This window comes from Camellia sinensis, chromosome 1 (assembly GCF_055761805.1).
Source record: "Camellia sinensis isolate YWXY chromosome 1, ASM5576180v1, whole genome shotgun sequence".
In the NCBI taxonomy this organism is placed as follows: Eukaryota; Viridiplantae; Streptophyta; class Magnoliopsida; order Ericales; family Theaceae; genus Camellia; species Camellia sinensis.
This window is the reverse complement of record NC_138961.1, coordinates 98,763,173-98,835,261: the sequence shown is the minus strand read 5'-3', so window position 1 is coordinate 98,835,261 and position 72,089 is coordinate 98,763,173. Positions and strand designations below refer to the sequence as shown.

Genomic DNA, 72,089 nt, shown 5'->3' with positions numbered 1-72,089 from the left:
TCTAAATTTGCTTTTGCCTTCATAAGTGGGAAGGGCAAATCCCCCAAAGTTCATGGTTTTGCTGTTTTTCATTATCTGCACAAAAATTAAATTGGTTATTTTCTTTTTCTAAATAAATCTTCCTACTTAGCCAATCTGTTAATTTATTATCACTCTCTTTAATATGTTCAAATTCTACTTTATCTCCTTGTCTTACTATAAAATCTAAAAATTTTGCCCATCTTCTGGTACTTAATTTTGCCCATATTATATATACACCTTAGCCGAAGATAGCAGAAATAGTGAGTTAGTCACTATACAACAGTTTCTTCAGGATCTCTCCATAGCAGGAGTACACTGCCCTGGTATAGCTTATCAATGGACTTATCTCTACGAGGATGAAGTGCAGCCCTACTTACAAGAGGAAATATGTATAGACAGGCCATAATATTTTGACAAATGTCAGTGTAATTTAGACTTCAGCATCTGCCTTTGCCAGATAAATCTATAAACGTTCGAGCCATTGGAGATAGAAATTAGGGGCAAAACGCGTTATCTAACAGCCTCACAATTGTTAGATTATGGCTTTGTCTCTAGAATAATTTTCTCAGATCCAGATTAGACAGATAGTTTCACTACTAAAAAAAATAGTTTTTGCGACTGTCACATGCCGTCGCAAATAGTAAAAATACAGCCGCAAAAGACTTTTTGTGATGGCCTATGTGACCACACATGGGGGACGCAAATGTGGGGGTGGTAAATACTTTTTGCGACGGCAAAGCAACGGTCGCAAATTATTTGTGACCACCTAAACTACTTTTGGCGACAGCTATTTTGCTGTCACAAAAAAAAATAAAAAAAAAAATAAAAATCACTTTTAGCGACCATTGTTTCACTGTCGCAAATAATTATTTATTAAAAAAAATCATATATGGGTTTGCTACAACAAAAAAAATCAATTACAAGCACCAAACAATTTTTTGTGAATGAAAAATAACAAAATTAACAAATTAATTAAATTTATAATAGACATTATCCATTAACCATCCTTAAATACACTGTACTAAAAAATTCAAGCCTTCCAAAAAAAAAAAAAGAAAAAAGAGCAACATGATCTTTGGCTCCCAACATCAACCGCTCGATCATATCAACTATTCCCTCAACAAAATCTGCAAAAACATATATCAAACTTGACTTGAAAATTTAATGCACTTCAATGTGTTAGTTTAGCTTGAAATAATCAAAATAAAACTATGTTAGTGACCTATCTATATGGCAGATCAGTGATTTGCAACAAGAGTTTCAATTACCTTAAGAGCAACTTCAAGCTTAACTATGGGATCACTTAATTATGGCGTTCGGAATTATATAACAGTATTGTGGCGAGAGATTTCCCTAAGAACTCCACCATCACAACCACCTACAACCAAAACCTGCATCAAGTAATTCAACTAAATTTAGCACAAATACCTGACAAACAGAATAATTATAGATTGCATAAACATGAAGAGCAGAAGATAGCTAGCTTTACCAACAATGTTTTCCTCAATCATTGGCAACTTAAATTACAAGTTATCTTTCTACTTGTAAATATGATGAATTGAGGCTGAGAGTACATAGAAATATTATTTGTTCACAATTTAACAATGAGACAAAAACAAGGTGAGTCTAATATTCAATTCTATAATTAAATTTGTCATACAATGCCTTCAATCTAATAGAAAGAGTAAATTTTTCACACAGAACTCAAATACTATTTTGTCTGAAATTCCCTGGGAAGAGTGTGCAAACATAGTGATAATAAAAGAATGGTGCCACACAGCCTTGTCTCTAACGAAAGTCGAACCCTTAACCTCTTATACGTGAGAAGTAGGAAGTTGATGTTGTTGAGTTAGAAGACTGTTTGGCACATATATAATAATTACTTAGAATCAAGAAATTTCGGAAAGAGGGTGATGAGTTTTTCACCCAATTTAGAGTAATGCCCTGTTTCTAGAAATTAATACAAGAAATTAGTGAGGTAGAGATGACAAGTGATGTTGATGAGAAAGTGACAAGAAAATGATGGTGAAATTGAAAAAAACATGAACGATTCAAAATGAAAGTTGTAGTAGAAGAAATTGGGGACATGGATCTGGGTTTATCAAAATTTTTTTTCCAAAAGGTCTCTAAAATCATAATTAATGCTTTAGGTTTACCTAGATCCATAGGGAATGAAAGGCTTTGGTATAACTATAGTTGGATGTCCAGCATAGGCCATCAACAGAGGAAGAGCAACAATTGATGGCAATAATAATTTCCTGTTCTTCAAAGTCAGAAAGACCTAGTTTGGCATTAACTCTGAATGTAGTAATACAAAGAGAAAACAGTGCTCTTGAAATAAATGGGCCAATAAATCCAAAAAATATGATTGGAATACTCACACTCTCTAAGGGACATCGAGGAAATCATCTACAAATCCAAGCAAAATCATGAAGCAGATGGATGCGAAAGTCGCATTGTACTCAACAAGCCGCATTGTGGGGCAGAATCGGCACCAGCTGATATGGCAAGCCTGGTTTCTTTCAGCAGTGTGTTCCAATCTCGTTGTGTCTTGGCCTCAGTACACTTACTCAGATGAACCTGAAGGTTTTTAGCTTTAGTCAAGACATCAGGGTCTGATTCAGCACCAGCTTGTTTATAGTGATACATTGCGTTTTCTGCTTCTCCTAATTTGTAATCACAAATATATATTACAACAATAATAGTAATGCCCAATTAAGCATAATGTACATCACTAAATGACAATTGAAGATCTGAAAACTAAAAGATGATAAAAAAAAAATTTATCATGTTTTAAATAGTAGGAGACGAATTAGTATTGGTTGAAATGCAATGATATAAAGAGTATTGAAAGATATGTATTGAGAATTTTGGTGGCACAATTAAAGATATGAACAATGGCCCCCAATATAGAAAATTGTAAGAGGAGCTAATTTAAGCCCACTAAATTATTTAGGCCCAATAGTCCAAGGTTGATGGGCCCGAATTTATCGCAAGTCCAAGATTGGTGGGCCCAGATTTATCGCCATCAAACGGGCCGAATCGCTTTTGTGACACCCCTGTTCTGTATTATGCTAATTGGTCTCTAATACGAATGTGATTAAATGTTTTGATATGATTGTGTGTGCCATTATGTGAATATATGTGATTTTGAAGTTCTATCTGTTCGCCGTGGGAATATCTGTTTGAATAATCTGCTTGGGAAATTAAATTGAGGGTCTTAATGGCCACAGAACCCGAAATCGATTACGCCATTGTGATTGACATAATTTTTAGAGCCTATGGTGAAATTTAATTGAAAAATTGATTCGAATCAAAATAATTCGATTCAAAACGATTAATTAGTGCCCAGTGGCTTTGTATTAAAGTATTGTGTGAGTGGGAGCTTGTAAGGGGCTTTATATACTCAAACTCCCTCTTTAATTCTCATTTTGGCTGATATACATTCTAAGGAGAGGAGAGGGCCGGCCATTAGAGAGAGAGAAGGGAGAAAAATCTGTGTTTGATCTTGAAGGCTTGGAAATTTGAAGTCCAACTCTAAATTGGACCATAGATTGAAGGAATTGGGCTTCTAGGTAAGCCATTAACTCTTGAATTCATAAATTGAACTTGTAATCTTGTAAGCTCAAAGTTTAATTGTGATCAAGAGCATGATTTAAATTGGTTTTGGTAAGATGTGGTCATGTATGCATAGAATTGCTTCTAAATTGCCATAAGTTGCATAATCTAGCATGTATCATGTCAATTAAGCAAGATTTGAAGTTTGATCATGCATGCAAGCTTGGTTATGTTGAGCTTTATGAGAATAGGCACTACTTGCATCTTTTGAAATAGGATTGGTGATAAAAGATTGCATGCATGTTTGATTAATGAACTTATATGAGGTTTGAAAGCTTGAACCATGAGTTTGCAAGAATGTTGATCTATTTTGAAGAAATGTGACCATGATTTTGAGTAATTGGCCTCCTAATACTTGTATACTCATGGTATGTAATATGTTTGCATTTTTGGGAACCAAGATTTTGAGTTTGGAACCTTTGGAGGCCGTTTGGAACTCAAGAGCACGATTCTGGGTTTTCCAGAATTTTGAGGTCCGCTCGAGCGGGATAACCTCCGCTCGAGCGTAATTTTCGTACTCCCAGCACTTTTTGCAGAGTTGGATTTCCGCTCGAGCGGGATATTTCATGCTTGAGCAGGGAGTTTTTGTAGACAGGCTTTCCGCTCGAGCTCCCTAATTCACGCTCGAGCGTAATTTTGAGGTAACCAGTACTTTTGCAGGCCTCTTGGGTCCGCTCGAGCGGAAAAGTCCACCCTCGAGCGGGGACCCTGTTTTCTGAAATTTTGTTCATGCGTTCTGTGTTTCGTTTTCGGTTCTCTTTCACTTGTAATCACTCTTCGGCATGTGTTAAGCGTTGTAAATGAGCTAATGAAATAAGAATAAAGCCTAAAGAGGAATATGTGAATTAAGGAACGAATTGAATTGTTAATGACCCTTTTGTGTTCATGGAATGTGTGGGGTCAAGCTTTGGGGCGAACCCACAAGCCGATCACTGTGAGTAATATTGACATTTGAAAGCTTAGCAATGTCTAACTGTTTATTCCCTTATAAGCTTTACGAGTTGCTAATTGGGATTGTGGACAAAAGTCTGACATGAATGAATGAATGGACCGAAGGTCGTTTTGATAGACATGAATGGACCGAAGGTCGTTTTGATAGAAATAAATGGACCTAAGGTCATTTTGACATGAATGAGTGGGCCAAAGGCCGTTTTGACACGAATGTATGGGCCGAAGGCCATTTTGGATGTAAACGAATGGACCGAAGGTCATTTTAATAGACATGAATGGACCGAAGATTGTTTTGATAGAAATGAATGGACCGAAGGTCGTTTTGACATATATGAATGGACCTAAGGTCGTTTTGACACGAATGTATGGGCCGAAGGCCATTTTGACAGAAATGAATGGGCCGAAGACCGTTTCGACATAAATGAATGGGCCAAAGGCCGTTTTGACATGAATAAAAATCTGAATGAGCCAAAGGCCAGAATGTTTGGAACTATAATCACTTGGTTTGGATTTCGTATAGTTATATATCTGTTAAATAGGAATATGAATTGGGCCCAAGGCCGTTTGGAACATGTTGTTCTACATTGTTATGTAACTTCTGTATTTGATTTGATATTATTCACTTGGCTATCGCTCACGCTCATTCATGTGTTTGTAGGTGAGCCAAGAGAAGTCCAAACCCAGCCCCAGTGAAGTCTGCCAGGAACAACATGAGTTTTGGAGAGTTAGCCTTGTGTCTCACGCACGAGACCCATCCTTACCATTTTGTTATGTATTTATATTTTGTTTTGTTGGTAAGGACTTTGTGTATATCTGTATATAGCTTTGTTATGAGTTGACTCAGTTTGGATGATCTTGTCTGTAAAGGATTTTATGATACTGTATTTTGTTGTGGGTTATTAACGTATATGCGTACGGTTTGTTTTAAAGTGCATATAAGCACGGCTCTATGGACAAAGTTTTTAATTATTGCTTCCATTTGGCCCCTTTTCTCTAATGAGTTATGTCTGTTTTGGTTTGAGGCCGTAGGTAATCTCAGGATTATTGGCCGGTTATGTCCTTAACCCATAGGGGCGGGTTCGGGTCATGACAGCTTTAAGCCTCGAAAGGGTTCGGATCCACGAACTTAGAGGCTTACTCGGGCTCGGACTCAAAAGGATATTGAGCAACCCTAGAGATTTAAGGCACTCAGACTCGAAAGGATTCAGACCCACGAATCTAGAGATCCGAAGCACTTGGCTTCGAACGGATTCAGACGCAATCTAGAAGCCGCTCCATCAATGAGTCTCAGAACACTTGCGGATTCGGAGCTTTCCGGGATCTACGTACCAGAACCATGGGCGTAATGGAGTCTGAACAAAGGACCCGATCCCGAGGACGGTGAGTAGAGATAAATTCACTCTTCGGTTAAACTAACCTATACCCGGGTCGAGGTGGCACGATCTAGGGGGTCCCTGAGACTCAGCAATATTTGCGGCAGGGCGTTCTCTTGAACTACCCCTGACCTTTATGCGGCAGGACGTCCTCTGGGACTACCCCTGACCCTTTGGGATGATTGGGGATCATTGGTTAGGTGTGGCTAAGAAGAAGGGTTCGCCGAGAGGTTGATCTCCTCTTAGGGGTTTTCCTCATCCTCGGAGAGGTCACCTCCTCGGACAAGGTGGTTAGAGAGAATATTCCCCATGTGCCTTGCACATGGGCTCCATCCTATATCATGAGGTGCCTATAAATAGCACCCACCCATAGCTTTACAACGGATAAATTTTTGGAGAGATGACTCTTGGGAAAGAACTAATTTCCCATCTCCATTATCAACCTTGAGAGTGAAAGTGAGAGATCCATGGGAGGGCCTTGCAATTATTCTCTTTCTAGCTACTTTGCTTTCTTCTTCACCCAATCCCTAATCTCCATCATCTCCTTTCTTTTGTGTTCTTAAGTTGAGACTATTGAAGAATCTAAGCCTCTCATCATCTTCTAGAGAATTCGAAATTGTTCTTCAAAGATCTTCGAAGATCTTCAAATTTTCCAACAACGTTCTTGAACCCTATCATACAAAAATCAAATGTTGTCACGAACCATTCTTGTTGCAGGTTTCCAAGTAAAACATTCATAGATGAACACAAGATGAAGCAAAATCCTTAATGCAACACCTAACTCTCACAAAAGTATTAATTTGTCATTATATCTAAAGCATTCATTTAAGTTATTGTATGCAGAAACAACGTGAAATTTTTATTTTGAAACATCTAAGAAACTTTCTTCAAGAATCACACAAAATTGAGGCACACTTATCAAATAAATTTAACTAATAATCTACCATTATAAATACATCCCCAAGATGTCAAATGAGGAAATAATTATAAGATATACTTTTACTAGCCAGATAACCACCATATCATAGTAAAAATAAAAATAAAAATAAAGTACCATGCACATAAAGAATTTAAAGGAAAAAATAAAAAAAAAAATACAAAGCAAAGGTCAAGTTTTGAATTTTTCAAGATTCAAAATGAGCAAGGATGGTCTAACAGAAACTAGGATGAGCTAGGAAGCAGAGACACTTGTTAGAAATGCCATGTGGCTATGAATCGTAGAACAAAAGCTAATCGAATTGCTTCCTTATTTACTATTTTTCTTCTTCCCTTCCATAAATGAAAATAAAGGATATATAAAGCTTTAAAAAATCATTTTTCTTCAGCACAAACATCATATTTAGGGGCCAAAAAAAAAAAAAAAAAAAAACAAAAGAAAAAAGCCATAATTTGGACATAACGGAATGCAAATGTTCAAGTTAGAACGGAAACAGTCAGCAAAATCAAGCATTTTAAACAATTACAGCATCTGGTGTGCATTAAAGTGTATTTAAATATATATATATATATATATATATAATGTGTATCTATATGGCTATAACATTGATAGAAGGATGGGAAAATTGTCAATTTTATTCAGTATTCCTGAACTAAATGGAAAAAAGAACAGAAAAGAAAAAAATAATTTCTGAATCAGGTTATAGTATTGTTTTTGGCTCTAAAAAATCAAAAAAAAAAACAAATAAAATGACATTTTTTTGCTCTCGTTTTATAACATTTTCACAATAAACAAACTGAGATTCAAGTCTCACTTGAGGAAAAACAAACGTTTATGATCAATCTAATCACATAAGGAGCTAAACAAGTTCTTAGATCAAGATAGAGATTGAAAATAAATAGAAACATTTCAGATGAGAAAAGAAAGAATTGCAAATAATTGAAAACCTAGATTTCCTAAGTCAGATAGAGAGAAGCAGAGGCGATAGAGGAGGTTGAGGATTGCAAATTTACTTCTATTCTCACAAGACATCGATGAAATCACCTAATTTGCATTGAAATCACCTAAAAATTCAACAAATTGACAACTACATTACAAGCTTGAGAACTCAAGAAAACGAGGGAGAGAGAGAGAGAGAGAGAGAGAGATAGAGACTGGGAGGGAGATTGAGAGACAGAGAAAGAGAGCGAGATTGAGAAAGCGATTCATACCGATGGAGATCTTTAGACGACAATGGCGAGCGGAAGAGTGAGGGAGCAGAGCTATGTATGTTTGTAATGAGTGAGAGAGAGAGAGAGAGAGAGAGAACAATCCGTGTTTTAATTTTTCTAAAACTAGAGCAAATATAAGGAAGGAAAACGGGTAAAAAAGGAATAAATTGGTTATTTGCGATGGCTAATCAAGTGGTCGTAAATTAAATAGTAGCAAAAGGTCCTTTTTCTAGTAGTGTTTTGGAAATAAACTTGCTCATGCAGTACTTTGTGTAATGGAAGAGCATCATCCTTATGTAGAAGCGTTAATTGATAACAAGCTACCAGAGTAGAAAGGAATAAGGTGCATCCCAGCCAAGCATAAAATGTACCTTAGAGGAACTTCAACATTTCCAGGATACCCAGGACTTCTCAATTGGAGAACCTGGCCAGGCAGAAAATTTTCACTTAGAAATCAGCTCAATAAATAGAGAAAATTTGCTAATAATCCTCTATTAGCATATAATGGAAATTATTGACATCTAGTTTGCGAAGATAGAAATCAGAAGATATACTGTAACCTAGCTATCCCAGGTTATCCCTTCAGCAAAGAAATATTCGTCGATGAAAGTCAGTGTCCCAACTATTAGCGTAACGTCTCTCATGAGTCACCACTAATGGGAGAAGATGACCAAGATAACCAATGGGGGAATGAACCAGATATGGGGGATGATTTTTACGACTAACTTTCAGCAGCAGATCTTGACGATCTCTCAGATAGAATGTATGGGTAAAAAAAAAAAAAAAAGGTGCACTTCACATAATTAGACTCATATAATATTTTGGAAGTATTACAGTTCCTTGTAGATTTTTGACTCTTTGAAATTTTGTAAATTTTCTACAAAGGATCCACCTTGAAGATTCATCATCGAAGCATCTACATCAATTATTGGCATCTCAGAAGCAAAAGACAAAATTTGTACAAGATAAAACCTTTCTTCAGCGTTCAGAGAAAAACACGCTAAGAAACGACAAATAGCTATTGTAAATATTTATGTCTATAATTATTTGTGTCTGTTAGTGATAAGGCTTCTCCTTCACTCACTACTTTAATAAAGCATATGACACCTACCCTACTTCATTAAAGAAAAGCTGTGAGAATCCTTACACGTGTCCTGTAATATATTATAATGTCAAAATTTTATTTAAAAGGAAGGATTGAATGATGTGCGATGGGGCGCAAAGCAGTACCCGGTATCATTATCCAAACCCTTTACTTGTTTTTATCTGCGTAGAAAGTTTGTCAAAAACATGCATATAATTGTATGCATAATCTTTGTCTTTATGTAGAAATTTTGGCAAAGCCTATTACTAGGTTTAACTAGGTCTTTTGAAAAGTTTGGCCGTCAATTTGAGTTAGCTATTAAGTCTAGGTTTTAGGTTTTTGTTTTTATCCTCCTTTTTGTTGTATAAATTGGCATTCATGCCAACGGAAGAAGCAATGAAAAATTTTCCTTCACCCCACATTACAAATATTTCCAACTCCTTTCAAAAATTTCTAAGCGTTCTAAGTCTTTCAGAAACTCAACGTCTATAACATAATCCTTGTAAGTATAATACATATTAATATGAAGTGTGAGTAGTCTCTCTTTTTCCTTAGATATTTCAAAAGGGTAACTCTTCTATTCTAAAAATTTATTTTCTTTTTGGATAAACTAAGTTTATGGAATGCTTGTTTGCTCATTAATATTACATGCATTGCACCATCGTAGTATCTGCTGTTTTCTATTTTATTACTGAGTGACCTTAGCTGAAGAGCCCGTGTGAGCCGTGGTTAGGTGTTTGAGGGCAAATTGTAGGCAGAAAGGGAAAGGTAAGGAATAGAAAATAAAAATATACTATATTGAACGAGGCTTAGCTTCAAGGTGGGAGTACATGTAATGAAAACAAACATTGCCTAAAAATAGGTTTGCCAAAGAAAAAGAATTTTAGAATATAAGGAGAGCAACCCGAGTAGAAATATCAAGGAAATATTGTTTATAAAAGAATTTTAATAATCAAAATTTTATGCCTTTAGAAGAAGAACTTAGGATTAAAATCAGAACCAGTACTGAGCTTATACAAGAATTAGAAGATCAAAAATTAAGATATCAATTTCTATTATCGTTAGCTTCCGGTAGATCTCTAGAAAATTATAGTTTGAAAATTACTCAAATAAATAGACAAATAACTGTAAAACAAGAAGCCTTACAACTAGCTATACAACAGGTTGAAGACTTGTTGGCATAACTATAGAATTAATTAGATAATTCTCAGCCCAATTTCAAAATAGTGGTACACAACTAACTCAACCCCCAAAAATTGGTATCAAATCAGTGTTCGGTTTTAGGACAGTTTAATGTAGTTTATGCATTTTGTTATGGAAATAGAGTAGTTTTTATTTTTGGGCAATTTAATTATAAATTTCAAATTATAGTAGTTTTTAATAATTTTAAAGTAGGATTTAATTTTGTATATGAAAAGAGTAAAATATTTAGATTTAGAACTCAGCAATCACAACCATCATCTTAATATAAACAAAAATAAATTTCGTTGTAATTTTGAAGGTACTTTTACACATCAGCTCCATAGTGAACATAATTCTCAGCTAAATAGTATTATAGATCATCAGATTAATTTTGCAGAAAACATTAAAAAGGACGTAGATAAAATTAGTAATCTCTTTATTTCATCTATAGACCATCTTCGTAATACTCGTAGTATAGTTAAAAATCAAGATAAAAAATTAGATTATATCCAAGATCAGTGTAGTTCAATCCTACAAAAACGAATAGAGTTAAATTTAGAAAAATTTCCTACAAAAATAGAAATAGAAACTCTAATTTCAACCATAAATACTGTCAGCTCAAAACAAATAGAGTCAGAATTTAAGCAACTAATTGAAAAAATTCATAGTCAAATAACTCAAATAGCTAAACAAATAAAACAAATCAACCAAATTCAAGATAATTTAAAACTGAAATTAGAAATTTTAGAACAACTAATAAGATCTTAGTTTATGAGTAGTGATAAAAAAGCTAATAGGGGCTACCAGATTATTTTAAAACAAGCAGAAGACTTTCATATCAACCCAGAGGGAATCAGTAGCTATCAGGGAATAAATCAGTCAGATAAAATATCAGTAAGACAAAATAATATAGAAATTTTATTTCTAGTCAGATTGTGTGAAAAATTTGAAGAATTAGCAGAACAATTACACAGTTTAGAAAATCGTTTAGCTTCTCTAGAAAGAATAATACTTCAAAAAGGAAAAGGAGTAGAAGGACAAGCAAACAAACTCCAATCTCAGATAAACGAAGAATATATAGCTAGATATTTCGAAAAGCATAAATCACCAAAGAAACCTGTTTGTAGAACTTACAGAAAATAAAAAATGCTCAAACAACTAGTAAAATAAAGTAGCAGTAAAAAGCGTAATGAGGATGAAGATGTTAAAATGGAAGAATTTATTGATGTAGAACAACAAATAGAAAAATTTAAGAAGGAAAAGTTAGAGTTAATTCCAGCTAAATATGTATATAAGCTAGTTAAGATTTATAAAAATTTAAACACTATGGTGAACAAATGATTAGTGTAACTGATGAAGATAAAAAAATAGAGCTAAATTTAATAGATAGAGAAAGTTATAAATATGCAGTAAATGAACACCTCAAAATGACTCACTTAGGATTAATTGTGGTAGGAGTTAAGACTTTAACTCGAGAAAATTCAGGAACTAAAGTTTTTGTATGTCTTTATGATGATAGGTTTAATGATGTAGGGCAAAGTATTTTAGGCAGTTATGAATTAGATATGAATTCAAAAGGAGGAATACCTTCAGAAAATTTAGGAACTAAAGTTTTTACACCAGATTTCCTACTGCTAACCTCGACCTTGCATAAAAAGATAAATATAGGAATAAAAAGTGGAGGATACAACATGAAAAAGGAGAAAAGAATTTATTAGTTTGCACATGATTTTTAGGCTTAGCAGTCTCAGAAAGCAATACTCATTATAGACTTACAAATAATTAGATTGTTAAGTTATTAGGCACAAAAGGAATAAAGGCACTACCAGCTAAAAAATTTAATTCTGAAGATAATGCAGCACTAGATTGGAATTTAGGAGATTTTCTAGGACAAAAAAGGTTAGCCCCTCAAGATAACTTATTATATCAAAAAGCAGATGGAAGCTATGCAGTAAGATTCACTCAATATACATATGTAACACCAGAAAAATCTGAAGATGATGAATTTAGCAGTATAGATAAGGAAGAAAATCAAGATAATCATAGTGACATAAATCAGCTTTATGTAATGACAGAGGAAAAAATAATATCACAAAATAAGATATATAATATTGATGAGATAGATTTAGAAAATTTCACCCTAAGCGATATGAATAAAATACTAGATACTAGATACTGTGAATATATAGCTAGAGGACCCATGATGAAGCAGTGTCATTTTTAGATCAAGAATTTCATACAGAATATGTAGATGATATCATAGAAGATAAAATACATCCTAACATTTAGAATACCAAAACAATCTAATTTAGAAGATACTTTTTATATGAATATAGAAAGCACAGGAACTAGTAACCTGCAACAAACGGTAGAAGATCCAGTAGAACCAATGCATTATGCCGTAGGAGGAAGAAGACCATTAGCTAATACAAGGCGCAGTAAAGCAGATTCGAATAAAAGTTATAGATTTCATGGAAAGCGTAGACAACCAGATATGAGTATACAATTACAGCCGGCTAATAACCAAGGAACCCTTTTAGATTTATCTAGATTCGACCCTTAAATATGGTAAGAAGTAATAGAAAAATGAGAAAAAGATGCGGTAAAAGCATGGATGAGTAATCCCTTTGAATCAACAGATATGTGGGAATATATGGAAACACTTTTAGGAGATTTAGCTTTTAATGTATATTTAACTTTTAAAGGAAAATATGAGGAGACAATTAGACAGCTTAAAAGACTAGGAGATAACCCATGGAATTTTACTAGCTTTATAAAGGAAATACTTACAGGATATGACCCTTCTAGAAGAAATGATTATGCTCAAAGCATAGCTTTAACTGAGTTAGATTAGATAACATTAGGAAGTTGGAAATATGTTGTACCCTTTAGTAAAGAATATTTAGCCATAGCAGCCAGAACTGGAAAAAACTTTGATGAAGAAATAGGAAATAAATATTTTAGAAAATTACCCGGAGAACTAGGAAGAGAAATAGAAAATAAATGGTCAATTTATTATGCAAACTTACCAGCAAAAATAGCCTCAGGAGAAGTAAAAATAAGAGGAACTTTAGGAAAAGGACCTAGAATAGTTTTTACATTTCATAAGCTTAGAGAAAAATGTATAGAAGTTAAGATACATAAAGATTTGAAAAAACAAAACTATGGTTTTTGTAGCAGCGTAATATATATACTCCTCAACAATATGAAGATAAATATAATAGGAAAAAATATAAAAAATATGGAAAATATAGAAAAGAAAAATATTGGAAGAAAAAATATAGAAAACCATAGAAAAAACAAAAATTCATTAGAAAGAATAGAACTCTTAATAGGATGAATTATAAGCGACTACCCAAAGAAGAGAAAGATAAAAGAAAACAAGATATGTTAGAAAACCTAATAGTAAAAAATGCAATTGTTTTATATGTGGAGAACCCAATCATTTTGCAAAAACTTGCCCAAAAAGACAAAGGCCTAATACTAATAAACAGATAGAAAGACTACATATTATAGAAGATTTAGAAGAAGATATAGTTAACATAAACAATGATGATTCAAAAGTCTACAGCATAGTCAGTGATTATGAATATCAAATAGAAGCCATAAGTTCAGATAATGATTCAAAAAGTGATACAGACATAGATAATCTTTTAGAACAACTTAACCAAGAAATCGGAATACCCCATTCTCATGACAATTTCTTTATGATGGAATGCAATTCAGATACTGAATGTCAGCATAATTTTCAAATAGGACTAGGATTTGATACCACTAGATGCAGTTATTGTAATTGGTTTCCAGCTAAAGATAAGAGAGTTCAGTGTTTATTATGCAGTATAACCTATTGTGTAATATGTCTACAAAAATTAAACATGACACACAAGATAACATTAGGAAATAACAATGAGATGCTAGAAGATCATAGTATGGAAAGCAGAGAATTACATCTAACAATTAGAGAATTAGAAATACAGGTAAGAGAACTTAAGTTACAAATATGAGAGGTAGAAACTAAAGCTAATTTTGACATAGAATGTTTAGAAGCAGAAAATAGACAGCTTAAACAGTAGTTAGAACAATTTCATATTAAGTACCTGTGGGAGCCGAATAATTTTGGATCAATAGGAGCGGACCAGTCCGGTCCATAACATAACTTCTATTCAGCATTGACCCTATCCAATTGAGGGGCCGAATAAAAGAGCCGGCATTCCTGCCAGTAAAACAAGGGCCGTGTAGAAGTACATGACAAGGACTAGGAGTGGTCCAGGCCCCAAGGCCCAAAGAGAATACTATAAATACAAGATCTTCAGTCCTAAAGAGGTAGGTGAGAATTATAGTGCTTAACTTAGAATATAATCATTCTGGAGTACGGTTACTAACTTGTCCGTCAGAGTGCTAATTCTGGCACCCCCACCGGAGTGTATATTCCTTTTTAGGTGACCAAAAGAGGATCTCGAGCATTCCCCAGGATCAGAAGAGTATTTCCAAACCACTTCTCCACAATTAGCGCCATCTGTGGGAATACTCAAGCACATCCATGGCGAGCGTGACAGAAGATCCTTCAACAGTCACCGTCGACCCTATACCCCAAGAGGAAACTACTCCAACAAACTTGCTTGGAACAGAGACTATCGCCGCAAGACGTGCCTTGAATTTCGCCTCACCCTCGAGTTCGGAGCACGAGACAATGCAGGCGTCATGGAACAAGCAAAGCAAAATGGACAGAGGTTAGAAAACATGATCGTTGAGAATGAACATCTTCGTGAAGATTTGGCCCTGGAAATGGCGAAGTCCAAGCAAGCTGCGCGCCCAAATCCAGAACAACCTCCGAAGGCAGGTGGTCGACAACCTCGAGCACGACAAGACACTGATAGCGACTCCGACTCATCATCCCCAGAGCCCAGGAAGAAGGGACGACACGAAACCACCAATTCTTCCAAAGAAAGTCCCTGTGCAATGCACAAGCGAAGAAGGAAAAGTTCGAATGAAGACCAACATGATCCCTTCGTACGATGGATTGCAAAGGCTGCGCTACCCAAGAAATTCAAAGCACCATCGTTCACCTTGTACGACGGCAAATTAGACCCCACCGACCACATCCGTCACTACACGCAGGCCATGACATTGCATGCAGACAACGAGGCCCTCATGTGCCGAATATTTCCCAACAGTTTGGGACCATTGGCGGTCAAGTGGTATTATAAACTGGAGCCGGCTTCGATCAAAACCTTTCACCAACTACAAAAATCCTTTAGGGCCAGATTCATCACCAACGAAGTCCAGCCGAAGCAAGCCGACTCTTTCTGGGCAATGCAAATCCTGCCAGGAGAAACACTAAGAGCATATTCGGCGCGATATTGGGAATGCTTTAATCTCGTTGACGATGCTTGTAACGACTCCATGGCCATCACCGCCTTCAAAATGGGATTACACCCAGACGGTGCCCTTTGTAGTTCCCTGACTAGAAGACCCCCCAAAACAGTCTGGGGGTTGATGAACAAAGTAGAGGAATACTGTAAAGTGGAAGATGATGCCTTGCGGGTTAAAGCCGGACACGTGACCAAGAAAACGGCCCCTCCCGAGATTGCTCAGCCAATAAGTTCCGCACCACCTCAGAGCCCTGAACCACGACAACGGGCTAAACGAGACAGGAGACGGGACTCCCGCCGATCTAGCGATCAATGCTCGCACCAGGCAAAGGAGCAACTGCAGGTCGATAGCAGGCGCACAAAGCGCCCCGACAAGAAATATACGAAGCTGTCAGAGCCAATCGGCTCGATTATGACCAAAATCCAACATCTTTCATTCTTCAAATGGCCGTTCAAGATGGTGGGACCTCCTGACATGAGAAGGCGGGACGGGCGTTGTGAATATCACAAAGATCATGGTCATGATACGGACAATTGCTATGCCTTGAAAGACCACCTCGAGGAATTGGTGCAAGATGGTCAGCTCTAGCAACACGTCCGGAAGAGCACAATCAAAACTGTTGCCCTTCGGCAGGAGTCACCTCCCCTCGGCGTAATACATATGATATACGGCCTTCTAATGCCATGTACCATACACTCAATTCATTCAACCCCCCAGAAGCAATGCACACAAACGAAACAGCCCCACGAAGCTCCGAGTATCATCTTTGACGATTCCGATCTTATCAACATAACGCTCCCCCATATTGATCCATTGGTCATTCAACTACACGTGAATCGATTTACCGTCGAACGAGTCCTCATAGATCAGGGAAGCACTTCGGAGGTCATGTACTACAAGACCTTCCTCAAACTCGGTTTCAATGAATCAGACCTGTCTTCGGCTCCTCATCCATTATTCGGCTTCAACGCAAATCCAGAGTACCTGTTGGGGAAAATCATGTTACCCGTTCGAGCGGGCTCCCAAACAGTGGATGTGGAATTCATGGTCGTCAAGCTACCTTCGCTGTATAACCTCATCATGGGCGAACTTGGCTGCATACTATTCGGGCCGTGCCAAGCACCTATCATTAGCTGCTACGTTTCACGACGAACACGGCGTTGAGAAAATCTGTGGTTCCCGGCAATCCGCACAAGCATGCTACCTCCTTTCTGGAAAAATGCCAATGGAGACACAGGTCAACTCCACTGAAGTGTTGAATCGAGACAGTCTCGTTGACGTTGTACGGCTCCCTGACGATAAGCCACAGAAGCTCTAGGTGATACCAGATGATAGGGGGCCGGTTGATGGAGAGTTAGGCACGCGGCCTTGCTCCTAACGCATTTGGGCAAATTCTATCATTAAACCTAACCTGTGGGGAATGATATTGGTTCTGAACGGCTCACCATGTACACTTTCCACTTTCCACTTTTGTAAGTAATGCAAAGATTCGTGTTTACTCACCGTGAAATCCAGCTCAAGAATATTCCAAATAAAGCCTCCGAATTCGGAGCGCCCTTCATGGATATCACGATTGGCCCAAAAAGTCTACGGATTCGGAGCGCCCTTCGTGGATGTCACGATTGGCCGATTAAAGCCTCCGGATTCAGAGCGCCTTTCGTGGATGTCACGATTAGCCGAAAAAGCCTCCGGATTCGGAGCGCCCTTCGTGGATATCACGATTGGCCTAAAAAGTCTCCGGATTCGGAGCGTCCTTCGTGGATGTCACGATTGGCCAAAAAAGCCTACGGATTCGGAGCACCCTTTATGGATATCACGATTGGCCCAAAAAGTCTTCAGATTCGGAGCGCCCTTCGTGGATGTCCCGGTTGGCCGATTAAAGCCTCCGGATTCGGAACGCCTTTCGTGGATATCACGTTTGGCCCAAAAAGTCTCCGGATTCGGAGCGCCCTTCGTGGATGTCACGATTGGCCGAAAAAGCCTCCGGATTCGGAGCGCCCTTCGTGGATATCATGATTGGCCCAAAAAGTTTCCGGATTCGGAGCGCCCTTCGTGGATATCACATTGGCCGAAAAAGCCTCCGGATTCAGAGTGCCCTTCGTGGATATCACATTGGCCGAAAAAGCCTCCGGATTTAGAGCGCCCTTCGTGGATATCACGATTGGCTCAAAAAGTCTCCGGATTCGGAGCGCCTTTCGTGGATGTCACGATTGGCCGAAAAAGCCTTCGGATTCGGAGCGCCCTTCGTGGATATCACGATTGGCCCAAAAAGGCTCCGGATTTGGAGTACCCTTCGTGGATATCACGATTGGCCAAATAGTCTCCGGATTCAGAGCCCCATTGGCGCATGACGTCTTTGGGCCAAAAAAGCCTCCGGATTCGGAGCGCCTTTCGTGGATATCACGATTGGCCAATTAGTCTCCGGATTCAGAGCCCCATCGGTGCATGACGTCTTTGGGCCGAAAAAGCCTCCGGATTCGGAGCCCCATCGGCGCATGACACTTTCAGGCCGAAAAGCCGCTGCAGAAAATACGTGTGTGCCTAATAAAATTTTCAACGAAGCAAAGTTAAAATAAAATGAGTACAACCTCTGTAAACGAAGGCTAAAATATGCAAGTACTCAAACAAGAATGTTCGGAATAAAATGAGTACTAATATAAATAACAAGTGCGTTACAGATTGAGAACTAAGCATTTTATTAAATTCAGCGAATAAATACATAATTTCACTTTCAATCTACGTAAGCATTACAAGGATTTCTTGGGTTCGGTGGCTTCTTCGTCATCGCTCTTCTCAATTTCGAATGCAGAGAAGGGAAAATCATTCTGTTGATACAACGGAAACGCCGAATCCAACCCTTTCGACTGGAGATTCTCAGCTTGCCGAAGTGCCTTGATCCAACCGTGCGTAAATCCACGATTTTCACGTTGGCAAACTTCTTCGGTGAGTTTCTCCTTGGTCTTCTGAATTTCGACCTTTCGGCCGTCATGGAAGCCTTTTTCATAGGTCGTACCCCTCGCAGTCTCGATCGCGAACATGCTAGCCGTATTACGATCGGCGATCGCATCACTAATCAGCCTTTGAGTAACCCTCTCTTCAACAACTGGATTGGGGTGGCTAGTTGATTGGGGTCCGACAGACTTGATTTTCCTCAGCTCGCGCTCGACCTTCTCGGCGCGAGCTTCTAACAAGGGGTTGCAGAAGCAGCGGAATGCAGGAGTCCCACTAGAAGGCGGCCAGATATCTTCGAGTATTCAGAGCATACATTCGAAGAGACAAATTCAAATCGCATTAAATGGAGGCAGCGTACGAAGGGGCGGGAAAGCACTATAATGACCAAGAAGCATGTACGCGTTCTGACACCCATCGGGAAGAGGAATAACCGCAGGATTTCTAACCTCCAGACTAGAAGCCAAACATGCCGACTAACTGGTGCTAGTGGGGTGTTTGGGGGGCAATTGTGGGAGCCGAATAATTTTGGATCAATAGGAGCGGACCAGTCCAGTCCAGAACATAACTTCTATTCGGCATTGACCCTATCCAATTGAGGGGCCGAATAAAAGAGCTGGCATCCCTGCCAGTAAAACAAGGGCCGTGTAGAAGTACATGATAAGGACTAGGAATGGGCCAGGCCCCAAGGCCCAAAGAGAATACTATAAATACAAGATCTTTAGTCCTAAAGAGGTAGGTGAGAATTATAGTGTTTAACGTAGAATATAATCATTCTGGAGTACGGTTACTAACTTGTCCGTCAGAGTGCTAATTCCGGCACCCCCACCGGAGTGTATATTCCTTTTCAGGTGATCGGAAGAGGATCTCGAGCGTTCCCCAGGATCAGAAGAGTATTTCCAAACCATTTCTCCACAGTACCCCTTAAAAGATAAACCTGTTGAAGAACATATGAATTCTTTAGAATTAGTCAACCTGGTTGATTCTCAACCCTTTAGTCAATACTCCCAAACATAGTCAGATAATGCATACTTACCATTTAATTATCTTGTCATACCCAAGTCAAATTTAGTTGAGATTTCTTGTGTAATTAAATTTGAAGAAGAAACCCTTAGTATAGATGCCATGATAGATACATGAGCCAGTAAATCATATATTGAACAACACATAGTTCCACCAGGATGCAGCACAGCTTTAACAACCCCATCTTTAGTCAGTATAGCCGATGGTACTAAACAGACATATACACATTGCATCAATGGAGCACAGATTAGTTTTCATCACATAGGTTCTTAGACTCAACATGTAGAATGGTTTCCTTTGCCTCAAGTTTGGATTGGAAATACTCGACAGAACCATCCTTTCATCTTAGGACTTAACTTTATACTTAGTCTACAAGGCGACATGTTTATCAGCCAAAACAACATCAGTTTCTTCAAACGAACGGTACATACACTCACAGCATATGCCCTTAGCACCATTGCCCATTCATCAGAGTTGCGTGCGAAGCATGGTGGTACCATAGGAGTAGATTCTATTCCAGCTAGTTTTTTATTTCCTAGTAGAAACATTTTTCCTGAACTAGCCCAAAAGTATATACTTGATGAGATAGCAAATACTTCTTTAGAAAATTTAGAAATAGAAAATTATGAATTAGAGGATTTAGAAGAGTTTGATTTTGAAGAAAAAAGAGACTATTGGAACCTAGAAGATTTTCAACAAATAGTTAACCTAGAGTTAATTTTTGCAAAAATAGAAATATTAATGAAAAAACCAGTGTACAGAAGAACAGAAAATGATTTAGATGAAATAATAAGGTTAGCTGAAACAACAAAAATTTTAGGTGAACAACCCATGAAATATTGGGAAAGAAATAAAGTTTTAGCCGGCTTAGATATAAAAAATAAAGATTATAGGATTACATTAGCACAAATAGATCATACGCCAGCAGACATAGAAGAATTTAGGACACAAATTAAGGAGTTATCAGATTTAGGATTAATTAGACCCAGTAATAGCCCACATAGGAGCGCCGCATTTATGGTTAGAAATCATGTAGAAATAAAAAGAGGAAAAGCTAGAATAGTTATAAATTATAAAAGATTAAATGACAATACAGAAGATGATAAATATAATATACCAGATAAAGATCAGCTTATAAACAAAATACAAACAACAAAAATATTTAGTAAATTTGATTGCAAGTCGGGATTTTTTTGCTGCCCACAAGGACATTATGAATGACTAGTTATGCCTTTTGGACTAAAAAATGCACCTTCCATATTTCAGCGCAAGATAGATAGTATATTTAATAAATATAGTTTTATATTGGTATATATAGATGACATATTAGTATTTAGCCTAGATAAAAATAGTCACATAGATCATTTATATATAGTATTAGAAGAATTCATAAATAATGGAATAATAATTAGTAAGAGAAAAGTGGTATTAAATAAACCTCATATAGAATTTTTAGGAATGAAGTTAGGAGATGAAAAAATTAGGCTATAACCTCACATAGTTAAGAAAATTTTAGATTACCCAGATAAATTAGAAGATACAAAACAACTTCAATCATTTATAGGAATTTTAAATTATGCACGAATGTACATTCCTAACCTTAGTAAAAAAATAGGACCCCTATACAGTAAGACCACACCTACAGGGCAAAAATATTTCAATCAACAAGATATAGCTATAGTTAGAAAAATTAAAGATATTTCTAGAAATCTACCCGACCTACAACTTCCCTTAGAATCAGAATATATAGTTGTAGAGACAGATACAAGTCAGTTAGGATGGGAAATAGTATTATTAGCTAAACCTAGCAAGTATGATAGTAAAAATAAAGAACGAATTTGTAGATATAGTTCTGGAAAATTTAAAGAAAAAGACACGACCATGACCAGCCTAGATTTTGAGATATTAGGAATAGTATATGCAATAAATAAATTTAGATTATTCTTACACAAGCCCTTTACAATTAGAACAGACTGTGAAGCTATAGTTAGATTTCATAATAAACTTAATGAGCGCAAATTAAGTAACCAGAAGATGGGCAAAATTTTTGGATTGTATAGTAGGACAAGGATATCAAGTAGAATTTGAACATATTAAAGGGAGTGATAATAAATTAACAGATTGGCTAAGTAGGAAGATTTATTTAGAAAAAGAAAATAACCAGTTTAATTTTTGTGCAAATAATGGAGAACAGCAAAACCATGAACCTTGAGGGATTTGCCCTTTCCATTTATGAAGGCAGAAACAAATTCAGACCATTAACAGGAATCGTGCTAGATCCAATTCAACAGTGTCTTCTAGATAACCTTTAGAACAACCATAACCACCTAGCTAAACGTCTGTCAGCCTTAAACTCTCTTAGTATATATTTTTCAAAAATCCAGAATAAACCTTTGTCTAAAAGCTTTTCTTTTTATATAGTAGCTAAAGGAACCAAGTCTGGTATTTACCATGATTGGGTAGAAGTTGAACCCTTAGTTAAAAATTTTCCCATACCTCAGTTTAAAGGATTTTATGATTTCGAGTCAACCAGTACATATGTCCGTAGACAAATAGGAACTAGTTACTTTATCAGCCAAATAGATAAAGATTATCTGGACACATTAGGCAAGATGCAGTCAACCATTCTTGCTACTAGTGGAGTTCCAGTTAGCCAGATAATTGGAAGTAGTAGTACTAACCCTCAGATAGATTCTCAAAATTCTCTCCAAATGTGCAGATATTGTGAAGGCTTTACCATAAATTTCAAGAAAATTATGGATAAAGGCAAAAAGGTCAATGAAGAGCTAGACCAGCTCCGAGACGAAGAAAAACAATTGAGAGCTACCATTCGAACCCTAACCAACCAGCTTAAAAAATTAACTCCAGAAAAAACACCCACTCCATTTCTTGACCCAGAAACCAAACAACTCACCAGTGAGGAATTTGAACAATTGAGTGCTAGAATATATTTCTTCAGGCATTCTATCATTCGATCTTTTTGTGAGAAAAGCCAAGAAATAGAGGAGCTTAAACCCTATATATACACCTTAGCCGAAGATAGCAAAAAATATTGAGTTAGTCACTATATAGCAGTTTCTTCAGGATCTCTTCATAGCAGGAGTTCACTGCCTTGGTATAGCTTATCAATAAACTTATCTCTACGTGGATGAAGAGCAACCCTACTTACAAGAGGAAAGATGTATAGACAGGCCAGAATATTTTGACAAATGTCAGAGTAATTTAGACTTCAGCATATGCCTTTGCCAGATAAATCTAGCAACGTTCGAGCCATTGGAGATAGAAATTAGGGGCAAAACGCGTTATCTAACAGCCTCACAATTGTTAGATTATGGCTTTGTCTCTAGAATAATTTTCTCAGATCCAGATCAGACAGATAGTTTTGGAAATAAACTTGCTCATGCAGTACTTTGTGTAATGGAAGAGCATCATCCGTATGTAGAAGCATTAATTGATAGCAAGCTACTAGAGTGGGAAGGAATAAGGTGCATCCCAGCCAAGCATAAAATGTACCTTAGAGGAACTTCAACATTTCGAGGATACCCAAGACTTCTCAATCGGAGACCTTGGCCATGCAGAAAATTTTCACTCAGAAATCAGCTCAATAAATGGAGGAAATTTGCTAATAATCCTCTATTAGCATATAATGGAAATTATGGACATCTAGTTTGCGAAGATAGAAATCAGAAGATATACTATAACCTAGCTATCCCAGGTTATCCCTTCAGCAAAGAAACATTCATCGATGAAAGTCAGTATTCCAACTATCAACATAGCATCTCTCATGAGTCACCACTAATGGGAGAAGATGACCAAGATAACCAATGGGGGAATGAACCGGATATGGGGGATGATTTTTATGACCAACTTTCAGCAGTAGATTTTGACGATCTCTCAGATAGAATATATGGGTAAAAAAAAAAAAGATTAACTAGGATTTTTATCTTTGTGAATCTCTATTCTATCATTTTTCTGACCATCATGATGATAGAGAGTTAATAATTGGTTGGGTAGTTGAAATTGGAGATTACAGTTCATGGAATTGTAGAATTAAATGAAAGATTATAGATCTTGTTTTATCTTTCTTACTCTTTCTCAACATGAAAACAGAGTAACTAGGGAGTTTCATCTATGTGAATCTCTATTCTGCCATTTTTGTAACTAGCAGGATGTTAATGAGTTAATAATCTGTCTCCAATTCAATCCCAATTTTCCCCCTTGAATTCAAATGGAAGTTGAGTTTATCGTTCTTAGTCGATCTGTAACAGCAAAATTCGATATGAAGGTATCCCCAAATTCCCCTCTTTCCCAATTCATATTAGCTGCTGAATTTGAGATCTTCAATGTTCAATTGAGAGCATTGTTGGAATTGAATGGATGCCAATACCTGTTACTGTTTTATTAGACATTTCACTGATTTAAAATCAAAGCTCTTCGTCATCATGTCTTCCTCTTTTCGCTTTATTTATTTATTATTGGGAGGTAAGGTGATCAATGATCATGTATAGAATATACGATATTAGTACATTTCACTGTCCCTTTCCCTTTCCCTTCTTATGATATAACCAAATCCAGCTCAGTTATTGATATAGAGTGATTAGATCCCATTTGGTTGATTGTATGTGTGACTTGTTTAGATCATGGATGGGCTGGGACAAAAGAAAGAAAACAAATTTTCAACTTTTATGGCTTCTTTGTCAACCAACTGCTTATTTGGCCAACTTCTAAGTAATAGCAGACACACTGTTAGGATGTCAATTGAGTAAATCATAATCCTTTTCTGATCAAAATGTGACCCAGATTAATTGCTTGTTTGACTAATTACAATTTACATCTCTCTCCTTCAGAATAGGATGCCCAAGCTTTGATATCCATTTGTGTTTATGTTAATCCAATTTTAGTTGAATTGAACTTGTTAATATAAATTGTTAATGATTAATAATTCAACATTTGTTTCTGGACTCTGGTTTTAGATTCTCTTGGATTCAAACATGGACTTGGTTACATGTACAATTTATGGAATAGATCAAATACTTATTGCAAAATAATTTTTACCAATTCATGGCTCTTTTTTGTTGGATGTTTGTTCCTTATATGGGTATGAAATCCATGTTCTAATCATCTGGTGTAACTCAATTTCCTAGAATTTGTTATTTCTTCTTCTCTTGTTTTTTCCTTTTTATGCAAAAATGTTGTTAGGGAATATCAATATGATTGTGTGTGTTCTAATTTATGTTCTCTAGGATTTTTAAGCATTGATAATGTCGGAAGTTGGAGCAAACTCTCAAGCAAACTCCCAACTACCTGTTAATGGTTTACAACCATCAATATTGGTTGAGAGTGAGACCTCTCTACCATCACAAGCTCCCCTCGCCAATCAAAATGTCCTTGATGTAGATAATTCTGAATCTAGTTTAGCTAATAGAAAAAAAACCCTAGTTTTGTGTGGCAACACTTTAAGAAAGAAGAAATTGATAGCGTATGGAAAGCCATATGCAATTATTGTAAGAAGCATCTTGGGGGTAATCCGAAGCATAGAACTTCACATTTGCGTGATCACTATAGGAGTTGTCTTAAGAAAGGGGAGGGAATGGACATGAGGCAAAGAGTTTTAACTAGCAACTTTAACAAGGAGAGTCCGAAAGTCTCTTATAGTTTTGATGAAGATATTACTAGGAGAGAGCTTTCGAATGCCATAATCTTGCGTGAATACCCTTTGTGTATTGTGGATCATATTGGGTTCAAAAGATATTTGATGGTACTTCAACCATTGTTTAAAGTACCATCTCGAAACACAATAAAAAGTGATATTTTGAATATCTATTACAATGAGAAGGAGAAGATAATGAGATTGGTACAGAGCAATCAAAGTAAAGTGGCAATCACAATTGATATGTGGACTTCTAGTAATGAAAAGAAAGGGTTCATGGCGGTCATGACATACTTTATTGATGATTCTTGGTCATTGCAAAGCCGTATTTTGAGGTATATTTTTGTATATAAATTAATTTATGCTTTATTACAAATTGTTGTTGCATCATATATTATATGCATATAAATTAATTTATGTTTTAATTTATGATTTTAGGTTCATTTATGTTCCATGTCCACACACAAAAGAAGTTCTTTGTGATACTTTGTTCAATTGTTTGATGGATTGGGATCTTGATAGAAAAGTATTTGCTATCACTGTTTGATAATTGTTCCACCAATGATGCGATAATTAACATTTTGTTGGATAAATTGGATAGTAGTTCTCTTCTTTTGGGTGGGGCTTTGTTTCATATGCGTTGTTGCGCACATATTCTCAATTTGATTGTCAAAGATGGATTGGATGTGATAAGAGTAGGTGCAGAGAAAATTCGGGATAGTGTAGCTTATTGCACAGCAACTCCTAAAAGAGTAGAAAATTTTGAATAAATAGCTCGTCAACTGAAAAATTTTAATACTAAAAAGATCAGACTTGATTGTGCTACTAGGTAGAATTCAACATATTTGATGCTTCAAACTGCCTTGTTATATGAGGATGTATTTTACCGTTTGAAATATAAAGAGACCCAATATACAACATTGCCAAGTGAGGAGTGGGAATTCTCTAGATAAATTTGTGGGAGATTTAAAATATTTTATAAAGCAACTGAATTGTTTTCTGGAACTAAATATCCCACAGCTAATGTTGCTTTTCCAAATTTATGTGAGATTAGGATAACTATCTCCCAATGGCTTTCTTGTTCAATTGAGGTTGTTAGATCAATGGCAACAAAATGTTGGGAAAGTTTGACAAACATTGGGTTATTATACATGGTCTTATAGGGGTTGTTGTTGTACTTGATCTTAGATACAAACTAGTGTGTGAGAGTTTTATTTTGACAAACTTTATGGAGATACACCTGAAGAGGAAATTGCGAAGATTCACCAACTTTGTTATGATTTGTTGAAGAGTATCAAAGAAAACTTAGTTTGGGGACTGATGCTAATGTTGAATCTTCTACAAGTTCAAATTTTGGAGATTCAGAGGTAGTTTCAGATTATGATTTATTTATTAGTAAAAAGTGAAGAAAAAAAGTCAACAATGTAACATCAAAGTTAGATCATTTTTTAGAAGAAGATGTTGTGACAAGAACTCCCAATTTTGATGTGTTGACTTGGTGGAAATTAAATGCATCGAAGTATCCAACCTTACAGGTAATAGCTAGGGATTTTTTAGCTATTCCGGTATCCACTGTTGCTTTTGAGTCTACATTTAGCACTAGTGGTAGGTTGGTGAGCCCATTTCGGAGTTGATTTTATCCAAATACTTTGGAAGCATTGATGTGTGTACATAGTTGGTTGGCTATAGAGATGCAAGGTACTTAAATAACTCAACATATATTTATTTTTAAAATAAATATATTTTCATTGAATAATCTCAATACTTATTTTTTTTCCTTATTTTTCAGGAAATTCAACAATAGAATCAGTTGGTTACGCCACTATATATGATGATATGGATGTGAATCAAAGTTGATCTTTCTTTTGCATTGGGTCTGCCTTTAGTACATTAATTTTATTCTTATTTGTGAATTAGTTTCCCTTTGGTCACTACAAGGAAAAGCACTTTCGGCAACCAAAATTAGGGACAAAACAAATTATTTGTTGCAGAAAGTAAACTTTTGCCAACCAATATGAGTTTTGTTGTGGAAGGTGAAAGTTTTAGCAACAAAATATAATAATTTGTTGGCCATATTTTGGCGCTAAGCCCTCCCCTCACTCCATATGGTGGGAAAATATTTAGCAACAAACAAGAAATGAATGGCAACAAAATATTTTGTTGCGAATGGTAATTCTACTGCGACTAAATACTTTTTTGTTGCCAATTGTAAATATTTTTTATTTTGGCGCACTATCAAATTTTTGGCACCTTTTGCTAACTGTAATGGAGGCAAAATAAATTTATTGACAAATATTATTCTTATTAAAACTACATAGTTTTATTTATAAAACCTCTCTGGCAACAAACCCTTGGTTGCCAAAGATGTGATATTTTCCCTAGTTCCACTCTACCTAACACAAGACTGATTCTCTCTTTCTCTCTCTCTCTCATATTGAGTCGCTCACTCTCTCACATTGCACACGATGCCCTCACTTCTTCACCGTTTGCCTTCATCTATTACCATTTCCATTCTTTCGCTCCGTTCCTCTGCAACCAGCAAACCCAGGTTAGTTTCTCTCTCTCTCTCTCTCTCTCTCTCTCTCTTTCCCCCCCCCCCCTCAATTGTTGAGCCCTAATTTGTTGGGGGATATTGGTGATCAAATACCCGTACAAAAATCACCCATAATAGCCACAAATAGTTTGAACACTATAATCTGAATTTCTTATGATTTTAATTTCTACCCATTAATTTGCTCATAGTTTTATAAATTGGGTTGGTCTTGCTTTTATGTATTGTTCTGTACAAGTCCCTCAATTGTTTTGCACTTGTACTGTAATCTTTGATACCCTTTGACTAGAATTTTATTTTAAGAGTTCTATTTTTTATTGCTTTATTTATTAATCTGACCCAATTGTGATTTTTCTTTTCTTTTCTTTTCTTCATTGTTATCATGATTTTTATTAGTCTGTTAAGTGGTTTTTTAATGAACTCTAGTATGCCACCAAGATGTTTGTTGAAAGACCTCAAAGGATTATGGATTTTTGGACAGATTGAATGTTTTATACCAACATTGCAAGAATACGGACTAAAAATAGTTATGGATTTTGCAATAGAGTTGACTAGTTATTGCCCTTCAATTTTGAGATATTTCCCAAGTCTTGTTGTAGACGCGCCCGCGTGGGGGGCCCTCGCTACAGTTCGGACTCGATTTGTTGTCACGGTTCTTAATCTTGAACCAAAGAGTCCAAATCCGGCAAATCGTTTTGAGAAACAGATTTTTTGAAAAGAAGTGTCAAACATGGACTGCTTTGCCAGATACAGAGTCGCTACCTAAATATTTTTTATGGGGGAATTTAGGAAACCCTGACTCGGTGCCGAAGGCCACATGTCCGTCATTACCAAAGTTGTCTTGGCTCGGGAGCTTGGGTACGATCGGGGAAGGTCAGCTATGAGCACCCCCTTTCGCCCGATCCGAAGACCGGCCTCTACTAACCATGATATCCGATTTTGAAAACGTTATGTGTTCTTAAACCAATTATTAGCCTAGCGTTACTATGTTATGCGCGCAGCAAACAAGTATAGACTAGATTGCCTAATTTGAAAATAAGTATTGCATATTCGTTTGTCTTAAAAAGTACTTTGGAATTTGCTACTCGCAGGTAGGCTAAAATACGGATTTCAACGAGTTTTTCCAACTCAAACAATCCAACCTTCACCCACAGGCATTCAAACAATTTATAACACATAAGCATCTAGCCACATGGTAAGCATACTATCATGTTAACATTCACACGCATGCGAGATGCTAAAGCATAAATACTTACATCGTACTCCGTGCCGAAACAATAAACTAGTTAGCAAACATGCGTGATCCTAGTTCATGTCAAGTTGACTAATGCAACACATACGGGATGCAATTAGATAGGCTCGGCTAACCTACGATAACATGTGAAATGCTACAACTAACACGTATTCAATTTGGAAATTGAAATACAGATGCAGTTAGAATGATGCGCCGAGCCCGGTGCATGTAAGACAAATGAATGAATGCACGCATGCATTGCATGAGGTATGCTAATTTAAACGTGCCCTAATACTAACCATCAAAGCAGGTAAATAAAAGGGAAGAAAGAAGTGGGGATTGGAAGACATACACACCACTCACACACACTTATTACAGATTTGCCCTCGCCCGGAGGGACCAAATAAATAATACAAATTAATTAACTACGCAAGCTAATTAAATATTACAAATTTCCTAATCAGCTAACAAACTAATTAAGCTAGGAAAAGCAATAAACCGCCTCGGGAGGAGAGCCAGATGCAGCGCACGCTCGGGTCCCACTCGGAAGTGTACGGCCATGCATAGTCTGCCTCTGTTTTCCCTGCTCTGCCTCTCTGAAAACTGCCAAAGTCTCAAGGCTGCTTCTCTGGATACTGGGAATCGCCACCGGTTGAGTAGAATTACCACCGGCAGTGAATTGTGGTCACCAGCACAAAATGAATCCATCGGCTGGTGATTTACTGCCGGTCGGCAATATATACTGCCGGTCGGCAAAGAATGCCTGCAGAACCTGCAACTCACAGCAGCAGAGGACAGAACTTGCATGGCAATACAATTCAAACAATGTATGCACCAATCATGTCCCTTATCATGTTTGTGACTCAAAAGGGCATGTGTCTCGATTCTCGGACCACCAATCACGCATTTCCATGCATGATGGCCCAAGTGATCGAGTGTGCAATTTTCATGTCAAATGAAATGCATACCAAACAAATGAACCAAGGCCCAATTCCTATCACCAAGTCAAGGAATAAGGCATGCATGCAACATGCAATGCAACCTAGGCATGCAAGCTAAGGATGCGACATGGCATGGCAAGGCACTTATGCAAGCATACAAGCAAACATGAGGCAATGCAAACGGGTGGAAAGATGGACTCATACATGATCTAGGCAGCTCTAAATAGGCCCAAAACAGTGGCCAAAAGTCAAGGAATTGGAATCAAACATACATACACACATGCAAGTAGGTTGGACCAACACTTAGGCATTAAATGTGGCAACTCTCAAGCACATTTGAATGAGGCAATCATGGACATATAGCATGCAACATAAGCTCTGAAAATCATGTTAAAACATGGTGCCAAACCAAGTAACAAGTCAAGCTAAACATGCAACAAATAGCCCAAGTGCTTGAAGCAAGTCAAAGAGGCTTGAACCATGACCAAGCCAACCAAGCCTCACAAGGCTAAGGGAACTTAAAATAGATTTAAGGCAGACCTAGACCGTGCAAAGGGGACCTCCTAGATGGCATCTAAGTGGCTCAAAAATCGAAGCATACACAAAGGCTAAAACATGGGGCATGCAAGTCAAGCTTCCAAAGCTTCAAAGAGGTGTCCAAAGCAAACATACAAGCATGCTCTAAGGTCTGAAATTATGCTAAAAATGATGCCAAATCATTAGAATAAAGCAAATAGTGCATGCTACAAACTCACACACTTGAGGCCAACAAGCCAAAATGCAAAGGGGGCATATAATGCATGCCATGGCCGACCCAAACAACTACGGACAGACCTCTAGCATGGCAAAATAAGCACACAAGCTTCACAAAACGAGACCTAAAACATGCTCGAGCAAAGGCTAACAACCTAAGGCATATTAAGGCAATAACAAGGCATTACATGGTAGGTATGCTAAGCATGCATGGTGTACCAAAACCAACACACAACAAGGTTATATCATGGCATAATAGGCATGGAAAACAACCAAGACATGATCAAAACACACTCTAACATGATGCTCCCTCAAGAGGCCAAAAAGGGTCCCTTTCAAGGACAACAAGGAGAGGGGGTGGCCCTCCCTTTTTGGAGACTTCAAGGCACCATCTTCACCACTGAAATCCCTCAAGATTTCAGTGGTGAAGAGGCCCAAACACCAAAGTCTCGAAACTTGCACAAAATAGCACAAAAAGGAGTCTTACAAGGCTTAGGAGGGGTCAAACAAACCCAAACCACAAAACACTCTTAATAAACAATCAAGAGGGCTAAAAAACAGAACCTTTTTGTATTATACACCAAGCTCAAAAACGATTTTAAGACAGGTAGAAAAGCAATGCAAAAATGGGGAATAAAAGGACTAGTTTCTTACCCTTGAAGACCCCTTCAACAATGGTGCTCCAACAGCTCTCCTTGGCTTGAATCTAGCTCTAGAACACCAAAACCAACCTCTTAGAACCTCAGTAGCTAAGAGAAGGTGAAATGGTGGGTGCTTGTGGGCAAAAGTGAGACAAAATACACACACTAAGGCTAAAATGAGAGAGAGGTATAGAGATAGAATATGTATCAAACCCTAACCCTAAAAACCAGAGCTCTCCTCTGTGTTTTCTATCTCTAAAAAGTCTAACCCTAAGCAAGGGAGAGAAGGGCTTTCTTTATAGAGCTTATTGTCTTGTAAAGCTTACAAGACAAGCTTCTAAAGAGAGTGATCCCTCCATACACGTGTATGGAGGGGAGCCAACAGTAAGACAGCTGTCTTAAAATATCTGCAAAAGCAGATGCACAGTAGTCGGCCGGCCAAAGGTGCCATTTTGGCAAAAGTGAGTGCCGACCGGCAACAAATAGTGCGGACCGGTAACAAAAAGTGCCGATGGCAGCAAAAACCAGCCGGTGACCTGTAGCCACTGCCGGTGGTGTGTGGGGATGCCTCACAAGGCATTCCCTGCCTTTCCAAGGCAAAACACAAGTGTTTGGTGTGAAACCAGACACTGAACAGTCGAGTTCGGAGATCCTGAGGCAAGGCGCGTAGCCGAGACCTCCAGAAACTCCAAACGAACACCAACAAGGGTAATCACCAAGTGTTCCAATGGTGACGTCCAAGTCTTGAGGACAGTCAAAAATGAAGTGTCTACAGTTGCCCCTCTTTGACAGAACTCGAAAGTCATAACAATGACGGGAGTGAATGTCAAAGCCCAGAGACGACCCATTTTTGACAAGGCCGAAGACTCAGACAAACATGCAAGACAAACAAGATATGTGCCCGAAGGCAGGGGCAAAAATGCAAGACAATGCACAGAGCTGGACATAACTTATGATCATGCAAAGAAAGCTGTAATAAAGCATACATGCGACAACTTTAAGCTATCGTACACCAAACTACACTACAATGCAGAAAGGATGTAAGAGAATTATGCAATTCTCGATACGTCTCACTCGGAGGATACAATACCTGTGCGGCTCATCTGGTTGCACCAGCCTCAAATGAACCGTACATACAATATCGTGCCTGAAAAGAAAAAACAAACTTAACAGGTACGATGTTATTAGCAACATGCATGACAATACAAAAATGGATGCAAAATGATATGCAATATATACAAAACAATGTATAAATAATGCAAATGAAAATGCAATGTAATTGAAGCAATGCAAACTAAATGCAAAGCAATTGAATTACGATCCAATCACGAGTGGTTCGAAACCACACCTATGTCAAATAGATTGATGGAGGTAACAAGTCTGTCTACCATAGAACGGTCTACTGAACTATGAGCATCGTAGACAGACACGAGAACGAGTATTGGGGGGGATTGACACAAGTGGGGAAACGACCCGCTGGAGAAAGGACAATGATCCTAATGCCGGATGCAAAAATTACACTACAATGCAATATATAATGAAAATGCTGGGGAAATGGCAAAGGATATGGCACGCGGGCCAAACCAAATCTTGCCTAGGCAAGGCATGTACGCATACAAGCCATGTTTAACATAGAACGGTCTACTGAACTATGTTTCGACACGAGAAGTATGGGCACATACCAGACCAAGCTCAACATGGAAAGGCGCAAGCCATAAATGGAAGGTGATGCAATGAATGCATGCGATCTACAATGCAGTGGATATGGCTCGCGGGCCAAACCAAATCTTGCCTAGGAAAGACATGTACGCATACGAGCCATGTCTAACACAGAAAAGGTGCCGCAACCCTCAAACCAACATACCAGCGTGGAATAGGCGCGTACACATGTTGAACTGTGCTTTAACGTGAAAAGTAAGGGCACATACCAGACCAAACTCAACTTGGAAAGGCGCAGGCCAATAGATGGAAGGTGATGCAATGAATGCATGCAATCTACAATGCAGTGGATATGGCACACGGGCCAAACCAAATTTTGCCTAGGAAAGGCATGTACGCGTACAAGCCATGTCTAACATAGAACGGTCCACTGAACTATGTTTCGACGCGAGGAGTATAGGCACATACCAGACCAAGCTCAACATGGAAAGGCGCGAGCCGTGGACGGGGGGACGATGCAATGAATGCATGCAAGCTACAATGCAATGGAAATGGATATTTACAATGGGTATGGCCTGCGGGCCAAACCAAATCTTGCCTAGGAAAGGCATGTACGCGTACAAGCCATGTCTAACATAGAACGGTCCACTGAACTATGTTTCGACACGAGGAGTATGGGCACATACCAGACCAAGCTCAACATGGAAAGGCGCAAGCCATAAAGCTACAATGCAATAGATACTAAATTCTAATGATGCATGTTTTGTTTTTTTTTTTTTTTGAAATGCAAATGATGCACGTGCGACACGCATGCCACACGGAATGTAAAGTGATACAAATGAGACACGCATGCCTCATAAGATGCAAAATGATATGGAAGAAGACTTTGACAATTGGACTTATACGCTACGCGAAGCCGGTTCGTATTCAAAACAATGCAATGTACTAACAAGTACAAGTGAGGTGCCCAAGATAGCGCGATAGGATGCATGCAAAATGCAAGTAAGGTGCACAAAACAGTGCGATGCGCAAGAAAGCGCGAGTGATTTGAAATGCACAAGACAGTGCGATACGCTAAACAGCGCGATTGAAATGCAATGCACAAAACAGTGCGATGCGCTAAACAGCGTGAGTGATTTGAAATGCACAAGACAGTGCGATGCGCTAAACGGCGTGATTGAAATGCAATGCACAAAACAGTGCGATGCGCTAAACAGCGCGATTGAAATGCAATGCACAAAATAGTGCGATGGTTTTTGAAGTGCACAAAACAGTGCGATGCGCTAAACAGCGCGAGTGATTTTGAAATGCACAAGACAGTGCGATACGCTAAACAGCGTGATTGAAATGCAATGCACAAAACAGTACGATGCGCTAAACAGCGCGATTGAAATGCAATGCACAAAACAGTGCGATGCGATAAACAGCGCGAGTGATTTGAATTGCATAAGACAGTGCGATACGCTAAACAGCGTGATTGAAATGCAATGCACAAAACAGTGCGATGCGCTAAACAGCGCGATTGAAATGCAATGCACAAAACAGTGCGATGGTTTTTGAAGTGCACAAAACAGTGCGATGCTCTAAACAGCGCGATTGAAATGCAATGCACAAAACAGTACGATCGTTTTTGAAGTGCACAAAACAGTGCGATGCGCTAAACGGTGCGATTGAAATGCAATGCACAAAACAGTGTGATGCGCTAAACAGCGCGAGTGATTTGAAATACACAAGACAGTGCGATACGCTAAACAGTGCGATTGAAATGCAATGCACAAAACAGTGCGATGCGCTAAACAACGCGAGTGATTTTGAAATGCACAAGACAGTGCGATATGCTAAACAGCGCGATTGAAATGCAATGCACAAAACAGTGCGATGCGCTAAACAGCGCGATTGAAATGCAATGCACAAAACAGTGCGATGCGCTAAACAGAGCGATTGAAATGCAATGCACAAAACAGTGCGATGGTATGTGATGCACGTGGGGCAACTTTTGAACTTCGTAAAAGCCAAAAGGATACGAAAAGGATACACCTTGCACGAATTGGAGTGCTACGCACAGAAGACGTGATCCGAGGTCAAAACGGAGGCCGGTTGAGCGTCGGAGATACACTTTCTTACACTTTCTTGAGCTATGAAGACCAAAAACTACTCATATGGCCTAAACAAGGTTGTGGGAACACCACCGGCCGAGAGGGGAAGCCACCGGCTGTCCATCGGCTGCAAAATAATCCCATCGGCACAATATTCTGCCGGCCGGCACAAAATGTTGCCGACCGGCAAAAAGTTCCTGAGTCGGGGCAGATTCGACATTTTACCACGGGTGTTTTAAAATAGGGTTTCTAAACCCTATTTTTCACTTCCTTCTCTGCCGAAAATCCACACTTTCTCTCTCTAGAGTGTTTTCCTCTCCTCTTTCCTCCGTTTCTTCGCGTTCTACGCCCGTTTCGTCGTCGGATTCGCGATTTTCTTCGTGTTTCGGACATTTTCAACCGAACAAATCTTTGTTTCGGTGCCTCTTTTGCCGTTCCCACCTTTTTGGGGTTTGCTCCCCTCGCTTCCCTCTTGATTTCCGTACCCTTTTCACATCCCGGCCTTTCTGGCCATTTTCGACCCTCTCGAGGTTGACTTTTCAGTTGACTTTCCGTATTCTAGCCCGGTTTTCCTTCCTCCGGCTATTTCCTTATCATTCTTGACATGGCGGACGATATTCCACAGGGCAGGACTCCCCCGGATCACGAGATGGATCCCGGGGTCGAGCTCCTACCTTTGAGCGAGCGCCCGTTCGACCTGGCGACCTACCGGTCGGCGATTCATGTTCTGCCCCCTGACGGACTTCGCCAGTTTCGGAGCTTCGAGAGGCACGTGCCACCCGAGCTATTACTGCGTGAGCCTACCTCCCACTTGTCCTTCGGTGCTTCCGAGGTAACTCTCTTTTCTCTGTTTTACTTTCTGCAATGTAGGACACAAAACTGCCGTAGCTAGTTATGCTCTTTAACTGCTGAAATCTGATATGCTGTATACCGTAGTTGATCGTAGACATACGTACAACTGATATCTGCTTGAAACTGACACATGCACGTACACTGCACTAGCCCTGAATCACTCGAACACACCGCGCTCACTGTATTTCACTGCAAACACACCGATACCCGATATTTTACTTGAGTCTGAAAATATGCACACATGCTATACTGTACTGAACCACCCGAACACGCTGACGCATCACACGTTGTAGTTCACTGTAAGCACACCGGAACCCGGTATTTGTTTAGATCTGTCAAACTTGCACACATGCTACATCTGCTCTGAACCACCCAAACATGCTGATGCATCACACGCTGTGGTTCACTGTAAGCACACTGGCACCCGGTATTTGTCTAAATCTGTCAAACTTGCACGCATGCTATATTGTACTGAACCACCCAAACACGCTGACGCATCACGCGTTGTAGTTCATTGTAAGCACACCGGCACCCGGTATTTGTTTAAATCTGTCAAACTTGCACGCATGCTATACTGTACTGAACCACCCAAACACGCTGACGCATCACGCGCTGTAGTTCACTGTAAGCACACCGGCACCCGGTATTTGTCTAAATCTGAAGATATGCACACATGCTACATCTGCTCTGAACCATCCAAACACGCTGACGCATCACACGCTGTAGTTCATTGTAAGCACACCGGCACCTGGTATTTGTTTAAGTCTGAAGATATGCACACATGCTACATACCTATATGCTTCTTAGAACTGCATTTTGAATGTTGCCTTGCAATTGTTGTTTTTGATTGCAGGGGGATTCCCATACCATCCGCGGGTATGGGAATACCGGCGCTCGGGACTGGTACGCCGAGCTTCCCGATGCGGTTTGCCACATCGTGGACCAGGCGGGCTTCGGCGCATTCTGCAGAGGACTCTCCAGGCTCACTACGTGCAGACCTCTTCTTGCCGCTCTGGCGGAGAGGTGGTGGGACACCACTGATTCATTCCATTTCTCCGCGGCAGGGGACATGACGATGACCCCTTACGATTTCTCGATGCTCACAGGCATCGGGGTAGGGGGTGATCTGATCCCTTTCGATATTGATATAGATGAGTGGACTGCCGCTCAGATCCATTTACTGGGTGAGGTGCCACCTCTCGCTCGTCCAGGCTTTGTCCGATATTCTTGGTTCGAGGTACAGTTCAGGGTCCAGCCCACCCTTGTTGATGCAGCCCCGATGACTCCGGAGGCCGTGGAGAGATACGCGCGCGGCTTCCTCATGTTCTTGTTTGAGACGACCATCTTCGCCGACCGGGCGAACACAGTGCCTCTCTGCCTGCTCAGCGCACTGGTGGACGTCAGGCGGATCTTACATTACGACTGGGGTGGCACCGCTCTGGCCACTCTCTACGGATATATGAGCTCAGCTTCCCGCGGCAGCGGACAGTTGCTCGGAGGCTACTGGCGTGCTTGGGAGGTACGTTTCTTTCCCGCTTTTCATTTCTGCTTTATATCTTCTATACTCTGTACACTGCACACACTGTAGTCTGCTTTATATTTGCTGTATACTGTACACACGGCACACACATACATTCTGCTTTACACTGACTGTACACTGCTCACACTGTACAATGTATACAATATACTGCACAACACACGGCTCTGCCATTTCTACTTTTACTCTATATTCTGCTTTATCTGATAAATGTACTGGTATTTACCTTGCAGTTGTGGGTTTACGCCTACTTTCCCAGGCTTGCACCCGTGCCAGTCATGGAGACTCCTTTGGTCGTCCCTTTTTCGCGTCGCTTTGACGGGAGATGCACCCGGAGGCCGCGAGAGACTTTCAGCTTCTTCCGCCGCTTCTTCGACACCATCACCCCCGCAGAGGTATTTTTTTACTTGCAGTTCATTTAAGCTTCGCCTTTCCACTGCATATTTCAAAAACAGTAGATAATAGACTGTATGGCACTTTCAGATCACCTGGCAGCCTTGGGCTCCTTTGCCAGCCATGATGCGGGATCGGTTTGCCGGTGCCGACGAGACCTCGCGTTTCCGGATCTTATTGGAGGGCCCGGTCTGTCGGGCTTGGTACCTGGGTGAGCGTTTCCTACGCCAGACCCTAGGGTTATCGAAGCAGACAGTCCCGGTTCATCCCCCTGAGGATATGAGGGAGACCGAGAGGCTCACCACCGAGCAGATGGCCGATTATACTATCGGCTGGGAGGCGACCGGCTTTAGAGGCATCGGCGACTACCGAGAGTACGTGCAGACGTACATTATGCGGTCTCTTAGCGGTGGTCATCGAGCTGAGGGAGCTAGGCCGGTGGCGCCAGCGGCTGGGACAGGAGCAGGAGCTTCGAGAAGGGCCCGAGTTCGTGGCAGGGGCGTAGTTCAGGGAGGACGGGGGACTGGCTGGCCCGCCCTGCCCACTTTATTAACATACAGAGGGCAGGATGGGGCGTCATACCAGATCCCCTTCGCTCCTTCCCCAGCTGGTCATGAGCTAGCCGGCATCCCCGACTTGCCTCCGGTATGTATTACTGCATTTTGCATCTTGCATCTGTATTTCATTTCAGTTTGTTTGATATTCCACGGAATACTGATATATCTTGTACTTTTGTAGGCGTCCTCTGAGTACACCCGGCAGTCCGTGGAGCTGAATGCCTCCATGATGGGGATGTTACAGCGGACCTTTGACCTCCTGGCCCTCTACAGCATTCCGGTATGTTCTTCTGATCACGGCCTCAAATCACTCACAAGCTGATTCACGTAATCTGATGCACGGCACAACACCTGATACACTGCATACACTGCATTCTGCACTGTACTCTGCACTGATAAACTGCTCATGGCATTCATACATTGTACTCATACACCGCATTCTGCACTGAAAACTGTCCACAGTATTCGCACACTGTACTCATACACTGCATTCTGCACTGATACACTGCCTTCGGCATTCTCACACTGTACCCATACACTGCATTCTGCACTGATATACTGCCTTCGGCATTCTCATACTGTATACTGCATTGATACACTGCTCACATTATTCTAATGTATTTGCCCTTTGTGATTTTTCAGCCTCCCTTCCAGATTCCCGTTGCAGGAGGTACTCCAGCTGGACCTTCCGTCCCCACCCGAGGGAGAGATGAGGAGGGCAGAGTATTCCCCCCCTCTAAGGCGTGGCGCACTCATATCGGGAGTAGCTCGCGAGCTCCAGTCCCGGATGATGATGATGATGACGAAGAGTCAGAGGCGGAGGTAGAGGCGGAGTCATCGGAGGAGGAGACCGGAGGCAGCACTAGCTCGGGCTCTGATGATGATGCTAATCATGCTCCTGGACATTCGTCCAGGAAGAGGACTAGGACAGACTGATAGCCCTCAGAGTGCTTGACATGGATACAGATTTTTGCTATTTTTCTTCTTTCTTGTACTTTTCTCTTTTTGTTGGTAGTCAGGATACTTTGTACTGCCGCAGGCAGATTTTGTCTTCCTCAAAACTTGTGTATTTGAAAAAGATAGATAATGAAATGAACAAGCTTTTTACTTAAAAAGTGTTACATTTACATATCTTATGTATTGCATCGCATCACATCATGTTACACCTCAATGTAAATGGAATTGATCTGTGGTCTGAAAATTGAACACTTGCACTGTGGTAATCAGATAACTAAACAGCCAACAGCAAAATAACCCAAGCAATCCACTGCCTGATTCTGGACACACAACCCTTACTCTACCAGGGATTAATTCGCATACAGCCCATAACACCGCATTCGGTTCATTCTGCACACAGCAAATCCTGAACAAGCAGTCCAATCTGACAAGACGGACTACGGAGGTGAAACCAGCTGGAGTTTAAACACAATCGAATATAGAGAATGGCACAACATTCTGAGCACAAATGATTTTTGTAATTAAATAAGGGTTTTTCAAACCGGGGCATCGAGCCTACAACTGAACACAGTGGGGAGGATTCAACAAAGGTACACGACCTAAACACAACGAGATACGCTCAGAAGAAACCTAAAGCAAAGGTTGAGGTAAACAAAACAAAAGATACGACACACAGACGTGTTAACGAAGGCGGGGGACCTCGGATCACGAGGAGCCAATTCAATCTGGGTATTGTTTCCCACCCCCTTCTCATTTGTGATTCTCACATCGCTCTGGCACTCAAGCTCGGTTTTTCTCTCAAAACCCTTCTTCTCATTTTTCTCTCAACTCACACCTCTCTATTCTTTATTCTCTCATTTTTCGTCCCTCCCCAAGGTGATTAATGAATGAATAGGAAGTCGCGGGTTCATGCCCGACGCCATTAGCTCACAGCTATTTCTTCTGGTGGGTGGAGTGCCTTCCTGGCAAGTACGTCGATGACAGGGGAAAGACAGAACGCCTGACTCAACTATGCCCCTAGTTCATCATTTTGACCATTTTTTATTTTTGCTTTCTACTAAAAACAGTTTTGATCAAAATGAGAGTTAGATTAACATACTTGTTCGATTTTTGATTTGAAAGCCATGCAAGTCAGGCTACAAGCACCGAAAATTTTCCTTTTTGGGTCCAAGAAAATGGTCCAGTTTTGGAAAATGGAATAGTTTTCGAGAAAATAGTCAACCTCAGTAAAAATCTTCAAAAACTATTTTTGCAAACGGCTGATGCTCAAGGAACATGGAACTTACTCTTTGAGATGCGCGACCTCGGATCGGAGGCAATGGAAAATTGCCCCTGGCTTAAAGGAGGTGGATGGTAACGAAAAGTTGCCCCTGGTTTGAATGGCGGCTCACGACGACTCGTGGCAACGGAAAGTTGCCCCTTGTTTGGGTGATGCCGCGGCAGTCCGCAAACAGTCTTCCTTGGTGGTGGTCGAACTCTTGGACACAGAGATGACGAAGACGGTTACAACAAATATATGGACACAGTCACCTTGGAAGGCGTTGGCGACTGGACTTTGGGATGAAATCGAAACCATTGCATGGACTGAGACGCTATGAAAGCGTTGGGGGCTGGACTTCATGATGAAGTTGCCTACGTATCCCAAACATGGGAATCAAGCCTTACGTAGTTCCGGCTAAGGTACACTCGGGTATTTTAACCTTCACTTTTCAGGCTCTAATTTTTGCCAAGGCGCCCAATGCGGGTTTTCGACCTTGCGAGCTTCTTTTCATTTTCTTTTTTTGTTCATTTATTTTTCTTTTCTTCTCCGCATGTTTTCTTTTCTTTTCTTTTCTTTTCTTTTTTGCTTCTTTTTTTTTTGTATTTTTCTCTTGCTCTAACTTTTGCCTAGGTCGCCCTTCCGGGTTTTCAGCCTAGCGAGCCTCTCAGAGGGTAAAAGTGTAACAAGTCCATGCCAAATGGTTTTTTGAAGTTGAAGCCCCTCCATATCTAGGAGAATGGTTGTTGCAATGATTTGCAGAAGAATCCATCATGGTTGCACCACGAGCTTCTTCTGGTGAGATATGATCTTTCTGATTCGGCTTTGGTGCCTCTTGTTCGAGGGCTGCTTCTAATCTGGCCTCACGGGCCTTCTTCGACAGTTGACCGTTTGAATGTTCCAGATGAGTTCGTGGTTCAAAACAAACAGGTCGAATCTCGAGGTTGAGAGCGATCCTAGGATGCACAATCTCAAGAGCGGTTCCACACAGGTCTTCACAGGGCCGTGTAAAAAAAATTGTTTTTGAAAGTTTTTAAGAAAGCGACGAATCGCTCGCGCCGAAGATAGTGTGGAACCAATCTGGATCAAGCCAGGGTCCTTCCCAGTACTCACGCTGACAAGCATGATTTTATTCATTAAAAGGCTTAGCGTGCTTCTCTTTCTCTCAAAATGATCAAAATTTTGCAAAACCAGAGGAATTCCTTCCTCTTCGTTTTTATCACCGCAATGTTCAAAAGGGGTTTTTGGAAAACTTAGGTTAATGCAATGAGTTTGGCGCGTAGGAGAGCAGGCGAGATATACTGTCAACCCATTCAAGTCCTCTGGCACAACTAAATCATACTGAAAGCAAGCATGAAAATGAGATAGTCACAGCTGTTTCATTCAGATTTGTTGGCATAACTGGCTCCTTGACAGAAACAGACTCAAAAACAAAAACGGGTAATTACAAGACAAAACGGTGTTCGAGGCGACAACCCCGGAATCACCTGGTATTCTATACAAAGGGGACTGACTCGATACAACAAGACAGACCCTTAAGCAAAAAGACTGACTTAAGACAAAAGAGACAGACTCAAAACAAGAGACTGACCCGATACCCAAGCCAGGATTTACAAAACTCGGTTTCACCGATGCTCAAAAATACGTGCCAGACGCTACATCCAAAATATACCGAATGCCGCCCGCAGGTGGTTCACTTTACATACTTGCAGTATCTGTGTCCTCAAAATCCAGTAACTGGGTGGTAACGGACTTGGCTGAGGTGGGCGGGAGGATAACCTCGTTATCAATCAAATCTTGCACCTCATGACGGAGGCGGGAACAATTGTCGGTTGGATGGCTTGTCTGCTGGTGGTACGCGCAGTACTGAGCAGCATCATGCGTAGCAGGGAGATTCTTTGGGAGAGGCCGAGGCTCCAAGGGTTTAAGGTGTCCCCTCTCGGCAAGGATCTGAAGTGCCTTGGACAGAGGCATGTAGAGAGCATGAAAGGTCCTGCGCCTCCGGGGCAGGTATTTTGGAGTCTGAGCGCTCTTACTAGCCGCACAAGCGAAAGGGTCGGCAGCGCCACCTTAGCTTTCTGATCTTTCCCGGGTGCAGGGCTGGGAATAGGAGGAACTGTTCTGGCTTGACGGGGCCTGTCCCGGTTTTCTGACCGACTTGAACTCCCCTCAGGTGGAGTGGGGAAAGCATCCTCCACAGTTTTTGCCACAACTGCAGATATCTGTTGCTTGTTCATCCCCCCGACTTTCAAAGCCTCGACTGCCCACAGCAGTTGTTCAATGGGATCGACATCTGCCTTCATTTTGTCTTTTCCTCTGGCCTCAGCCTGATCGAGGGTTTGGGTTGATGTTGATATGTCATTGCCGTAGCTGGAGGCCATCTCCGGTTGGCTAAGTTCGATCACAATTCGCCCCAACAGCGGGGGCTCCTGGGGTACAAAACTCCCGGCATATGGTGCGGCTGACGGTGAAGCTGACATTCCGTAGACGAGATCTGCCACAGACCTCTGGAGATCACCTATCATCCCCATCAGTTCAAATGTAGTAGGCTCGCGAGCCTGGTATAGCTGGGGGGCCCAGACCGGATGCGCAATAGGCGACCTGGTTGGATGTGGCATATCAACATGGGTTTCACTTTGCAGAGTGATTCCTTGCTCTAATGCAGCTGTTATAACCACGATCTCTTCTGAATTCTGAGTCATCATAAGTTCTGCCTCAGCAAGGGGGAGCACTAGCTATTCTGTACCAGATGTCCGAACTGAAAGAGACAACAAACAGAATTTCAGCCCAAACAGATCAAACACGGGCGTAGCTGAACAACTGCACTCTACTACTGATCACTGTTCCCCAGAAATCACTGTCCCCAAAAACTGAACCCCGATACCCGCAGATAACTGATTCTCATAACCGACACTGATACTGGTGCCCTCAGGTCCGATATTCAAACTTGCAAACTGATATGTACTTTCCTGTAGAGATACATTCTAAAAGCACATAGCAGATAAGTGAGAACCAAAACATCCCTATGTTGGGGTAGGGTTTCCCTGTCCTATTTTGTCAGGAGCTAGGGCTTCACTATGCACGCAGCAGTTTCAAACAACCTAACATCGGGTAAGCAGCCTGTCCTAGCTTGGAATGGTCACTATGGATCCGAATATGCACTAGGTCGAATGGTCGAAAAGGGTGCCCCGGTAAAACCGGGGTTTGTATTCCCATACTGTCAGAGCCCATAACTGGTCAGCCTTATGGTCATGCCTTGACAAGACAAGCCTCCGGCAAACCGTTCAGGAATGGCAGATGGCAAACACTGTGTTCTAGGCGCACCAATGCACATGCAATGCAAAGAGACACATAAATGAAATCAAAACAGGATATCAGGAGTTCGAGTCAAGCTCTCTAAATCCCCAACAGAGTCGCCAGAAACTGTAGACGCGCCCGCGTGGGGGGCCCTCGCTACAGTTCGGACTCGATTTGTTGTCACGATTCTTAATCTTGAACCAAAGAGTCCAAATCCGGCAAATCGTTTTGAGAAACAGATTTTTTGAAAAGAAGTGCCAAACATGGACTGCTTTGCCAGATACAGAGTCGCCATCTAAATATTTTTTATGGGGGAATTTAGGAAACCCTGACTCGGTGCTGAAGGCCACATGTCCGTCATCACCAAAGTTGTCTTGGCTCGGGAGCTTGGGTACGATCGGGGAAGGTCAGCTACGAGCACCCCCTTTCACCCGATCCGAAGACCGGCCTCTACTAACCATGATATCCGATTTTGAAAACGTTATGTGTTCTTAAACCAATTATTATCCTAGCGTTACTATGTTATGCGCGCAGCAAACAAGTATAGACTAGATTGCCTAATTTGGAAATAAGCATTGCATATCCGTTTGTCTTAAAAAGTACTTTGGAATTTGCTACTCGCAAGTAGGCTAAAATACGGATTTTAACGAGTTTTTCCAACTCAAACAATCCAACCTTCACCCACAGGCATTCAAACAATTTATAACACATAAGCATCTAGCCACATGGTAAGCATACTATCATGTTAACATTCACACGCATGCGAGATGCTAAAGCATAAATACTTACATCGTACTCCGTGCCGAAACAATAAACTAGTTAGCAAACATGCGTGATCCTAGTTCATGTCAAGTTGACTAATGCAACACATACGGGATGCAATTAGATAGGCTCGGCTAACCTACGATAACATGTGAAATGATACAACTAACACGTATTCAATTTGGAAATTGAAATACAGATGCAGTTAGAATGATGCGCCGAGCCCGGTGCATGTAAGACAAATGAATGAATGCACGCATGCATTGCATGAGGTATGCTAATTTAAACGTGCCCTAATACTAACCATCAAAGCAGGTAAATAAAAGGGAAGAAAGAAGTGGGGATTGGAAGACATACACACCACTCACACACACTTATTACAGATTTGCCCTCGCCCGGAGGGACCAAATAAATAATACAAATTAATTAACTACGTAAGCTAATTAAATATTACAAATTTCCTAATCAGCTAACAAACTAATTAAGCTAGGAAAAGCAATAAACTGCCTCGGGAGGAGAGCCAGATGCAGCGCACGCTCGGGTCCCACTCGGAAGTGTACGGCCATGCATAGTCTGCCTCTGTTTTCCCTGCTCTGCCTCTCTGAAAACTGCCAAAGTCTCAAGGCTGCTTCTCTGGATACTGGGAATCACCACCGGCTGAGTAGAATTACCACCGGCAGTGAATTGTGGTCACCGGCACAAAATGAATCCATCGGCTGGTGATTTACTGCCGGTCGGCAATATATACTGCCGGTCGGCAAAGAATGCCTACAGAACCTGCAACTCACAGCAGCAGAGGACAGAACTTGCATGGCAATACAATTCAAACAATGTATGCACCAATCATGTCCCTTATCATGTTTGTGACTCAAAAGGGCATGTGTCTCGATTCTCGGACCACCAATCACGCATTTCCATGCATGATGGCCCAAGTGATCGAGTGTGCAATTTTCATGTCAAATGAAATGCATACCAAACAAACGAACCAAGGCCCAATTCCTATCACCAAGTCAAGGAATAAGGCATGCATACAAGATGCAATGCAACCTAAGCATGCAAGCTAAGGATGCGACATGGCATGGCAAGGCACTTATGCAAGCATACAAGCAAACATGAGGCAATGCAAACGGGTGGAAAGATGGACTCATACATGATCTAGGCAGCTCTAAATAGGCCCAAAACAGTGGCCAAAAGTTAAGGAATTGGAATCAAACATACATACACACATGCAAGTAGGTTGGACCAACACTTAGGCATTAAATGTGGCAACTCTCAAGCACATTTGAATGAGGCAATCATGGACATATAGCATGCAACATAAGCTCTGAAAATCATGTTAAAACATGGTGCCAAACCAAGTAACAAGTCAAGCTAAACATGCAACAAATAGCCCAAGTGCTTGAAGCAAGTCAAAGAGGCTTGAACCATGACCAAGCCAACCAAGCCTCACAAGGCTAAGGGGACTTAAAATAGATTCAAGGCAGACCTAGACCGTGCAAAGGGGACCTCCTAGATGGCATCTAAGTGGCTCAAAAATCGAAGCATACACAAAGGCCAAAACATGGGGCATGCAAGTCAAGCTTCCAAAGCTTCAAAGAGGTGTCCAAAGCAAACATACAAGCATGCTATAAGGTCTGAAATTATGCTAAAAATGATGCCAAATCATTAGAATAAAGCAAATAGTGCATGCTACAAACTCACACACTTGAGGCCAACAAGCCAAAATGCAAAGGGGGCATATAATGCATGCCATGGCCGACCCAAACAACTACGGACAGACCTCTAGCATGGCAAAATAAGCACACAAGCTTCACAAAACGAGACCTAAAACATGCTCGAGCAAAGGCTAACAACCTAAGGCATATTAAGGCAATAACAAGGCATTACATGGTAGGTATGCTAAGCATGCATGGTGTACCAAAACCAACACACAACAAGGTTATATCATGGCATAATAAACATGGAAAACAACCAAGACATGATCAAAACACACTCTAACATGATGCTCCCTCAAGAGGCCAAAAAGGGTCCCTTTCAAGGACAACAAGGAGAGGGGGTGGCCCTCCCCTTTTGGAGACTTCAAGGCACCATCTTTACCACTGAAATCCCTCAAGATTTCAGTGGTGAAGAGGCCCAAACACCAAAGTCTCGAAACTTGCACAAAATAGCACAAAAAGGAGTCTTACAAGGCTTAGGAGGGGTCAAACAAACCCAAACCACAAAACACTCTTAATAAACAATCAAGAGGGCTAAAAACCAGAACTTTTTTGTATAATACACCAAGCTCAAAAACGATTTTAAGACAGGTAGAAAAGCAATGCAAAAATGGGGAATAAAATGACTAGTTTCTTACCCTTGAAGACCCCTTCAACAATGGTGCTCCAACAGCTCTCCTTGGCTTGAATCTAGCTCTAGAACACCAAAACCAACCTCTTAGAACCTCAGTAGCTAAGAGAAGGTGAAATGGTGGGTGCTTGTAGGCAAAAGTGAGACAAAATACACACACTAAGGCTAAAATGAGAGAGAGGTATAGAGATAGAGTATGTATCAAACCCTAACCCTAAAAACCAGAGCTCTCCTCTGTGTTTTCTATCTCTAAAAAGTCCAACCCTAAGCAAGGGAGAGAAGGGCTCTCTTTATAGAGCTTATTGTCTTGTAAAGCTTACAAGACAAGCTTCTAAAGAGAGTGATCCCTCCATACACGTGTATGGAGGGGAGCCAACAGTAAGACAGCTATCTTAAAATATTTGCAAAAGCATATGCACAGTAGTCGGCCGGCCAAAGGTGCCATTTTGGCAAAAGTGAGTGCCGACCGGCAACAAATAGTGTCGACCGGCAACAAAAAGTGCCGATGGCAGCAAAAACCAGCCGGTGACCTGTAGCCACTGCCGGTGGTGTGTGGGGATGCCTCACAAGGCATTCCCTGCCTTTCCAAGGCAAAACACAAGTGTTTGGTGTGAAACCAGACACTGAACAGTCGAGTTCGGAGATCCTGAGGCAAGGCGCGTAGCCGAGACCTCCGGGAACTCCAAACGAACACCAACAAGGGTAATCACCACGTGTTCCAATGGTGACGTCCAAGTCTTGAGGACGGTCAAAAATGGGGTGTCTACACTTGTTCATTGATGCTTTGAAATCACTCCAAAAATAAGTGCAATTAGCATTCATACATGCTTGATTGATCTACTACACTCCACAGTTTGCTCCCATAACTGGGATTGCCTTTTTAATTCCCTTTATTTATTTATTTATTTATTATTTTTTTGGGCGGGGAGGGGGGGAACCCCTTCAACTGGGCTTTCTTGTTAGAGAATTGTATTATGGTTAGTCTAATGTTTTGGTTTATACGAAGGAAACATACTGTTGAACTTTGTGAATTGTCTTTGACGACAATTCCCTTTGTAGTTGTATGTGAAATGTTATGAATTGATCATCCAACTTAACTCTAAACTTTCTAGTGTTGTTTTCAGAAATGGATAAGACCCAAATCATCAAGATAGATTTTATTAGTACCATGCTCTTATGATGCACTCTAAATGTAGTCTATATCAATCCTGTACTGCAATTTAGTAGTACTGGACTAGCATATGACTTTGTACACTTAATTAATAACTAAACGGAAATTTAACTCTAACCCACCTTTTGTAAATAGTTAAGTGATAAAATACAGCACAATTAATATGTTTTGCAATTCTTCATTTGTTATGAGAAACCACATAACATTATATCCAACTAGAATAATAACTTCATAATGTCTTTGTGATGAACTACAATAACAAAAGGCTTTTTCTATTTTTGTCTCTTTTTTTTTAACCCAAAACCAAACTGATATGGTCAATTCTCAGCCACTTTTTTCACCAACCAAATATTCTAGAAAAACATTTTACTTACAATTACAAAAAGTACAACAATTTAAAAAAAAAAAAGACCAAGGTTTACAATAACTAACATAAGCAATACCTAAAGACCATGTTACCATGAACCTATTTCCAAAGAGACAAATCTGATGCAGAAAATGGATTAAGTTATTAGTCATGCATGTTCCATTCTCAGCTGCCTCCATGAAACAATGATGGAACCCTATTGAAGTTGCCTTTTTGAGGCCTACATAAATGCTAAAATTTCATCTTTTTTCATATTCATGCATCACAGCTAGGCCACATCAATAGAGCTAAACTGCATAGCAAATGTTACTTCTCGTTGTGCATCTTGTAAACTGTAAATTTATTCTATCTACAATATGTCCTAGGTATATATAGATATATAAACCAAATGACTAACTACAGAATGCTAACTGCATTCAGAATAATCTAAAACAAAAACAGTCAATCATTAGCTTTTGTCCACAATGTCAATTTTATTCCCAACAACGACTATTATAACGTCACTGCCTCGCTCAGTGCAAACCTCCTCAATCCATTTTGAAGTGTTCAGGAATGATTGCCTGCCTAAACCCCACCAAAAAAGTATCTAATGAAATAACAGAAATGTATCATACAAGATTTCTACAATTAATCAGGTAGAAATTATAGTAAGATGATTAGACAGTACATTTGAAATTACAGTACTTAAAGCACCGTCGTGGTTGACCGTCTATTTGGTACGTATATATATATATCTTAGAAAATTCAGTTTATAAAAAAATATATGTGAAAAGGTACTTGACAATGAATGATTTTTTTTTTTTTTTTTTGGGGGGGGGGGGGGGGGAGGGGGCAGGAATTATAAAATAGCCACCAAATAGTTGAAGGAACGGCATGGGAGAGCTAACGGTATGTTGATAGGACATATGCTTAGAAAATTAAAGCAGAAAATGTGAAACTTAACTAAAAATGGGTTGATCGAGGAAAAAATTATGAAACAGTCACCAAATAGCCCAATGAATGGCATAAGCACCTTGCCTAAGCCTTTGTAAACTTGGGAGAGCTAACGTATGTTGATAGGATGTATGATTACAGAGTTGGCACAAAAAATGTGAAAATGTAATCGAAAACGAGCCATTTGGGAGCAAAATTATAAACCAGTCACCAAACAGCCCAAGAAACTACATCGACACCTCACTTAACTATAATCAAACTTGGGAGAGTTGACAACGTGTCTATAGGATGTACGAATAGAGAATCAGCACAGAAAATATGAAAATATAGTCGAAAATGAGCCGTTTAAGGGAAAACTTTTTAAAGCAGCCACCAAACAACACTAATTGTTAGTTTATTTCTTTTTTTTATTTATTTATACAGATGGACAGTGTAATCGCTTGCTGTTGGATTTATTAGTTGTTTTATTTGGATGTTATGAAGTTTGTGTTGACTACTTTATCTTTATTTTTTGAACATTGATGGATTTTATATTTACTTCTGTAGAATATGGATACGCTTAGATGTTTTAGGTGGATTTATGAATTGAATGAACCTATATTTTGTTTAGATGGATGAGCATTGAGTTTAATTAACTGTTACAATATAAATTTATAATTTGTTTGGATGAATGAGTATTGCAATTACAGGTCATACCTTGAGAATGGAAAAAATTTCAATTTTATTTTGTAATAGTAATTTAGAAAAATAAATGACTTTTGACAACAAAAATGGTTGGTCATGAAATCACCACACAAAATTTCACTTTTTCGTAAGAAAATAATTTTATTACAATTCATTACTTTTTCCGACGAATTTATTTGGTTACCAAAAGAAGTTATTTTTAGCAATAAAATTAATTTGTTGCAATTGATAGCTTTTGGATACGGATTTAGTTGGTTGCCAAAAGTACTTGTTTTCAACAAAAAATTTTATCGCGAAAAGGCTCTTTAGGCAGTGAATATTTTGTTGGCAATAGTTTTTTTTGGCGACAAATCAAATAAACTAATAAAATACTATCATCTTTGGCGACCAAATTATTTTGTTGGCAAAATTAATTTTCAGAGACAACAATATTTTTGTTGCAAAAAACTTTTAGCGAGGAAGGATTAGCGACAAACATGGCGACAAAATTTGTTTGTTGTCGAAAGATATTGGTGACCAATTACTAGCTTTTAGCAACCAATTTTTTTGTTGCCAAAAATGTAATTTCTTGTATGGGTAGTTTTGAGGTAATATTAATTCAATATTTATGTTATTCTCAGAAGGTTTAAGATTTAAGTTTTAAGTGCTCCCCTCCACATAAAACCTATTTTTCATCACTACCACTGTCGCCGCCACATCTTGTATTTCTTTCTTGATAACAAAGTCAAGAAGTTGCTCCTGCTCCACTCTCTCTCTCTCTTCTTCTTCTTCTTTTTTTTTTTATATTTATTTTTATTTTTTTTAAAGGTTTTGTTTCTGTCTATTTTGGCTTTCCTTAATAGTTCATGCATTGGTACCGTTGACGTTATCTCAAGTAAATTAATAATAGTTTGGCACTATTTCATCTTCTTCTTCTTCGTTGTTTTCAATAATGATATACCTATTGGTATTGGCAATATAGTCATACATTAGGCTGTATTGGATAGTATCATACTGATATATAAGTAAATAATGATATCAGAAGTATCCAATCCCTAATGTATCGACGAATATTATACGACTGATATTTAAAAGCATGCTTCCTAGGTGTTCTTCAGCCTTTAGATTTTCGAGATAACAACTGTTTTGTCTTGAAGAAATGGCCACCACCAAAAATTTAATCTTATTGTAAGGAAGGGATACCTCTTTGTGTTGGGTTGCTGATTCTTCAGGATGTTTTTCCATGTTATGCTGGTTTTTTGATATGAAAGGGGGTGAGATGGTGCTGCTGTTGGATTTGTGTTGGGCTACCTTATCATGTTAATAGTATAGATTTGTAATTTTTTTTGTAAGTAAGGTTGTCATTAGTGATGTTTTGGTGGATTAGTTTTCCCCTTGTGGTTTGGATTAAATATGTGGATTTGAATATATGGATTTACACTAATTAGAGACTTCATTTCTTCATGTACAAGAGAGTGAACATTGGAGCAGTGAAGCATTGGTGCAGACAGATCTTGACAGGGCTTATGCACAGATTAGTCTTGATGAAATGCTGTTGTTGCTGGAGTGTTGCTACTGTTGTTGGAGTGTTACTACTGCTGTTAGAGTGTTGATATTGTTGTTGGACTTCATTTTTTTTTTTTTTTTTTATTTCTTTTGCTTTTAGTTGAATTAGTGTGTTATAAATATAGATGTCAATGAAATTCAATTGAAAAATTTGTAAGAAATTTGAGTCTGATTACGTTTGAGTTATTGATTTCATTTAATATTAAATATCAATTTTACATGATTCTTGTAAGATTTTATTTTTTCTTTTATTGCCTTTAAAATGTTCTGATGTGGCGTCATCAGGTGAAAACACTCATAATTATATAATTTTTAGTTTTTTTTTTCAATTACTAAAAACTTATTTGATTGTCTTAAAATTATATATTCGATTACTTTAAAACAAACTTCTTAATTAATTAATTAATGTGTATTTGATTTTATTATTAAATCAAAAAAATTAAATTAAATATGTATTCAGCGTTGGTTGTGAACCTTAGGGGAAAAAAAAAATTTGGGTCAAGTTGGGTTGGTGAAAATCCAAACCCATTTGGGGATGGGAAGGTAGTACCCGTGGAGGATGGGGAATGGGGAATGGAAAAAAATAATTTTAGGGGAATGGGGATGAGAAATTAATAACCAATCCAATGTGAATGTTCACACTGTCAATGTGAAACATTCACATTGTAAAACATGAATGTTCACCAAATTGCTAACCGTTTAAAAAAAATTGTAAGGATAGAAATGTCCATAAAATACTTTAAATATGAGAATTGGTAGATCAAATGTTCAAATAAGAGGATTTATTGGAATACAAGAATATCTTATGGACTAATTGAAATACAAACACTTAAAAAAAGATTTTCTAATAATTTTTTCATTCACGATCTATATGAAATTAATTTATTTTAAATGTATAGTCTACAAATTTAGGCTTGTTTTGGCAATTGGCTAAAATAATAAAAATGTTAAAATCATTATAAAAAAAAATGTTAATTATTCTCTTTATTTTTTTATATATCTTCTTATAAAAATTAAAAAAAAAAACTAAAATAATAAATTTCTAAAACAACCCTTAAACCAATTAAATTCTATTTTTTTGTTCACATAAGTTTATTGTTGGAAGTGATTTTTTTTTTAAATGTATAAAAAATATAAAAATGATATGATTTAAATAAATTAATAAGTCAATAAATATATATATTAAATTGCGAAAATACCCTGGCTTCCTGTTTGAATGCAAGAAAATGAAATAAAAGTCACTCAACAGGGTAATGAGATATTATGGCTTGCTTTGGCAAGCTAAGCAAAAAGTTAGTTTTTAGTTTTTTTAGTTTTAGTTTGGTATAATATAAAAAAGTAAAAAAGTTATTATCTTATTTAAATCACATCATCTCTCTACCACATCATTTCAAATCCAATCCATATTTCACGTTTTTTTCATAAAAAATCAAAAAGTACACTTATTTAGATCATCCCAAACAATCCCTTAGTCAAAAAAAATTTATTTTTTTACCCAAGTAACTACTCAGAAAAATTAAATCTTTTTTAATTAAAAAAATCAAAAATTAATTTTTTATCAATTTTTTAAAACACTCCTATGTGGAAGTGTAATGTAATCTTTGTTCTGGTGAGGATGACATGGACACGCTAACATTCCAAATATCTTAGTTCAAATATCTTCGTGTGTAAGGAACTAAACAACAAAAGAGGACAAAAAATATCAGTGGTAGGTACCCATTTGAAAAATGTCTTGGTTCATGGATGGATAAAAAAAAGCCAACAAGGGACCCACTTGAAACATGGATGGATAAGAGAACAAAGTGGACAAAAAATCTTGGGAGGAGTAGGGACCCACTTGAAAAACGTGTTTCTTCGTGGATGAATGTAGTCCGCACGTTTCCGCAGGTAAACCACCGGCTATCACTTGTCCACTTCAACCCGTGTGTTGACAAACGTAACTGTCCAAGGAATAGGATGGAAAAAATTTCGGACCCGATTTTATTCGTTTTAAATAGATTTTAATATGAGTGGTTTTGAAAAATATTAATTGGATAAAGTAAGTGGTTATTTAGGATGTCTTAAATAAGGCCTCGTTTGTAAAAGGTTAATTTAGTAATTTTTTAGTTAATTGGCTAAAAAGATAGGTAAAAAAAACTTGTATATTTGGGATGACTTTTTAACTAATTACGAAAAGCTGTGCAAAAAGTAGAGAGAAACCGTAATTGTTGACTTTTTGGTATGACTAATTGGCTAATTGACTAATTTAGTAACTTTTTGACTATTTGACTAAAAAGGTAGCATCCCAAATGAGGCCTAAGTGTACTTTTTGTCTTTTTGAACTAAAAAATTAAAGAAGAAAATATGGATATTTGAGTTAATTTTTTGACTTTTTATGAAAAATGTGTAATAAAAAATTGTAAAAATTGATTTATAGGGAAAAATTAGGATTGAGAGTTGTGCAGTCGTAATTGTTGACTTTTGGTGAATAGTGTTAGTTTTTTAACTTTTTGAGTAACTTTTTAACTTTTTGACTTTTTTTGCAATATGTCAAACTTGGCCTAAATAATATAAGGGTGTTTGGCGAAGGCTTTTTTTGATTTTTTGGATTCAAATTTATAAAATAATAAAATAGGTTAAAATAGTTAATAAGATAAAATATCACATCAAACTCATAATTATTTTATTTTTTCTTTTGCAAACATCACATCCAATTACAAAAAAATTTAACTATCTTTCCAAAAATAAAAATAATTTATTAAAATATTCAAAAACTAAAATAGCCTATTAAAATAGTAACTTTTCAAACACTCACATAACGCTAAGTACATCGAAATTGTTAAATTTATAATAAAATATGAAATCTAACCACTAAAATAAATAAGTTTTAAAAGTAAAAATTCGCGCACAAAACACCAAAAACAAAATCCATTACTCTCTACTCAGAAACAAAACGATTATGGGGTATTTTGAAAAAATAATTAAAAAATAATTTTTAAAATTTCTTGTTACTTTTTTAACTTTTTTGTATAAAATATGCTAGAGGTGATATGACTTAAAATAAATTAAAATTTACTTTTTGACTTTTTATTTGCTTCACAAATGGCCTCTATGTGTTGGTTTTGAGACAAATTCATATCATATTTTAATTTTATATTTTCTTAAAATAATAAAATTGAATATTTTTTATTAAAATTTTGAGGAATAATTTGTCAAATAATAAATAGTATAGAATAATATTATAACACTATTAAATAATCACTAAAATAAAAAATAAAAAATGCCGTGTGTCAAAGTTCCAAAAAAAGGACTATCTTATATTTCTTGCAAGTGACTACATTTTTAGCTTTCTTTTGTCCGTCTTCGTCACAGCTTGGGATCTTTCCGAGCGCTGAATTGGTCGCCCGACTCCATCACTCGGCGATTTGTTTTGGGGGAAATTACTATAGAATAAAAATTTTTAAAAATTATTACATATTAGTAAAAAAACAATTATGATTTTAAATATTAATATTTATTATATTTTTGTAAGTATTTTTTTCTATTTCTCTCTTTTTATTGAAAGATAATTAAAAGTAGAAGCTTAATTATATTTTTTACTCTTATAGTTTAATTTAAATTTCACTTTGGCCTTTATAATTTTAATTTAAATAATTTCTCTACATTGTAAATTTATTTTCGATTCAGTTATTCTATCTAAATTAGAGGTTAAAATTAATAATTTTAAGGCAATTATCAATTTTCTAGGGTATGCACATAGACGAATTTAACAAAAATTTAAATGAAATGATCAAATTAAAACTAGACTTACAGTGTAAGGATCAAATTGATGTAATAATCTTTCATGTGTGAAAGTTTATTTTCTTCCCTTGCAAAGCCATTTTCTCCTCCTCTATGGAAGCTTAGATCCTTCCTTCCATGAAAATTTTTATCTCTTTTGGAGATCTTGTGATACCGTTGTAACAAATTGATCCGATTTGTTTTGAATTGAAATTTTTTTTTCCGATCTATATAAAAAATATATAGAGATCAAATTATTCAAATTGAAACTACATGCACTAAAAGGAAATTTGGGTCAAATTACATGGGTGAAATGTGTAACTAATCAAAAAATAAAATTTGAAATAATGTTTTTTAAAAAATAGAAAAATACTATACAAAACTTACAAATTTGATTATTATTGATGTATCATAAAATAATAAAATTTTAAAAATTAAAACGTTGCCACTTCATGATGAGACAAATGTCACATCATTAACTAAAAAAAGTCTATAATATTTGCTAATTTGTATAAAAATATTTCATTAATTTTTTTTTTTTTTTTTTTTATAGATAAGTTTATTTTGGGACACTTGCGGACCTATTCTATTAATCAAACTTATTATAAATCCGGTTCATTTTTTTCACTTATCAATACTCCTAAAATGCTCTTAATTTACTTTCTTCATCTTCATTAGCAACTCTATTACGACTTACTCCTCCTCCACTAGCGATCACCTTCTGTCGTTGTTTCCGACCGTCGCCTATGACCACCTTCAACCTCCAGCGACTACATCCAACAATCATCTCTAACTACCAGCCATTACCTTCAACCTCCGGTGACTTTTGACAATAGTTTTCATTAGAGCTGGGTATAGGGTTATCCGACCTGCACAACCCACCCTACCCGACTCTACCGGTACATGAATGGGCGGTTTCGCAAATACAATAGGGTAGGGTGCGGTTTGAAATAATTTAATTTTTCGATTTGCTGGCGGGTTGCAGGTTTGACCCGCAGCCCGCCACAACTGCCCCTACTATATATATATATATATTTGGAAAAACCTGTCCGTTCATTTACTTGGAAGAATTTACAACTTCCATTATACGTTCTGTAATTGTTTTACTTAATTGACTTCTAGTCTTACATAAGTTGTACTTTGGTTAATGATTTAAATGATTCAAAGTACTTTTTTTTAAACTTATTTATCCCCAAAAAAAAAATGTACCTTTTTTTTTGAACTAGTTTTTATGTTTGATCAACACAATGCTCTCATATTACAAAACATAAACTGTGCAAATCATGGATGTTAAACTGATGGATGACATAAGTGACAATTCCATTCAACATGTAGGTAGTCTCAGTGCCAGGTTTTAGATGTGTGGAGTTAAAATTAAACAATATCTATGTTAATTTTTAAAGAAAAAAATTCAAACCACAAACTGCCTGCAACCACCCGTACATTCGCAAATCCTATTCGCAGAAACCGCAAACTGCATTGTGGGCGGTTGTGGTTTGACTTTTTCCCAAACTGCATAGATGCAGGCGGGTCAAAAACGAATCGCAAACCACACAAATCCGATCCGCAAACACCCCTAGTTTTCATTGATATTTTTCTGATCATTTTTTACTAAAAATAACATATATCACCACGACGTTACTACTGCCACAACCCAATCACTTGTTCTCATAAACTCACTCACTCACATTTACACATACACACACTTATTCACTTACTCACTCGCTCATTTAGTCATTGTCATTTATTCACTCACAGAAATACAACCACACAGACATAGCACAGAGTAAGTAACAAAGACGCACAAGTTTAATAAGTTTATCAAAACTATATTAGTGATAAATTTATCACAGATAAATCATTAATGATTGTCATTGATAACTTATCACTGATATCAATGATTTGTAAAAAAAAAACAAAAATTACAAACGACAATTTTGATTTACTTGCTCTTACTCGTTTTCAGTCATTCACTAACTTACAAGAACCCATCTTCCCACCACACATAGAGAACAAGAGAGGTTGATAAATTTAACACTGAAAAGAATCCTAAATTTGATTCTAGTTTGTAGCAATTCTAGTTTATGAGAGAGAGGGAGATGGAAAGGTAAGCGAGACACCATTGTTTAGAGTCATTTGGGGTTAATTTCAATGCTAGAACAACTAGATCAGTATAGATATAGATGACGTCGCTAAAAAATAGTGGCTAACGAGGATAATGATCATAGATGAGGTAGCATAGTGATGTGATGGTTGTGTAGATCGGCAACGACGGAAGTGGATCAGCGACGATTAAATGTAGATCGACGATAGTGGAGTACAAATCTGTGAAGGAGGTGGTGAGTTTGTGACAGCAAATGTTGTTAATGAATAGTTATGTAGATCGGCGACAATAGAGATAACTGGTGAACAACGACGACAACTGAACAATGATGGTGGTGGTAGCAAGTGGCCGATGATGGAGACGGTGGTAGTGGATAGTGGTGATGTGAAGCTTTTGGAGAAATAGTGGAGAGAGAGAGAGAGAGAGAGAGAGAGAGAGAGAAGAATTTAATGAGAGCAACATAGGGAATGTATGATCTATTAATGTATTCAAAAAATTAACAGGACTTATAGGTATTTAAGTACACCAAATGAGACTAGCTGGTAACCCTTTATTGCTCTTATAGTTTACTCCATGTACTATTTGTCTCCCTAAAAGTTTAAAAATAAGCACATAATCTAAAGTAATTTTTGGATTAAAGTGCACTGTCAAACATTTCATCCAAACTAAAAATAAAGTGTAAAATGCATGTATGGACAAAAGAGGATAATATATCCATATCTAAAATTTTAGGGATATACTGCATGTGAATCCCAAAAAAAAATAAAAATAAAAATAAAAATAAATGATGAAAATGCATGTAATTTACATAATGAAATTACTTATATACAAGAATATTTTAATCTTTCTTCAAAACTTACTATCGGTGTAAATGGTACGCTTGAATTTACAAACCACAGGTTATGTGCTTATTTTGAAGTGTCAAAAGATAAGTTAAATAAACCACAAAGATAAAATAAAATTTGTCTCCTTTTTTTTATTTTATTAATTTTATAATTGCACTAGGGTTGAGAAGTAGAAATATATATGAGCTTGTTTGGCTAGAGCTTTTTGGTTAAAAGAGCACAAAAGACAAAATAGGTTAAATAGGCTAATAAAATAAAATGTCACATTCAAACCATACTTATTTCACTTATCTCTCACAAAAATTAAAAAAAAAAAAAGGAAAAAAGTCAAACCAAACAAAATTTTAGTCTTAAAGTAGTCAAAAAATCAAAAAACCAATTAAAAGAATCAATTGCCAAACAACAACATAGAGAGAGAGAGAGAGAGAGAGAAAAAAAAAAACTCACAATTTAGGGGTTGTTTGGGATGACCTAAATAAGTGCACTTTTTATCCTTTTACGAAAAGATGTGCAGAAAAATAGATAGATGATGTGATGAAAAAAAGATAAAAAGATAAAAAGTGTGTACTTATTTTGGGTTGCCAAACTTGACCTTAGTTATTTCCAAGCATTTCTTGTTGTATTTAAGTCACTCAAAGGTATAACAAAATAATCATTAATTTTTTGAGATAAACTTCCCTTCATATTTTATCCTTTTATATTGTGCAATCAACAATGCTTAAGAACCCGAATTTTCATAGCCCGAATAGCTTGAACGTCTCAAAATGACGTCCATGTCATTTTGAGGGTAAAACGACGTCGTTTTGATACATTTTAACTATTCAAACTAAACAAATTCGAGTTACCAAACATTTTTCTTGTGCCATACCCCTTTTTTTGGGGGGGGGGGGAAGGGGGGAGTGGGTTCTAATTCGGACACATATAGATTATCTAAATAGTTTACTTTGTAAGCTTTGCAGTAAAGACTATCAATGTAAAATTTTAATTTTGTCAACCAACAATAAATACAATATATATATATATATATATTATTTTATAAATTAAATTATTTAAGTTTATAATCATATTTGTATTTTGTTTTATAAATTTAAATTCTTTTTGTTGAATATGGCACAGTATAAAGAAATCATAATATATTTGATATTTATAATTTTTTTCAATAATATTACGGCTCCAGATATAAAAATTTAAAAATTATTTAGAATTTCACATCAATGGCTCAGACTGATTTCATATGTGAACTCCATACTACACTTAGCTTCGTTTGGGATAGTGCGTTGATTTTTTGACTTTTTTGGCTATTTTAGCCTGGGGCTAAAAAGTTTGGTTTGGGAAGAGCTTTTGACTTTTTTGATTTTTTTTTTTAAATTTTTTGTGAGAATAATGATTATCGGTTGGATGTGATATTTTGTCTTATTAGATTAAAAAACTTATTTTATTTTTTGTGACTATTTTAGTCAAAAAAGCCTGAAAAACCACTTCCCAAACATAGGCTAAAATTTAATTTTCACCATAAATCATTATATCTAAAAAAACTGAATAGATATGTCAAGGCCGTTTGGTAACACTTACGTTTTCAGTTTTCTGTTTATATTTACAAAAACTTAAAAAACTCAAATAAAAACTTGTTTGGCAAAATTTTTGATTTATAAATCAGTGGTCTCAGTTTATAAATTTGGCCAAAAAATAAAAACACAAAAAATGTGTTTCCATTTTGAGCTTTCAGTTTTTTTTTTTTTACCACCCAACACTAGCCACCACCCGCCACCATTTTCCACCACCGTCTTCCACCTCCGCCACCACCACCCACCCCCACCACCACCACTACTGCCCACCACCCACCACCCACTTGCCATCCAACCGCCACCACCCACCACTTGCCATTACTATCCACCGCTCGCCACCACCACCTACTTGCCACCACCACTCACCACCCACCTGCCACCACCACCTGTCACCACTAGCCACCCACCACCACCTGCCACTCACCTGCCACCACCACCACCCACCACCACCATCACCTATCACCCACCTGGCACCCACCTGCCACCACCACCCGCCACCCGCCACCACACCACCAACTCGTTACCACCTATCACCCGCCACCGTCACCCACCCACCCACCCACCCACCACCACCACCACCACCACCACCATCCGTCACCTACCCGCCACCACCCACCACCACCCGCCATCCACCATCCGCCACCCACCTGCCACCACCACCCACTACCCGCCGCTGCCACCACCACCACCACCCGCCACCGTCACCCACCCACCCACCATCACCACCCGCCACCACTCGCTATCCGCCACCCACCTGCCACCACCACCCGCCACCATCACCACCACCACCTACTCGTTACCACCCACCACCCGCCGCTGTCACCCACCCACCCACCTACCATCACCACTCGCCACCACCTACCACCACCCGCCATCCGCCACCCACCTGCCACCACCACCCACTTGCTACCACCCACCACCCGCCACCGTTACCCATCCACTCACCACCACCACCCGTCACCTACCCGCTACCACCACCCGCCACCACCACCACCACCACCACCCACTCGCTACCACCTGCCACTATCACCCACCCACCACCACCACCACCACTTTCCACCACCGTCTTCCGCTGCCACTTGCCACCACTCGCCATTTCTCACTCTTTTTTATATTTTAAATTTTTTTTAAACATTTTGTCAATTACCAAACGCGTTTGTAGTTTATGTTTTTCAAAAAATAAACAAAAACTAGTTTATAAAATTTTTGTAAATATAAACTGAAAACGTAAACGTTACCAAACACACCAGTCATGATCCATAATATTTTTGTAATTTTTTTTTGTTTCACGCATATATTTGGAAAAGATAGGTTGCGTTTGGTAGAATTTTAAAATTATGATTTGAGAATAGAGTTATATTTTGAGTTTATGAATTTTGAAATTATGATTTGTGCGTGAAAAATTTGTTTGGCTATAAGTTTTAAAAAAAATTTGAATTGAGTGATGTGATATATAATATTGAAAAGTGAATGTTTTGAAAAGTATTTTGAAAAGTGAGTGTGAAATTAATTTTCTAAAACTATAACCAAACAACACACTTAGACTATGAGATAAAATTAAATTTCAAAAGCTCTACCAAACAGAGTCTAGTTTTCTCAAATCAATTACTCACCTATCAATCACATACTCAAAATAAAAAAAAATAAAAAATAAATATTGAAGACTTCAAAAATTTTATTAAATTATTTATCAAATATTTCATATAAATACGAGACCGATACTATATAAATTTCATACAAATCTCATACTCATATAAAACATTTAGGAATAATTTGGGATATTCTAAATAAGTATACTTTTTGATTTTTTATAAAAAAAATGTGTAAAAAAATAGAGATGAGATATTGATTGATGTGACCCAAAAAAAATAAAAAAATAAAAAGATAGACTAAAATAAGGGCCTTGTTTGGTTTGTATTTGAGAAACATGTCTTGAGATAAAAAGTACGAAAATTTATTTGGTTTGATTTTTTTTCAAAAGATGTTTTGAAAAATTATTTTAAGAGAGAGTTTTGGAAAAAGTGATTGATTTGATGTGTATGAGAGAGAGATTTGTTTGAAAAATTTGTAAACCAAACAAGTTTTGAAAAAATTTTTTGAAAAAATTTGTTTAGTTTAATTACTTTTAAAAATTTATTTGTAGAAAATTTTTCTCAAAATTTTTTGAGAAATACAAACCAAACAAGGTATCCCAAACAAGACTTAATAAAAAATTTAAAACCATTACTCAATAAAAAAATGCCAGGCCAAAGTTGCTATGTCACCCGAAAACCACTATGGTGTCATACATATAACCTCACACGCACGCAACACATCAACTTGACCCTTGACAAAACAGCTGTTCTGTCTCCCTCTCTCTCTCTCTCTCTCTCTCTTTCTCTCTCTTCCAACTCGTTGCAACTGTGCTCCGCCCCCATCCCCACAGCCTGGCCACTCATCATTTGCCGCGTTCCCATATGTGCTTATTTGTCTATATATAGTCACTTCACTTCCCATATTAATAATCTACCCACTTGAACTTCGTTGTTATTCATATTTAAGTACCTTAAAAAAATACATATTTGATCGTCACTTTGTGGGTTTGCGCCGCAAAAGCAAACTTAGGCCTCGTTGCAACTGTGCGCCGCCCCCATCCCCACAGCCTGCTCATCACTCTCAACTCTCATCCCAAATCATACTTGTAACCACTACTATACTCTATGGATTTGGACATGGAAATCGATATGTTTTCTCACTTTTCTGACCCACTTCCTAGTTTCTGGTCCAACAACGTCCCGGAATCTCCGTCGGTGTCAGATTGTGGCAGTGGTGCTCGGCCAGCTGCTAGGTTTTCTGACGAGGAGGTTTTGTTGGCTTCAAGCTGTCCGAAGAAGAGGGGAGGGAGGAAGAAAGTCAGGGAGACTCGGCACCAGGTGTACCGAGGTGTCAGGTGGAGGAACAACAGTAAATGGGTCTGCGAAGTGCGCGAGCCAAATAAGAAGTCGAGGATATGGCTCGGGACGTTTCCGACTGCGGAAATGGCTGCGAGAGCTCACGACGTTGCTGCGATTGCTTTGAGAGGTCGGCTAGCTTGTCTCAATTTCGCCGATTCGGTTTGGAAGCTGCCTATTCCGGCTTCATTGAAGCCCACGGATATTCAAAAGGCGGCGACGGAGGCGGCAGAAGCGTTTCGGCCATCGTTGCAGTACCTAGAGGTTTCTGGTGACGTAACAAAGCCGGAGAATGTGCCGGCGACAATGCCGGAGAAAATACTTTACGTTGACGAGGAGGCGGTTTTCGGTATGCCGGGATTTCTTGCAAACATGTCAGAAGGATTGATGCTACCTCCTATACTACCTCACTGTGCAGGAGGAGAGTGGTACCAGGGTGATGACGTGGAAGCTTTTGATGACGTGGCACTCTGGAGCTTCTCAATTTAAGAACCTTAGTCGTTTGCGCTTGAAAAATGATTTACACCTCAAAAAAAAATTTTTTTTAATGGAACTTTAATTTGTCCCTTTTTTTTTTTTTAAAATTTATTGCTAAACAGTTCATTAAAACTGTACTGCAGAAGCTCTAATTACAACTCTGTAACAACTTCGTTTTGGCTTTTGTCTGGTCCGAGAAAGAAAGAGATTTTTTAAAACTAGATTACCATACTTTTAATTTTTTTTTGTTAAAGTACGGAAATTATAATTCTGTTGTTTGGAAAATTATTATTTTAATATGTTTTTTTAATTTTTTTTATTATTTTAGTAGGTTAAAATTTTTATATTTGAAAAGATGATTTGATTTTTTTGTAATTTGATGTAATATTTGTGACAGAAAAAATGAAACGAATATGAATTTAATGTGATATTTTATCTTATTAATTATTTTAATTTAATTTATTTTTATTTTTATTTATTTTTTTGTTAATTTTAGCGTAAAAGTAGTTCTAACCAAGCACTCCATTGTATGAGAAAAAAAAAAAAGGAAAAAGACAAGAGAGATATTTTTTAAAAAGTATTTTTTGGTTCAAGTACAGCAATTATAAGTATATGAAAATAATTTAAAAAATGGAAAAAGATTAAAAATAAATAATAAAAAAATATGCGTGCTCTGGTGTAAGGAACTATCCTATCATCAACCGAGGTTTATGAGTGTAGTGTGTATAGCATATAGGGTGTGTTTGTTTGCACGGACTGGATAAGGAGAGATTATAATTTATCGGATTGTTAGTCTCGGGATATATTGTTTCGGGACTATTTGGTTGGATTGGATTTGTATCCTAAGTTTGTTTAGTCATAGATGTCTGGATTAGACTATTTTTAGTAAATCTAATGTTTGGTTAGACGGATTGGATAAGGATAAATGTTCAAAAGATTATTTTACCCTTATAATCTATAATTTATAATTTAACAACACTAAAAAAATTTAATTTATAAGGCCACAATTTTTAATTTATTATTTTCAATTAAATTAATTTTATATTTTATATTTTTATTTAATATATAATTTTAAATAACGACAATAAAAAAATAATTTTATTTAATATATAAATTAAATTTTCAACAACATTAAAAAAATTTAATTTATAAGGTCATAATTTATAATTTATTATTTTTAAATAAATTTAATTTATAATTTATATTTTTTATTTAATATATAATTTTAAATTAACAATACTAAAAAAAAATTTATTCAATATGTAAATTTAATTTTTTAACAAGACTAAAAAAATTTAATTTATAAGGCCATAATTTATAATTTATTATTTTTAATTAAATTTAATTTATAATTTATAATTTATAATTTAAATTTTGTATTTAATATATAGTTTTAAGTTAACAATACTAAAAAAATAATTTATAAATATTCAAAAGACTATTTTACCTTTTTCTAATTGTTCACTAAGTAATAGCATGAAGGGTAAAATGGACATTTCACAAAATAATCTCATGGGATTGTCCCACACCCCCCATGGGATAGGATAGTCCCATATTTGTGGGACTAATAGTCCGGAGCAAAATTTTTCAAACAAACACCGGACTATTAGTCCGGTGGGACTAATAGTCTAATCCCACCATCTTATTCCTCAAAACAAACATGCTCATAAAGTTCTAGGGTTCGTTTGTTTTCAGAGGTAGAATGTAAGAGATTGATAGTGAGGGGCTTGATAGTGAGGAAATTAATAATGAGAAATTGTTAAATTATTTTCATATAAAATAATAAAATAAATAAAAAAATATAAAAAATTAAACATTAATATTTTTAAAAAAATTCCTAATATATAAAAAATAAAAAAAATAAAAAAATTTCTAATCCCCTCATTATTTTTCTAATACCATCTCTATTTCCTCACTATAAATCTTCCTTCCAAAGGTATTAGTAATACTAAGGTATTAGTAGTTCTAAGCCTATCTCTCAAAACAAATAAGATATTAATAATACCAAAATATTAATAATCTTAATCTTCTTCCTATAACTCCAAACAAACAGCGCTAGAAGTGTTTATAATGTAGTGTGTATAATGCAAAAAACTACAAAAGTAGTTATAAATAAAAGGATTATTTCTCATACAGTTATTGTTAAGCAAACTTTTCGATTTGGGTGCCAAGGTCTAATTGGTCAGGCCTCCATTTTAATAGTTCACTTGGTCAAATGAAGCTTATTATTGATAGGTCCATCTTGTTCCATTTGGAGATTAAAATTTGACACATTTAATTTAGTTTATGGGTTTATTTTTAGATTTCATTTTGATAATCTGAATCGTTTAATATTTAAACCTCATTGAGTACTATATCTTTGTAAATAATTATATTGATAAGATATTGATAATTATTTGTTCAGATCAGATTTGTATTAAAAAAATAAACGATGAAAAAAGAAACAGTTGATAGAATTCTGATCCGATCAAATAACTAACGATATCTGAACAACGTAATCTTTTACAAAGATATAGTACTCAATGAGTTTTACAAAATCTCTTTAATGTAGTTTACCCAAAACTTACTAATGAATTTTTGTACTCTTTTTGAAATGGTTTGAAGAATCTTACATCCTTTTTTGGGAGCGTTACATTAGAATGTTACATTTGGTACTAATGAATTACATTGAAGTGTTACACTAAGGAATTTTTTTGAAATGTTATATTGGAGTGTTACATTTGAGAAAGTATAGTAATGATTTTTTTTTTTTTTTTAAATGTTACAGTTTAAAATTATATATTCGCCCAAAGCTTATTAAGGAGTTTTTGTATCTATTTTGAAATGTTTGAAGAATCCCATATCCTTTTAGAATATTTGAAAGATCCTATATCCACTAACCAACCAACCTGAAACGAATTTTTGTACTTTTTTTGGAATGATTTGAAGAATCTCACATCCTTTTTTTTGGAGTATTACATTAGAATGTTACATTTGGTACTCATGAATTACATTGGAGTGTTACACTAAGGAATTTTTTTAGAGTCTTATATTGGAGTGTTACGTTTGAGAAAAATGTAGTAATGATTATTTTTTTTATTTTTATTTTTTTTGAAGTGTTATATTGGAGTGTTACAGTTTAAAATTATACATTTGCTCAAAGTTTACTAAGGAGTTTTTGTACTCCTTTTGAAATGTGAAATGTTTGAAGAATCTCATATCCTTTTGGAATGTTTGAAATATCTCATATTTCAAGACATTTTTATACTCATTTTGAAATGTTTTTCCAATAAAAAAGATTCACATATAAAAATTAATCATAAATTTAATTCCCATAAATTATGTACCTTACGTTTCTAGTACAAAAGAATAACGAAAAGAAACATATTAGAAATAAGGGTATAATCGTAAATTCAATTTTCAAATAATATATTAAATCTTCATTTTAAAAATCAATGGGACTAATTGGTCTATAAGAAAATTCTTGGGATTAAATGGATCATCATTCCCTAAGATAGGATTTATAAATTAATTTTTCCATATATATATATATATATATCACAATTCAAACACAAAAAAGATTTATATTTTAGCTTTTTAATATCAAAGGACAAAGGAAAAAAAGAAACAAAAAATAATATACATATATTTAGAGAGAGAGAGAGAGAGAGAGAGAGAGAGAGAGAGAGAAATTTACAAGTGACGCGTTCAATGGGAATAAATTAAAATGAATATATATATATATGGGCGAACTACATGAACTGTCCTTATAACTTGGGACTTGTCTCACTTTGGTCTCTAATCTTTCAATTGTGATATATTAGATCCTGAATTTTGAATCTCGTTTCAAATAAGGGCAATTGAAGATACTGTTACTCTATTTGAAGGGCAAAGTTGTGAAGATGTGGTGGGGCAACTGACGGAGATTCTAGCAATGAAGGCATCTGCAAATGACGTCGGTTTGCAATCGTCGAGCTGCCGCCAGTGATCCAAGAGCACTCCTTTATCTTGCTTTTCTTTTCTTTTCTTTTTTTTTTTTCCATGTATTTTTGCTTGGGAGTGGGCACTTATAGTTTCAACTCTCTTCTGTACCACTTTGATCGGGGTTTGATCCTTGACATTTAACTAGAAGAGTTTTGTTTTGCAAATCCGAATGGCATGAATGACACTACACTGAGCATGAAAACTATTTTGTTTTGAATTTTGAAATTGAAAATGGTTGCATTTCAATGAGTTTTGAACTGAATATCGAGCCTATAACTGACCAAAACACAAAATATAACTCAAGGAAAAGAAAAGAAAATGAAAACATCCCAAACGTACCCTTTTACGCTTGCTGGAATAAAATGGACACAAAACAAAGCATCACCAGTCGATCGCCCAGTCAATCACCTGACTAAAAGACATAGTCAGGGACAACTACTGTGCATTTTTTGATGAGTGCTTGATTTAAAGAAAAAGTACAAGTTAATGTGACTTTGGTAATGAGGACAAGGCATGGCTAACGCCCTTGAGAGACTCGATAGAGCGGCTTGTAATTCTGAATGGCGCCTAGCTTTCACTGAAGGGGCGGTTCGTAATCTTCCTCAGACCTACTCAGACCACTCTCCTATGGTTGTGTACACACAAGGTATGTCATCTCTTACCCCCTTAGCTAGGCTTTTTCGTATGGAAGCTGCTGGTTCACTGATCCTGATTTTAAGTAACTTGTTAAAGAAGCTTGGAGTATTAGCCATAATTTGATTCCCGAAGCCACGGTTTTGCTTACTAAAAATGCTATTTCTTGGAATAAAACCCATTTTGGGAACATTTTTCGAAAAAAGAGATGGCTTTTGCGGTGAATTGAGAGTATCCAAAAATCTCAATCCATTAAGTATTCTCATAATCTTTTCCTTCTTGAAAAGGATCTTGTTAAAGAGTTTAATACCATTCCATATCAAGAAGAGTTATTGTGGTACCAAAAGCCTGGATCTAATTGGATCTCCTTGGGGGATCGTAATACTAAGTTTTTTCACATCTCGACGATTGCCAAGCGTAGAAAATCGAGGGTGTCCACCCTCAAAGATGCTCAAGGGGTTTGGATCTTTGATACCTCTGTCTTAAAAAACGATGTCCAAACTTATTTAGGTCTCTTTTCCAAGCCAATCAGCATCTGCGATCTCACCGTGTTTCTACCCTCTTGCAACCGAAAGTTAGCTTTGAACACAACCGTGCCCTCACTAGACCTATTACTGATTTAGAGGTGTGGGATGCTATCAAGAGCATTAGAGCCTTCAAAGCCCCTGGCCCTGATGGTATCCAATCCATCTTTTACCATACTCATTGGGATATTGTGGGCCCTTCCGTGTGTAAGTTTATTCAGAATTGTTTCTCCTCTAAAGAGTCCCTGACAATTTTAAATATTTCCTTATCACCCTTATCTCTAAACTTGATAATCCTGAGTCTATTCATCAATTCAGACCCATCAGCCTTTGTAATGTCTTGCATAAAACCCTCACTAAAATCTTGGTTTGTAGGCTTAGGCCTCTTCTGGCCAGCATTGTTGGTCCTTTTCAAAGCAGCTTCATTCCTCAGCGCACGACTTGTGATAACATCATTATTGCTCAGGAGATCATTCATACTCTCAGAGGGCTTAAGGGTAAGAGGGGTGATATGATCTTGAAAATTGATTTAGAAAAGGCTTATGACAACGTGTCTTGTCATTTCCTTTATCAGACCCTTGTTGATTTTAACTTTAATGATCATTGGATTGAGTTAATTATGAATTGTGTTACCAATGTAAAAGCCTCTATTCTATGGAGTGGTGAGAAACTGGAGGAGTTTCCTATAGAAAAGGGGTCGAGGCAAGGTGATCCTCTATCCCCATACCTCTTTGTGTTATGTATGGAGAAACTCTCAAATATGATATCTGGGAAAGTTCATCAAAATAGGTGGAAGGGTGTTAAGGCTTCTAATAAGAGGCCTCTCATCTCACATCTTTTTTTTTGCTGATGATCTCTTATTGTTTGGGAAAGTTGGTGTGAGTAATTGTAATACCATTATGGAGGTGCTGAATGATTTTAGCGCTGCTTTTGGTCTCAAGATCAGTTTACTTAAATCCAAATTATTCATTTCTCCTAATATTGCCTGCCATGAAGCTAGGAGTTTGAGTAATGTGTGTGGTATCTCCTTGACTTCTGATCTGGGGAAATATCTTGGTATTCCTCTTATCAATAAGAGGTGTAATCGTCACTTCTTTTGGTTTATTACGGATAAAATTCAATGTAGACTTACTAGTTGGAAATCGAACTTGCTATCCTTGGCTGGGAGGTCTACATTGGTTCAAGCTGTCTCCTCGGCTTTGCCCTCTTATGCTATGCAAACTCTTGCTCTTCCGGGGAGTATTTGTAATGATATTGATAAATTAAATCGTAACTTCCTTTGGGGAGACACTGAAACTAGTAAGAGAGTCCATCTTGTGAAGTGGACGACTGTGTGCCAAAGTGAAAAGATGGGGGGGCTTGGCCCGAGAATGGCTAAGACTCAAAACTTGGCTCTTTTGGCTAAGTTGGGTTGGAAAATTTTGATTAAGGAGGATTGCCTGTGGGTTAAAGTCCTTGAGGCTAAATAATGTTCTGACAGTGATTTATCCTCTTATTCTTCTAAAAAGTCTGCTTCTCACATTTGGAGAGGTATTCTCTAAACTAGAGATATCTTGAAGAAAGGGATTAAATGGAGTGTGGGTGATGGTTCTTGTATTTCCATTTGGTATGATTGGTGGTGTGGTGAAGAGGCTTTGGCTTCTATTTTCCCTAGTCATCCCCTTATAACCTCTGAAAAGGTGGCTACTCTTTTGGATGTTGAGGGTAACTGGGATATGGATGCGGTCCACGCTAAACTCCCTAGTGAGGCTCTCGGTTGTTTTCTAAAAGTAACTCTGCCTCGTTTTGTCACATTTCCTGATAATCCTCATTGGAGGGGGTCTATTGGGGGAGGTTTCTCCACTGCTACAGCTTATAAAATTGCTTCTAATCAAGTGGATGAGAATATGGATTTTGAGTGGGTGTGGAAATTGAAAATCCCACAAAAACTTAAATGTTTTTTCTGGTTGATCCTTCTTGGTAGGCTTCTTACCAATGATACGAGAATGAGAAGAGGGTTGCCTGATAATGCGGAATGTCCTCGGTGTGGTTTTCACACTAAAGAAACTGCGCATATCTTTCGCAATTGTGTGGCCACTAAGGCTAGTTGGAGTAATGTGGCTGGTACTCTGTGGCTATCTACTGATAGTTAGTTGTGTCTTACCTCTTGGATCAAAAAGAATTTGAAACCTTGGCAGTTTTCTGACCCTTTTTGGAATCTTCTTTTCATTGCTTCTCTTTGGCAAATTTGGCTTGACAGGAATAAAAAAGTTTTTGATAATGTGGATCCCATTTTGAACCAGTCTTTATACCTTATTCATAGTTATGCTAACTAGATTTTGCAAGCTTTTAGTATGAATGTTATTTCCACCCCACAGATAACCACTCTAATTAACTAGTCTTCTCCTTCTTTAGGGAAAATTAAACTCAATACCAATGGGTGTTCACGTGGTAATCCATGGGATGGAGGCTTTGGTGGAGCCTTTCACGATGAAGCAGGAACTTGGCTATCCGGTTTCTTCGGCAAGCTTGAAAACTGTTATAGCCTTTGAAGCTGAAATGTGGGGCATTTACCGCGGCTTGACCATTGTTTTGGAGAAAGGACTCCATGAAGTTATCATTGAAACTGACTCTACTATGGCTAAGGAGCTTCTGACCAATGTCCCACCTCCAAATTGTTTATACCGAAGCATCGTTGAGGATTCTCGTCACTTGTTACAACGTTGTTGCTGCTCCATTTGGCACATTATGTGGGAAGCTAATCAATGTGCAGACATACTTGCTAATATGGGAGCTGATCAAGCAGAATTCCTGGTGGTTGTGGAGGAGCCACCTGCTGAAGTGCGTAGCCAAGTCCTTGCTGATATGGTGGGAGTGGCTTATAGGAGGCTTTAGTGTCTCTGTTTTATTTTTCTGCTTCTGTTTCTTTTCTTTTCCTATTCCACTGTACCAAAAAAAAGGTAATGAGGACTCAAGAGTAAGGTAAAAAGACAGAAAACCTAATTTGACTGTGCCCCTATTTTATCGTTTTGAATTTTTTCTTTTGATTTTCTACCTAAAAGAGTTTAATCAACATGATAGTTAGATTAGCATGCTTATTCCACTCTCCATTTTAAAATCATGTAAGTTAGGCTGCGAGCACTAAAAATTTTCCCTTTTTGATCCAAAGAATGGTTTGGGTTTTGCAAAAATGGAATAATTGTCGAGAAAATCAGTCAACTTCATTAAAAATTCTCAAAATCTGTTTTTGCAAATGACCACTAACCAACCAACATGAAATGAATCCTTGAGATGCACAATTGAATATGTCTTGCAACTAAATATGTTATAAAGGAGAAATAGGACAACTGAATCAAACGGGACGAGCCAATCAAACATAGATAGGATAGCTGAGTCGAATAAAG

General features: G+C 37.7%; 2 protein-coding genes and 1 long non-coding RNA gene across 3 annotated transcripts; all 3 read left to right on the top strand.

The window, feature by feature from the left end:
• Positions 1-25,810: 25,810 nt before the first annotated feature.
• Positions 25,811-52,124, top strand: LOC145796190 (uncharacterized). Its single transcript, XR_014336824.1, has 3 exons — positions 25,811-27,070; positions 27,162-27,246; positions 51,813-52,124. It is a non-coding gene; the product is annotated as an uncharacterized LOC145796190 (long non-coding RNA).
• A 10,376-nt stretch (positions 52,125-62,500) lies between these two features.
• LOC114260025 (dehydration-responsive element-binding protein 1D) lies at positions 62,501-64,026 on the top strand. The gene has a single exon (XM_028200075.2). It carries the CDS (start codon positions 62,879-62,881, stop codon positions 63,596-63,598), a length of 720 nt encoding a protein of 239 aa, XP_028055876.2. The 5' UTR covers positions 62,501-62,878; the 3' UTR covers positions 63,599-64,026.
• Positions 64,027-71,121: 7,095 nt separating this feature from the next.
• LOC145807869 (uncharacterized) lies at positions 71,122-71,580 on the top strand. Its single transcript, XM_082906863.1, has one exon. The coding sequence runs from the start codon at positions 71,122-71,124 to the stop codon at positions 71,578-71,580; it is 459 nt and encodes a 152-aa protein (XP_082762989.1).
• Positions 71,581-72,089: the final 509 nt, after the last annotated feature.

Bases quoted from the DNA above. Each gene is read 5' to 3' on its own strand.
- LOC114260025 (XM_028200075.2), top strand. From the start codon at position 62,879: ATGGATTTGGACATGGAAATCGATATGTTTTCTCACTTTTCTGACCCA.
- LOC145807869 (XM_082906863.1), top strand. From the start codon at position 71,122: ATGGGTGTTCACGTGGTAATCCATGGGATGGAGGCTTTGGTGGAGCCT.